This window comes from Meleagris gallopavo, chromosome 7, assembly GCF_905368555.1.
Source record: "Meleagris gallopavo chromosome 7, MGAL_WU_HG_1.1, whole genome shotgun sequence".
In the NCBI taxonomy this organism is placed as follows: Eukaryota; Metazoa; Chordata; class Aves; order Galliformes; family Phasianidae; genus Meleagris; species Meleagris gallopavo.
Window position 1 is genome coordinate 28,241,299 of NC_139410.1, and position 72,089 is coordinate 28,313,387.

Sequence of the window (72,089 nt, forward strand, 5' to 3'; positions counted from 1 at the left end):
CATAAACTATTTTTATGTTTATTATGGCTTACACACAAAATTATATCCACAAAGCTTTATAGATATTAAAGTATGACATCCTTTACTCCACCACACCCTCACTGTGAGAGCAGTAATTCACTCATAAAGATTGATAGCTGGCATTTGTCTTGAAGTTGTCCAATGATTGCCTGAGAATTAGAATAAAATTATCTTCTCAGAAAAGGACTTAGTTATCCCTGCAGGCCAGGGCTGAGGTGGAGTTACAATGAATCACGTCTTGGGAGGATCTCTAGCTTTCAATGAAATTAGTAACTTCCTTGCAAATTAATTTAATTACACCTAACAAAAATCTCTGTTCACAAACCACGCATCTTTGGAGGTCTGAAAAATAGAAGATGCACTATTTTACACAATAGGAGTCCATATGTTTTCTTCTCTTTCCCATTCCTTTTATATTCCCTGCACATACTTGTACACTGTTTTGGATGACAGGAGAAGGAAAAAGTATTTGTGTAAAAGCAGAAAGAAGTTGTTCTACCACTTCTAACTATGAGTTGGAAGACCCACAGCTTGAACAGATCTATACTGAGTCACACTGGTATTAGACCTAACCAAAAGTCTAGGTTTCTTTCATAAAGAGAATGAACTAGAGATAATTTTGAAATAATTTGGCTCTGAGCAATATTTCTTACAGGTAAGATTTATGAGAATGATAACAATGACTGGAAATTTTAATTCAAAATTCATTAACAGTCCACAGTAATCACAGCTCTTTTCTACAGACAGCATAGAAGTCAAATCTGCTTGAGTGAAAAAAAGGACCTTCCCCATTTCTGACCTTCACATCTGCAGCAGCACTTGGCATCATCCACAGAGTATATTTCCAGCTCTACAACTTCAGTGACTGCAAGTGGTTGATGCCTTCAGTGTAACCTTCCCTCAGCTGAACTAAAGGAACATTAATGAGTTTTAAATAAATCTGGACACAGACTTACTGATGGATAAATTGCAGAATTATATACTCATATGCACACATTCTTCAGCATATTGTGCTCAGAAAAATACACTTCTGAAAAAGTCACTGCTCCTATTCATCTGTGATTACCTGGAAAAAACTCAGAAGTACTTGCCCCAAAAGCATGGCTTATCTATAACTTAAAATGAAGGTGACCTGCCATTAGGCAACACAGATTTCATGGCACATGAAGGAATAGCTCTGACTGTACCCCATATTTTTCCACCAGTTCAGAACCTTTGCAGCATTTTTCACCATCTTTAAAACAAAGAAGGGTTTCATTTACAGTGCACGGGGGGAAACAATTTTGTTTCTGTAAAGGTAGCCTGGCACTTTTTTGCTAATTGTTGGCAGACAATCTCTTTCTTCTCCAGGTGGGATGACTACACAGAGCAGGGAGAATGGAGAGGTTCAGGGTGTGGAGGCAGAGCTGGTCTGTGAGCAGGAGGCTGAATCATGAGATGGAGCTGCAGAACCTCAGGAAATCCTTCACTTGTTTCAGGGCCAGCTTTGCTTTAGAAGTAAAACAGCCCCCTTACTTTATTACAATGCTCCCAGGACATGAAGCACTGACAATACTCAGAGGTGGCACCTAGTTTGATGTCGTTAAATTACCTATGAGAGCTAGTATTTGATTTATAACAATGACTAACCCAATAAAATGGTAAAGCAAGTCAATACGTAGGCTCAGGGATTTCTCCAATTTTTGTTCTCCCATACTACTTTGATGATGCAGTCATCATAAAGCATTCCAGACGTGTCATGCTCAGTGGAAACTATGGAACAACAGAAGCCTCACAGGAATCCTTGCAAAGATCAGGCTGATCTTCTTTAGATCCATGTAAACCCATTTACAAGAGCATATATTTTTCTTCCTTCCTCCACAGCATGTATAGAAAGTGCTTCTAGTAAGAAAGACACTTTTCTGCGAAAGTAGTAAATTTCCAGGAGGAACAAAAAATCTCAAGAGTTCAAACCCTTGTAAATTGACATTGCTATGCTGATTTATACCCATGGTGAGGTGTCCCTTCATAATTTGTTCCAGGTTGGAATTTTACTATGGAGTAGTACTTGCATTCTTGTAAACCAATGAGAGATACATCCATCTAAAAGGATAGTTTCCATGTAGCTCTATTTTTGATCACTTTAGATATTCTAGGCTATGTCTTGCAACCATCCTATATATGGGATCAAAAAAAAGAAGTAACTCAGATATGTGAATAAAGTTAGTAAAGTCATTGGTCCAGACAGGACGCAGGCTGCTAAGTACATGATGATTGATATTGGACACATTTCTTTCTTGGCAGGGAGTTTTGGCTTTCAGCTATATTGTACTGACATAAGGCACATTAAAAGTGAACCCAAATATCTGCTGAAATTCACAGAGATGTTGAAACATTTTCAACTCTGAAGCCAAAGATGTGTCAGCTGAGAAAGCTGAAGTCTACCTTCAATTTCTTTCACTCTAATTTGGGGAAGAAATGCTCAACGAACTTGTCAAGTCTAAGCAAGCTCTTTTGTAATCCACTTCTCTATTTTCTTGTGGCAGGAGTCCACCTGCAACAATCTTCAAAAAAGCAATAGAAAGGTCAGTTACTGCATGCATTTGCCAGTTGTGGATACAGTCCCAATGCACAGAAGTGGGTTCAGAACCCTAATCCATATTTCACTTTCTGTGGAATGGAGACAAGACTCAGGCCTATCTTTTGCTGAGGCAAGTGATTTCTAGCAATAGTCTACTTGGTCAAGAGATATATTATAGGATGGAATTACAGTGATAATTGTTAGATAATTTTTTTCTTTGTAAAGCTTTATAACTTCTTATTCTCACCTCTTTGAGAATATTTTCTGCCCTCAAGTCCCATTCCTAGTGCAACAGTATGCAAATACTGATCAGAGCCCATGGACAAGCTTCACGTATTCTGGAGTGATGATGAAGCAGACTGTTCTCCCTAGATGACATCTTGGAGAAACACAACATTTGTATGGTCTTCATGTAGGTACTTTGTATATTTATTATTGATTTGTCTTCATTAATCAGTTATACCTTCATTGGCTTCATCTGAGTGTCTTGCATTTTAATCGCTATAACAAATCATTTGTTCAGTAACATTGGAGTGTTTTCTTGACCACATGGTTTATATTTTAAAGAGTTATTAAAGCAGGTTAAAAAATTAGTTACAGAATGAGTTTTAAATGATGAACATGTTGATTCAATGAAGTTTTCGTATAAAAAGTATTTGTTAGGAGAACCATATAATTTTATTTTTGTCTTTATGGATATGGTTTCAGATGTTTTTCAAAGCTCTCAAGCAGACACACAGTACTGTAGCATTGTCACCATTGTCTGGGTGGGCTACAAATAACTCCCCATGGGTATTCTTTAAGCTACCACTGAAAGAAACCCAGCCCTGCAGAAGGAGAGCTCACCACTGTGTCCTCAAAAGGTGCTTCTGGCTGCAAAACCTTGCACTAAGCCACCAGTTCCAGGTTTACATAATGGCTCTTGCAGGATTATCTTCTCCACACAATTACAGATACAATTTCTGTTATGTTATTTTTGAAATATACATCTTGATTTTATCCATTGAAATGTTTCACTGTTTTTATATTCTCATTAGAATTTCAAATGAGAGTGAAGAAGAGTTTCATATGTAGAACCTCAACCAAAATACTAGCAAGAGACAACATGTACAAGTACATGTACTATTAAGAGATTACTTAGGGGGAAAGCTGAAAATGAGAAATATTTTGTGTAGGAACGGCATGACGATAGTGTTATATGGATCATGTTTTTTTTTTTTTTTTTTAAACATCAGAAGATTTTCTGGGTTTTCTGAAGACCAACAATTACACATCAGTAAGAAAAAAAATATTGACCTTACTGTCAAAAATGGGCAGCTATAGGCATGCTCCAGGTAATTTCTTAAACTATTGGAAATGTTTCAAGTCACACAATGAAGATAGGGAATGATGAATTAAGACATATAGTAAAAACAATGGGAAAAGAGGCACTGAAAATAAGATTTTGAATAGGTGCATAATAATAATAATAATATGTGTTCACATCACGGGATCCAGAAGCTGGATTTTGCAAGGCTAAGCTATCAGTTAGAGAAAGCAGAACAAAATGAATATCATACACAATCTAATGATGACACCTACAATGAATATCTAAAGGTAATCTTCAAGCAAGCAGCTCTTTTGAACTTCCTTTAGCTACTTAATCTGAGCTGAACTCTAAAGGTGACCTTTTCCAAGGAGCAATGTATTTTTCGAAATCTGCACTTTGTACTAACACAGGAATAGACAGCATAGGTCACTGGGACCTCAGAAGTCTATTCTGCTCAAAACCATTTTGTTGAAAGTGATGAGGTTTCTGAAAGTCAACTTAACTATTTAGGCCAGCTGAAGACTTTTTTCTTAGGACAAGTTATGTATGCAAAGCACTTAAGTAGCCTATTCGAGTTAACTGATAACGTAGACTGGCATAATTCAGGGCTTTGCCCTGTTTGGAACAGACATCTCAGATATACATAGCCATGTCTGAATTGAGCCAACAGGTCACAAATTATTTTTTAGTGAGAATGAAGAGAAATATTTTTTTTCTTAAAACAAGAGACAGTATTTTTTGGGACCTTATAATTTTTCTGCAGAAAAGTTCAGTTTGAACAAAATGGTATTTCCCTGCAATAAAAAAGATCATCTGTAGTTTCACTCCAATCATTTCATGCAAAAATGAAACCAATATATGAGTAAATGCTAATGTATAGCCTCAGGTCCTGATCAACTCAGACTTAAATACAATGAGATGACAATTTGTCGTAGGCAGTAAAACATTTCCGAAGTTGCGTGAATCATCCTGCACACCTGGCAGCCCAGAAGACAGACTGAGCTAACATAGCAAAGTGTTCAGAGTAGATTTCATCACTTTACTGCTTTTTCTGGTTACATCTCATCACTTTACTCTTCTTTTCCATCTCTTTTTAGGATTGAAAAATGGAGCTCTTTGCTAAGATGTACAGCCAGGCTGTCCCTTAAAATACATGCAGTGTCAATTGATAAGGAAAACCACAATTAACACAAGCCACATTTCAGGATATGAGATCTTTTATAGATAATCACTGAGCCTCATGAACCCACTTCATCAGTGGCCTCATTATCCACACCGAGAAATTAAAAAAAAAAAAAAAAAAAAAAAGCAAGTTTACAGCTAGTTAAAATCTTTTCCATGATGGTATAAAATTGTTTAGTGGGATTTCAAGCCACCAGCTCCAGTTGCACTTGGAAGCCAGCGTACAAGAATTGAGTCAGACTCACAGATCTCCCACGCCTTCCTTGCCTACCAACAACCCCAGTGCAGATATCACACAGATTTTCCCTACTATGTAATTAAGTTCCCTTTCCCTCCACCTAAACAACAGCACCACTTCTGCTGTGATGGCTCCTTCAATCTGTGCATTGCCTTCTCCTGAGCTAGGTGAGTGAAATCCAGAACATGAATATCTCAGGATCACATTTAATTTGATGACAGTCCATACACACTAGGAAGCTGAAATACTGATTTCATATCACAAGAGGCCAAGAATGTAAGGAAAGTTTAGAATGAAAACAGGACATGAAACAGAACTTCTGGTGAAATCAATCAATCAATAAAAAAAGACAACTAGCTGAGTTAGGGATAGTTTGTCCCATTACCAAGACTTTGAATGATGCGAACCTTCTGAAATACACTTATGCTGACATGAATTTACTGCTCTTCTGCCCTTGTCTCTCCCTTTCAATGCAGATATTGCTGCTTAGTGACTCAGTTTAAATTACGAGTTTCAACATGAGGATGACTCTGCACAAAGAAGACAATGAAGAAATTAAGCTACCTCCAGTCATTAGACAGTATTTAGTTGTACTGACTGTATGTTCCTTTCCTAACAAGCGACCCAAGGCTAGATGTATGTCCCAGCATGTCACCACACTACAGAGGACTTTCTGAGGTCACTGCTGAGCTAGATTGGTCCTGCAATTTCCACCCTCCACCCCCCCAGAGCAGAACTTGACTTAGGATATGTGGAAGTAGAACCAACCACTAACTCCTGCCAGCCTTTGAAGTCAGAGCTCCAGAAGGGCTGGGATGATGGATCTTGCCAGAAAACAGCAGGCCCATGTATGCTCTATCCCTCCCAGCTCCTTCTATTACACACTCCTAGGCTCCTAAGAAATGAAGTAGGAAGACAATTTGCTCATCCCTCCCTATAATTTCCCTAGCTGTCTGCTGCTCCAAACACCTCCCTGCTTTCTAGCTGTTTTTCAGAAAAGCTGATTTTTATCTCAGAGTATCTCTTTTCTCAGTACAGGCTATACAGAAATACAAAAAACAGACCAAATAGTTGTCCCTACAGCTTTCTATCCAACCCCTATTTCACATGCTTCTTCCCAAGTTGTTTCCTTGATCTAATGGAATTTGAGGAAAAAGAAACAGCAGAATAAGAGTAGCAAGACAAAAAATAGCAATAATAAAATAATCACCTGCTTCAACACCTCCTTGGTTACTGTGATGATAATTTTATGAAAAAAATATACATTACAAGTAAGTTCGCTTTTCTGTTTTGCCAGTATGATCTCATATGCTTTCTGGCCACAAATTCACTCAGATCAGGCCTGGAAGGGCAAAGAAAAAAGTCTTTTTTCTTTGTTTCAACTGAGCCATTTCACATTTCCCTCCCGCCATTCCCAGAGTGCAACTATGAGCCAGATGTGAATGAAGCAAGTCACAAATACAACCATAAATATTTCACCAGTCCAAATGCAATGTCATTAGCCACATATAAAAAGATGATGCATGTCAGCCTGCTCATTCACACTCCAGCTTGCAGCTAATCACTACCAATCAGAGTGATCAGATTCACACGTCACAGAGCTTTCTCAGATTTATATTGAAGAGGACTTGGATTTCAGCATGCAGAACAGTACATATTTGCTCATATGCAGGGTGTGGTGGACCATATGGGCTCATAGGAGAAAGAACACTGAAGCTGCAAGGTAAATTTCAAAAAGAACAAATTGATTCCTGATGCCATCTTTCCCTCCTCAACTAGTGAAGGATCAAAAAAGAAAAAAAAAAAGGCAGCACAACTCTTCATCACTTTCACATGATAAGTGAAACAACGACATGACATTAGCCAATGTTACCATATATTCTACATAAAAATTATTTCTTTTTGATAAATCTCTTCTAAGGCTTTGATCTTCAGGTCTCATGAGTCATATTACAGAGGAATTTACTGTATTTAATTTAGAAATTATCTGAAAAGGTCTACCACATCCATTTCTCTCTGCACCTCTATGAAGGGGGATCTCTCAATGAAGGAGGTAGAGACCAGTGAACTCTATTTATGATCTGTGTACAATTATTTAATAAACATTTTAAATATATATATCAAAGTAGAAAGAAATAAATTTTATTACTTTAATCAGCTACGATATGTAAAAAAAAAAATCATAATTAGAACTTTAAAAGTTGTGGTTTTTTTCTTTTGTATCCTAGAAAATTTTACATCTCTTCTACCCATAGTAACTTTTACCCTTACTAACCAAAAAGGTAGTTATTTCAAATGCATACCCTTTGTATTGAGTAGAGAATTAATGGCACTGAAAGACAACTGATCACCATTTCTCTGTTGTCTGGGGGAGATGAGCTAAGAAAACTGGCTCAGACAAGGTGGTCACATTTTTGCCTGTTAACTATGTGAGATGAGCTTCAAATTTCCAGCATTACTTTAAAAAAAAAAAAAAATAATCTAAGAAACTGCATTGGTAATCTAGGAGACCCAATTTAAGGGTTTTAGATACTGTATATAAACTTGGACAAGTTCTCTGGAAAGGAAATTCATAATGCCAACCATAAAATACTATCTGTAAATTTGGTATGTTAAGCAGTAGATGTGGATGAAGAATAAGCTGGTGGAGAATAACAACATGTGAAGAGAAAGGAATCCTCTAGTCTACTGGGGAAGAAAGATAAGAGTCCAGGATTTTGTTTTAAAAGAGCTCTTTCAATTCATTTCCAATTTATGAACAAATACCCTTTAAGAACACTTCACTTCATTTGGTCTCCAAGGTTTGCCTGTGAGGAAAAAAAAAATCTAAACAAAATATCACCCTTACAGCAGTATTTCATTCCATGAAAGTCATTTAGGTGAGAGATTAGCTAAGCTGGAGTAAGAGGAGAAGATTGGGAATCATTCATTTCCTCTGAAACACTCTCATACTGTAGAGAAAAGCATTCTCGTGCTTGACTAGAAATATCCCAGACCTGGATATAGATTAATATGCTGTAACTGGAACATACTTTGGTACCATTATGTGTTAATTTACACCATCTTGCCAGTATGCCTTTTGTGATTTTAAGTCCTTATTGAACCAATTGCAAAATATTGCAACAATATTGAAGCCAATTGCAAAATTGCCTCTTTCTGAGAGTTTAGGAGATATTACTGAACATGTGAACTGCCTATTGCACTTAAGTAAGTCTCCCTCTATGAAAAGCATTGAATGCTCTTAGTTGTACATAGAAAGAGGAACATCAATTAAACATTTGTAATCAGGTGTACAAGTAACAGCAACAAAGCTGTTCATTTATATTCTCCTACCAATCGCTACGAAAAGGAATGTAACATAGCATATATTTTACATTTGTGGGATATGAATTTGATATTTCTTCATCTCCAGGAAGGAAAAAAACAAAACAGAGAACCAGAACAAGCTTTTCTTTTTAAATTTATATCCTGAAACCACAAATGAATTTAGCTTTCAGCAAATTAGCAACTTCCAGTGGGAAAAGAACCTGACTGAAACACAGATACTTCTCAGAACAGACCAAACTGATCATCGTTGCCATGAACACCAGTTCCTTAATTCTTAAGGAAAGGTATGAATGGCCTAACACAATTGCTAAGGACTTACAGGAGGACGTAAGTGAGGCACAATGAAGCAAGCATAATGAGGACAGGAGATATCCTCCCATACATGCTTGAGCCCCAGAGGTAGCTTGGAGCAAACGATCCCATGGATAAGCAAAAGAAATCAGACGGATAACTTCCAGGTTGCCAAGAGACTACCCAGATATGCTACCTATTTAGCAGCTCATTAACAAATAGAGATTAATTAGAAAAAGAGGTGGTTTTTTTTCCACACTTAACGCCACCTAATAGATCTCACAGAGCACCAAACCCAAGGGGAGCATGAACTCTTCAAGTGAAACACAATCCTAGAAGTATTCCTTGTACCCCATAGCCCACATACAGGTCCCAGCAGCCTGACAAGCCCCCTCCTAAAATCTAAAGGAGCACTTGTGCAGTCCTCAGCAGCACCCCCTACATACTCCCTCTCTGACCAGAGCAGCATAACCAGGGCTATCACATCCCTCCTTCCTTTGAGGTAAGCAGCAACAGTGATACCACCAACCACAAATACCAGGCTAGTAACTTAGACCAGATCCCACCCTCCAAAAAATCCTCACCTCATACACCAGCACAAGACTGCTCAGATCAACAGTTGCCGTTTGCATCATCAAGCTAGTCACATAATTATTTTTTTGAAGTTATGTGAGTGACGTCCCAAAAGTAAGGAGGCCTCCTTTCACTTACCCAAACCTTTCACCGTAGGAGACGGCAGGACTCCCTCCTGGATTATCATAACTCAGCTCAGACAACCCCTAGCAGGCACCTAGCCTCACTGAATTAGCCCCTAATAAAGCATCATCTGCACTCACCTTTCCCATGCTGCAGAAGTGGCTCTAGCTTTTCTGATATTGACTAAACCTGCTAATGACCTCCTGCTAATGATATGTGCCAATTACCCCTGGAGATATAAGCTAATGATATCTACTAACGAACTGCAATTGAACTGCATCTTCAGCTCATTAAAGGCCAAAGTCCACTAACTTTACTGCCCTTAAGTAAGCATTGGTCTGCCTGCTTTCCCAGGTACTAGCAGGAGAATTTGCAGAACAAAAGCACTTTGCATAAGAAGGCAACAGGAATTACCTGTAGATTAAATGCAAGGTTAGTCTTTCCCATCTGTGTTGCTCTCCAGAGGTGCCTTACAGAAGAAAAAGATCCTTGGATTTACCCAGGGAAAGAGAAGCCCCAGTTTGATTTGTTTTCTATCAAATGTGTCTTGTGAGATGCTTAAAGATGTCTCTCTGTATCAACTTAGATTCTCTAACTGAGGATAATATCTTGTCAAAAAGTATATGGTGTTATCTGAACTTGAGATGCAATCAGTAACAAATCTTGGACCATCTAGTGAAGGAAACAGGACCTATATGGTGGTGAGAGATTGTTCTGATGGAGCCATTTTTTTGTTAGTATTTCGCATTCTAGAGAGAACCCTTACAAACTATGATCAGACTTTTTAATCATTACAAGGAGAATTTATGTTAAGACTGAAAGTCAGTGGAATAGTGGGAAGAGCCAATATAGTACAATCAAACTGAAAGCTTATCAAAAAGCTGTCATAATTCTGTGACAAAGTGGTCTTCTTCACAATTCAACTGAATTTCAGGACAATTCTTGTTGAATATCCCATCTGTTGGCTTCTAAGTCACTCAATCACTAGAAGGTTTAGCCTGTGCTTCAGGGTGCACTTGGAGCTAGGCAGGGTGCTGTGGAGATTATCATCTTTGGAGCCATCACAGATAGGTTCAGTGGAGTCATTCAGTCAGAAGCTGATGCTGTCTGTAGTGTGATAATTACAGCAAACTGCTATCACTGGTAGTTTGTCAATACCTGTAGATACAGACACAACACCTTTCCCTACCCCTACTTTTGGAGGCATCATCCGCAGAGCTGAGGGAGCCAGACATCCCAGAGCAGAAGCCTCCAAAAACAACTTCAGTGAGCAGAAGAATAAATCTGCTCTTCACAAGGTACCCGCACTCTGAGAACCTGTGCTTTGCTAATAATAAGGTGTGTAAGGACAAGGCTTTTATTCCCCTTTCCTCCTCCTTGCCACCAAACGTACTGCCTAACTGCATAACAATTTAATTACAGCAGTATCAGAAATGTTATTCGTGGAAATATTATTTCAGTAAGACAGGTCATTGAGATACATTCACAAGGTATCATAGGAAGAGATTATTATGGACAAAAATATAAAACAATGAAAACATAACTTATAGTATTATAGAGTTACTTAATTTCTATGAATTCACATCATTAAAAACATCTGGAAATGAACGTTTTCCTTGCACTTGTTCTCTAAGTTCTGCTCTTTTCATTGACTTTGCCCTGTGCTTTTCTGATCCTAATCGGCCAGGTGATGGAGACGACTTCCTAACTTTCTCCTAACAAGAAAATGAGATCACAGGGGGCTCTACTCTCCAAAAACAAACATGGCTGGCCAGTCACATAGATAGGATATAAATAAAAAGGGAGCAGTGGTGTTTATTTCAAAGTGCATTGGGAGGTGGGAGGGAAGAAACCCAGAGGGCCCCGAAAACAGATATTTACTGTGCTCTCCTGACATAAACAATCCCACAGCCCTGCCCTGAGATCCTAACACCACTATATAGCTAATATTGCTTGATTATCTATGTACCACCACAACCTTAGCCTCCCAAGAACTGAAATCGAGTTTTCTATTCTTAGCTCGTGGTAATTTAAGCTCATTATGGAGGTGCCTGTGTTCTATGAGCACAAGAGATAAAGGAAGCAATATAACTTTAATGAACAGCTGACAGAGCAACCACAGCAGGCTCTGTAGACAAAAGAAAAAAAAAATATTTTCTCAGATGTTGTCTTGATTTCTATCCCACAGGTCTACATAGTTAGGGCTGTCTGTATGTTTTATGAAGATGTTCATATACACATACTTAATGGAAGCAAATACAATATGTTATTTAATAAGAGCAGGTAACCTGGAAGGTACAACCACCCAAATTATGGAACAGAGAGAAAAGAAAGGTATTAATCTAGATCCAGGATAAATAATGGTAAATCATTTAAAATATTACTTAGCTTAAACTAGGAAGCCATAGAGGTTTCCTTTTACATAAATAAATGTCTTAAGTGTCTCACATAGAGTGAAGAAAATGGATGGATGCAGATGTAACTGCCAGAAGCAATAAGTGGAGGAATAACTGCAAAGCGCTCTGCATTCTTTCTGATAAATGTTTGTATGCCCCAGTGTATTGATTGGGTGTTGCTTTTCTTTCACTGCCGTTCATTAAGGCCTTGATTAAATCATGTGGCCAAATCCTGCAACTCCTCAGAGGCAGTGGTTGCAATTGCTAAGCACAGAGTTCAAGGAGAATGTGAGGTAGGCAGAAAGTGCATGTTTGGAGCTACAGATCAAGGGAAACATCATCTTCTGACAATGATGCCAACCCAAACTAGCACCTTACAAAAAGATCGTATGGATTCCACCTGCATCCAGGGCTCCTCCTGCTGTGAGCTGCAGAAAAGCCTTCACCTCCAGCAGTGAAAGACAGTATTTGGAAGCAACTTTGGAAGAGATCTGCCTACTCAGCTTTAGAATTAGTACTAACTATTACGAATTCCCTTCTTATAAAATACTCACACGAACATGTTCAGTAGCTAGTGCAACTAGCCAAAATTTGGTCTGTGTTTAAATAACATTGGAAATTATATGTTGTCCAGTAGCTTCAAAACAAAACAGTTTTTCATTTACTTGTTTTTCCACAAAACAATATATTTTTTTTCTGTGTTTTTCACATAGTTCTCAGTTTCGCTTTAGCACACGCTCCTCATTCTTTCCAATGAGGAAAGCAAAAAGGAAGGGTGAGAAAACTACTTAGGATAAAGGAAAGAAAAAAAATCAACACTTCATCTATTGGGTTTATGATTTCAAAATAAAAGGAATATCACTTTGAAGATATCTCTCTGAAAAAAACTCTAACATTGGTACATAATTAAAATTCAGAAAGTGTTTAAACATAATATTGTAGCAGCTTAGAACCTTCTGCCAATAACTACCTATGGAACAACTCCTATCATCTCTGCCTGGTCAGAAAATGTCTTGGTTAAATTGGTGGGAAACATTTCCCTTTTCATTTGAGAGAAAGACTACCATGTGATACTAAATAGATAACTAATTTTGTAGCATCTGGTAATTATCAGAGCACAAATTTGGAGTGCATTTATTATCAGTTAGGTAACAAAATTATCTAAAATTATATGTAATTATTTAACTGTATATAATAAAAATAATAAAATTATCTAGTTGTATGGAATCAGGTTTTTAAATTAATTTCAACATATTTCTGGACAAAAGTATTCTAGAGCAGTAAAGTCTCATAATTTGTCTGAAGCATTTTCTGTTCTTCCTTTTAAATATCTAAGACAAACATTCTCCAGAATGACAACAAAATTGTTTTTGAAATCTCCTGCTCTGCCTTGGAAAAGTTACAATGCCAGCTATTCTGTTCACTCACACTCCTTATCTGAGTAGGGAATTTCAGGGGCGTCGGTAGAAATACTGGCTTGAGTCCAAAGACTTAGGTTAACATCTGAAGATGACACCTGAAGACTTTTCAAAGAGCTGTCATTAACTTTTTAGAACTGTATTTTCTTCTGTCTAAACTGACATTGAAGATTCAGTTTGGGAAGGGAGAGGAATAGGGTAAAAAACAGCAAGAAAATGATAACAGAATCCAGTTTATCATTTTGGCTTAGCCAGTAAGACTTTCCTTATCATCTGCAGCACTAAGCATACTTCCAAAGGTTTTATTTCTGCCATTCTGTGAATTGAGACAATGAGATGAACCCGTAAAAACAAAAGTGTGGACAGTCTTCTTTCATTACCTGTCATCTACTCAGTGCTCTGATATCTGAGAAACACAGAAAACTATTTCCACCTAATAGAGAAGATGTAAACTTCATTCTCTAGTACATGACCTGGACGTTGCTGTTTGTCATTGGATGGTTTTCTAGGGAGCTGCTGTGCAGCTGTTGCATTGCAGGACTGGGTATATACTGTTGTTCCCCACCCCATCTCTCCTCCCACCCTTTATTTCAACTCTGGAGAAAGTCAGAGGGTACCAGCAAGAACAAGAGTGACCACACTGCTTGGCTCTTTTAGCCTCCTAGGAAGACTTCTGTTATACCTATTGCAGAAGGACAATCTTTAACACTACTTATAAATACAGCAGCCAAAGATAGTGGTGGTTACAAGCCAGGAATGCAGAGATAAAAGACAGATGCAGGAACCTACCATGATTCTCATGTGCTGGTCCAAAAGAGAGATGCTGAGCCGCTGAATTCCTCTATTTCAGAAGGTGATCTGATGGAAGAGCTTTTCTTCAGTATCAGTTACAGCACAGGTCTGCTCCATATTGCTGTACCTTTGCCTTCAAGTTTTCAGAGAGATTGATCTCAGGAGTTTTCCTTTGTCCTTGAGACACAGTCAGGCCCTGACTGGACAGTCAGTTCAGGCAAAGCTTGTGAAAGTTTTCTTCTGTGAACAGGAATGAAGGACAAGGCAGTTGATTTTTTACTTTCTCTCCGGGTTAGAGATCTCCTGATAAGACCATCACAGTAATAAGGACTTGAATGCAGATGGCTCAGCCCTGCACTAGAGTCACTCATTGCTTTGTTCAAATGTGTTCTTGAATAACCTTGCAGAGGTACATGGTGAATTTGCTCCAACCCAGTCCTCGATCCCACTCCATGCTTACTCACACAAATGAGGAAAAATCTAGATACAGGTAAGAACAGAGTCCAAGTTCCTCTTCATGGCCCAGCTCAAATCTAACGCTCCCAAGCAAGTTCACGTTTGATTTTTTCTGAGTATTAGTGTGTCTGGTCCAAATTTTGTGCCTTCCCCTTAAAGTAAACTCAGTTGGGGTAATCAGACTGCATTTGCAAGCCATAAGGAAGGTCAGTGACACATACTTAAAAAGCTATTTTTGCATGTCTGGCTCCAGACTTTTATCTCTTGAAATTCCCTTCATGGCTTTCTATGGCTCCAATCAAACTCGCATTGATTTCCTCAAGAATTGAATTGAGACTTCTGTGGTGCCTGCCAAAATAAAAAAGCAGAATGTAGTCAAATGTATGCATTCAGGGGAGATGCAATAAAACCTGTTCAGATGAAAATGTGGTTCTACTCTGAAGATTGTGTCTGTCAGTTGGATTGTACCTTTCCTTGGTTGACTCTTAATCACTTTCTTATCATCAATGCCAAGTTTAATATCTTAACATTTGGATTTTTTTTTTGTGAGCTACAGTTCTCCAAAATCAATCTGGGATTAGGACAGGAAGCTTGGTCTTGTGGTTGAGACAACAGAGTAGCATTCACTTCCATTTCTGCCACAGACATCCACCACTACCTTCCACAAGTATATAGAGGGAGTGATTTTCAAAGGCATTCTGTTTTGGCCTGACTCTTCTCCCTGAGAAGCGGGTCGGGTCTAATAGTCTCAGTCTTCATTGAGTTCTCTGGAATGACATCAGGCTGGGAAAGGAACAAGGATACACCATGACTGCTATTCTATTCCCAACTTTATCAAGCCAAGGAAGTTTACAAACATAAGAATTGAACTTGTTAGTTTTTTGGTGGTTATGTGGCCTGAATTTCTGAATTATGTTATTTAATAAATCATCATCATACTGAAATCAAACAAATAATTCAGTCTGATCTAAAAATATAATCTAGCTCACACGTTTCCTTCTATATTGGGAAGAAAAAATGCTTTTTCTCATAATATGATGAAATACACAGCTGCTAAATAAGTTCCAATTTTCCAGACATACATGCATTTTAATATAATATTAAGAAGAAAATATACCCCAGCTATATCCAGCAGTAGTTTAAAATATGACTTTGGGCAAATTACTGTTCTTAGCAAATCCATTTTCTTTCTTCCCTCTTTCCCAGTTTCATCCAGATAGCTGCAAGCACTCTGGGGTAGTGACTGCCTTTCCCTTATTGTTCCTGCCAGGCTTCCCAGTGTGGTCCCTCATCTTGAAATGAGTTTCCAGATGCAATTGTGATGCAAACAAAGGACGTATTCTACATAAAGCAATTAAAGGAAAATCTAATATCTGGAAATATTTCTACTTGCTTGAGAGTATCATGGACACTAAAAAAAAATGGACTTACTTCTGTTATAACCAACTTGGAGGAAATCCATTTAAAAAAATGTGATATCCTTTTCTGTTTTAAGTTTACTAAGAATTGGAACTAAACACATGCCTCATGAAGAAATCCCTTTCTCCCTCCAGCTATCACACTGAACTGAAATAAAACAGATGTGCTCAAACAAAAAAAATCTGTGCTTACTTGTTATGTTTTTCCTCACCCTTATTACCAACACATATGATTTGCACCAATAAAGGTAAAAGCGAGGAAACAAGGAGTATTCTTCAGAAGTTTCCCATTGCTATATTCTGCCAGTACCTGCTATGATTCTATTCCTATAAGTAATGGGTTTCTCGTGTTATATTGTTGGATCCCAGCTGCATAAAAGGCAAACTCAAAACTCAGGCATTCTTAAGAGATTAAAAAACAACAACAAAAATAACCAACACTAAGAACCCTAAGATTCCCTAAAAAACCAAAAACCTCAAATCCAAAACAAAAATATACAAATTCACATAGAGATGAACAATTTCAAGATTTATGGTCAATGAATATTTATTGCATGAAGACAAAAATGCACTCCTTAAAAAAAAATACCTGTTTCGATACAGATATATAAAGTACCATTTAAAGCTTCATTCAAATACCTGTTCAGAAATAAGTTTTCAGGATGGAGTTTCATAGTTTCACCATTACATTAAGAAAAATAAGTTGTTTGTAGAACACTACACAGTTCATAAGTTACCAGTTATAAAGTAATCCTTGATATCCAGTCCAAATCCTAAGGGAGGCTTCAAGGCAGCCACTTCTTTTTGGCAGTACAGTGATGAAAGATATATTGCTGAAAACCATAAAGTCTTGGGAAAAAATTTAGCAAACTATCTAAGCAGGGATGAAATGTTGAGAGCTTGGCTCATCAGCTGGAGCTTTCTGGAGAAGGAAGGGCTACAGATATTTTTGTACAGGTTAACTAAGTAGTCTTGAAAACAAAGAAAAATGCTGCATGCAAAGTGTTTTAAAATCTTTTTGTCTTTCACGGGGTGTTGCTTTCCAGGGATGTAAGAGTAAGGATTAGGAATAAAAGAAAAGCAAACTGCCTTTTTAAAGTTGTTTGTGGACACTATTTTTTCAAGTGAAGGTTGCATTCAGAAAACACATGCTTACAGATTTCCAGGAACTTCATTAGGAGAGATCACCACTAGCAGGAAAAATGATACCCAAAGAAAATGTATGTGACACTGTGCTCACTGTCCCTCACAGCACTAATCTTTGCCAGTGAACACAGAGGAAGTTTGCTCTTCCAGAGCACAGAGGATTGCACCAGAACAAGCTGCCACTTCCCTTGTTTCTTATCAAGGCAGATCTCTGGACAAAATAAAGCCTGCAGGATTTAGTGATGCAGCAAGGTGCTCCCTCAGCATCAACTATAGAGAAGCCAAGCCATTTTAATGAGAACATTTTAGTGTATGTGGCTTCATCACAAGTCATTTTATAAACCAGTAAGGCTCTCCCAGACATAAAGGACAGTAGTAAACAAGGTTTTCTAAATCTTTTGTACTAGATTAAGAAGGCTTAATTACCATCTCTGACGTTAGGAAAGTAACTCCTTGAAAAATCCCATTTCATGCAGTTGAGGCCACAGATTCAGCAGGGCCTGAGTCAGCTTGTGCCTCTCATTTTTCCCAAACCTTTGTGCATCCATTTAGTGGCACCACGAAGCCCTGGTGCCTGGTGGGTTGTCCTGCAGCAGAAGAGCAGCAGTGGTATTGGCACAAATGCAGTGTCTGGCACATGGTGCAGTGTCTGTACCTCCAGTGCAACCTTTAGGTGTGCTGAGATCTCCTTGCCTGGTCATGTCCCACCATGGAAAAGACTAATTGCAGCTGGCTAAGCTGGGATCTTATTTCTGAACAGAACAAGCCAAGCTCCTCTGCTCTTCATGAGGATGTCCTCACTGTGGCTGTGTTATAATACAAATGGCCAGATAACTGAGACTCATGCTTTGGCTTCAGATATAAAACTGGAAATGACATGATAATTTTGTCATGTCAGCACCTCAGCTAGGCATCAGAAGAAACCAAAATCCTGAAACTGTGCAGCTTCAGAAGCTACAGATCCTGGAGAGAGATCTAAAGTTTATAGCAGAATGGGTTGTGTACCCAACTTACTTATACAAGATGATTTATTTTTAATTTCAGACTAATTCTTGGAAAACCTTCAGAAAGCATTTGATATTTTTGGCAAAATCCTGGTCCCACTGAAGTCAATAACAAATAGCCCATGACTTCAATGAGACCATGTTTTAAGGCTTTATTCCTCTCATCTCAATACAATAGCACTTCTGCCAATTGCAGTAACAACTTCTGGTTGCAGTGTCTCTAAAAGGAGACATTATTAACAGAAGAATCTTCTTAGTGGGTTCATGAAGTGATTGTGCTGAAGAAAGTTTGATATTATTCAGTGGCCACATCCTTCTGAAGGCATACTCAGTTAGAATGGCAGTTAGAAGCATGTGTTTTTCATAAATTTCTCATTCAGAAACAAAGACTGACAGTAAAACCCCAAAGCTTTGATATTTATTTAAATTGCTAAATAGTTGCACTGGAGAGTACATTTCAATTAATGTGTCACAGTATATCACAGTTGTTTTGAAGTTTGCCAACTCAACTGACTCTTTAGGTCCATCTAAGTAGTTGAGGTTTGCTCTAAGTTTCTTAGATAGAAAACAGTTTGCTTCAGTGAGTGCTCTCCTACAAGTCAAGATATTTTTTAGGTCAAAGGGAACTTGGATCCAGAATACGCTATAACATTAGCATTATTTCCACCCTATTACCTATTTCAAAGCTATGCTATAATTCCTTCTTGGGTTTTATGTTAGCACTATATTCCAGTAAAGCCCTTTCGTAAGAATTTATAGAGATTACTAACCAAACACAACTTTGCCCATTTGTGTGCTACCTCTTTTGTTTCTTATGTACTCTGCTGCCGCCTCTAGGACAACATTATAAAAATTGATTTTGCTCTATGGCAAGAGGTGAAAGTTACTTCTATACCTCAAGTAATACTATTGGAGAAATATGAGACAATTCTCTCTGCACTTTCTGTTAATTTTGAAAACTCAAATGAAAAATGGAGAGCAAATATGTTCAGTTAATGAAAATCAGATCTTCCCAGCAAAACACAACAATTTCAATTCACTGCCTTTTCTAGATTTTTCTGTTCTAGTGAGTTCTTGAGCTTGGGGGAAATAAGAAAAATCTCTTTTAAACTTACCTAGCTTTCAATATTTCAACAGATCCAAGAGTCGGGTAGATTAGTGTGTACGAAATGCCCATTAAATGTCAGAATTTGCCTGCAAGCTGGGAACCAGATAATGTACTCTGGTTCTAAACCTTTTACTCTTCTAGGAATACATCAAAATGCACTGACCAGTTCACATCCCAAAGGGTGCTTATTCATGGAGAGATTACAGCGTATTTCCTGACATTGATTGTGCTGGGTTGAGGGCTGGGAATCTCAAAGAAGAAGAATGGTCGTCCTTGAGCAAGAGGAAAGCTGTGTGTGTCATCCCACACTCCTGTCACCGGCCTGCACAGGTGACCTGGAGCAGATCCCGATGGGCAGTGATCACTGGCTAACATGTGCCTTTGCCAGCATATCTTTTATAATTCTCAGGAGACTTAAGTTAAAGAAAATTGGATAAGTAAGATAAAGCTATAAAAGGTCAATTTGGACTTGGAATTAACAAGCAAAGAGCTCATGCTACACAACGCAACTCTCATTTCCCTGTAGTATTTAAATAAAATTAATAAATAATAATAATAATAACTCTGAGAAAAGCTCCTTTCGGTTTGAGAGACTGTCATCTCCATAGCCCAATGGGCTGCAGAAGAACTTTACTCACCTGCCTGGCTGCTCTAGACTAGCAGGATTTTGCCTTCCTGTTATAATGTATCATTAGGCAAATAATAAGCAAAAATGATTAAGAAAGAGAACAACAACAACAAAAACAAACACAAACCTTGCTTACTATATTTTGAAGATATCTTATTTAGAACAGGCAAATACACAATATTCACAGTCAAATGGGAGTTTGAATTGATGCTCCAGTCTCTCTCTTCCTCCAAAGTCAGAGCTAGCAACATTTCCTGCCTAATTTCATTACCATATTAATACACTCTCACTATATTGACTCCTTTACAAAAAACCGCCCACTAATTAGTAAAATTGACTGAAACAGAAAGACATGGATACATAGCTTCTTTCATCTACTTGTGCTTCACCTGCCAGCCTTTTTTGCTCTTCAGACGCTGATATTTTCCTGATTCAAGCTCAACTTATCTCCACCAGTGCTGCTTGCAGCCTTTCTGACCTTCTGTCTGGTCTTCCAAATGTACCTGAGCCTCTCCAGCATTCCTCTTATCTGATGTACATGTCACTGCCTTTTCTGTTTATTAGATGGTGAGACAAATATTTTTTCAGTTGTTAACCTTGAGAACTGACCAGTATATTAGTTGACTCCCAATGAGACCATGGCCAAAGAGTACTGGAATCTATGAGAATTACTGCTTGGTCCCTACTGGGGTTTACATCAGTTACTTACAGACTCACAAGGTTACCATGCTTTGCCCATGTGGGAAATATGGCAAAATAATGACAAGTCAACACAAAATGAAGATCTGAGTGAAGACAGTGAGCTGTTGACTTTGCTTGTGCCAGAATCTCACTCTGCTTAAATTTTTATAGGCAAAGTCTGCTTTCCTTGTACAGAAAGCAGAATTACCGAGGCACTGCTGCAACCAGCTTCTCCCAAAGGAAAACAAGTGGCTTACGGAATCCTACTTCCTTCAACATTAAAAACAGGAACATGCATAAATCACGTTAACTGAAAAGTGCACAACACCTTCAAGCCTTTTTCACTGTTATCCGACAAATATTTCCCATATACTTTGCTCTTATTGAGAAATGCTAAAACTCTTCATTTAAAACTGAATAAATAAACTGCAACCATCGCAAAATGATTATGGATAGCTATGCCAGAGCTCAGTGTTTTGCAGCCACTCCACAGCAAAAGACTGCTTATGGTCTGTTTTGTTTGCTTATTCATTATTATTTCAAAAGAGGGAATAATTTCTGAAGTCATATGGAAAAATTTTGATTAAAAGTATACTTATACAAATGAGTATTTTCCCAAATAATGATGCTTGCTGAATAGGGGCAAGTCCATATTGGTTTGGATGTTTTTTTTATTTATTTTACAACTAGGGATTGTTCAGTTTTCCCATTACACTAAATAGTGATATATGAGCAGTATGAAAAATGAAAGCTGGCAGAAGCAGTTGAAGAAAAAGAAATCTCCATAGGAGCCTGGAAACAAAACTACAATTGCTGTGAGTGATGAATGCAGAACAGCACTCTTTTCGAATATGAGTCTTTGAAAAATGCATATTTGAGAAGAACATCTTAAAATGCTTCATGCATGAAATATACATTTTCTCTTATTTAAAAATTATTAAAAAATTTAAGCTTTAGGCATCTTAGACTTTTACCTACTCATGGGAATTATTAGTATTATTCCATTTTTATGCAAAGACTTTAAAGAAAGTTAATATTATAGCAAGAGAAATGCAGAACAAAAAGGAAGTCACCTCCAGTTCTATTCCCAAATCTCCCACAGGAAGGAGAAACCCAATAGTCTCTTTCAAGACACAAAGATGGAAAGAGGTATTAACAAACAGAGGAGGCAAACAGGAGCCAGGATTCTTTGGTCAGATTTTGTATGTTCATTTTTGAAATGGGAATAGAAACAACTTGCATCCCCTGAGCATTGCTAAAGACTTAATTATGTTTTTTGTTTTTTTTTTTAATGATGCTTCAATTATACTTGCATGGAACGATAACTGCATATTGCCACACACACACAATTATTCATTTGTAGTCTAGTAACACATCCAGTGTCGTCTTATCCTCTGAGAAATGATAGGCCCCACCCTACAGAGATTACAATAATAATAATAATTCATTATTGTTAAAAAGTAAGATAATCATATCTACCAGATGGGCAATTTGTAGGAAGCTATTTGTTGCTTTTGCTACAGGAATGCTTTCATTTGTACATACATAAATGCTAGTTTGTGCAAAATGCCAGTAGATGGAGCTAAAGAATGTAGGCACATTCTTAGGTTTTTGGGGGTCCATGGAAAATGGAAAGAATGTTCGCTTCTGCTTTGTAATTTGTACCAAGGTACCAGCTCAGATGCCATGGAGGCAGAAGCTGAAATCTAGCCCTAATTACACTGACAGACTTGGTATCAGTTCCCAGTTGCTGTGGAGCACAAGCTCCACCAGGAACCAATACATCGTCACATGGCCTGCAAGGCTGCTGGAATCTTCTCTTGACTGCCATATCCTTCTTCCACTGCCCACGCATCTTACATCTACTGTGAGGCAGGAACTAGGTGCATGAAATGCAGATAGAGGTAGATGCCTGGGAGTGATAGGGAAGGGATGAGGGCAAGCTGGGTAACATCTGCCATCATGGATCCCTGTAGTATTCATCCTCTGGAATACCTATGGCATAATTATTTGGGATTTGTATCAAAAAAATATCCAATATATACTGGAACAACTACCAAAGAGCTTGGAGGCCTGGGGACTACCTTTGGCACAGCAGGGCTGGAGCTGTGGCTGTGCTGTATGAAGGGCAAATAATCCCTAGAGCTTCTGTTGCCTGAGGTTCATAAAACAAAACCAATGCTAATATTCATTTTTGCTTGGGGTGAATTGCTTTACCCTTTTGCCATCTGCTTAGAGAGAAATAAATGCACGCAAACTGCTTGCTCCTGTCCCTATAGTAAAGGTTTCCGCCCCTGGAGTCATATCATGGCCATGCACAAGTTCATGTGACATCCAGCACCACTTAGGAAGAAGCCAGTGTTTACAGAGCAAGAAGAGGTGTTGAGGATGTAGTGTGGGTGGCAGGAGCTCACCGGGAAGCCCATGCAGAGGGGGATGAAGGCTGTGAGGAAAGATTCCTATCTACAGTCAGTTCATGCTCACCTCCTGCCCGTGTCATTGTCCTTTATGCCTACCGTAAGCGTCAGCTTAGTCACACAAAGCACTGATATGCTGCCTTCCAGCTAAGCAAGGCAAGAAACCTGGGTGGAGGAGAGATTTTTAACTGGCATTTTTGGTCTGATTGCTGGAGGGAGTTCGGAATGAAGTCTCCTGGCATTAGATGCATGAAAGTTACTCTTGCTGCTGTGTGCTGACCCTGCTGATAGCTCTGCACAGACTGCATAAACCAAGAGTTTATTCCTAGTTAAAAATACATATTCAAACTTCAGTAAGCTTAAATCAAGCCATGAATGACTGCTAAGCAAGGAAAAGCAATTTTTCCCGGAGGCAGATCTCAGGCCATGGAGGTCTTTAAAAGGCCTAAACCCAGTGCAAGAGAACCACGGGCTGCTAGGATAGAGTTTTTTGCAGCAACAAGTACTAAAAATGAGACAGCACAGTAAAGATGGTACCTGTCTAGGAAGTGGCATAATTTCATTATCTATTGGGATTGGAAGCCTGTATAATTCCCACACTTCCTCTGGGTACCAGAAATGAAGAGAGCCAAAACCAGAAAGCTGGGTCAACAACAGTACATTTTTTTCCCCTGATACGTTCCTCACACTTCTCCCTGAGAAGGTTTATTGAGAAATGCTCTTCCTCTTGCTATAGTGCCTGCCTTGAAGAGATAATTAAGTGACATCCTGGTAACTGCTTATGAGAACAGAGGGAGATTTTGAGTGCTGGCACATGGCGCACACTTTACTACAGCAATTGTGCAAGCACAGATTTATTGGGACGGTTAGTCAGATCAGTCCAAAGACTGTCACATCTCGTTTTCACCAGTGTCATGTAATTAATCTTCTCTTGACTTAGAGTCAGACCTCATCATTCTAAATACCATAATAGATTTTTAAATGAGAACATTAATAACAAGGTCTCTCTATTATTTACCTTGGCTAGAGTAATGAAAGCCAAAAAGGAGATGGCTAGTCCCAAGGGCAGGCGAGGAGAGGCGTAAGAAGGAAATGAAGGTTGCTGACCTTCCTGTAGAAGAACCCAGGAATAGAGTATGATTTGCAGAGCTTCAGTTCATCACTGAAAAAGAGGTTGTTGTTGTAATTTCTATTAAGTACTTTAGAGGCACTTCCAAACAATGGTGATGAGGGCCATGGGCATACTTAGATATCTCTATTAAACAATAAAAGCATAAAGTTATAATATGCCAATCTCATATAAAATAAATCTACTGAACTAGAATTTTTTAACAATAATCAGTCTATGCTGCTTATTTAAATGTGACAGTCTAAGAAGTTGGTTCATTACGAATCAGCTCTAGTATTAGGGTTGCATTACAAGAATTTAAGTAAAAAGCCAGAGGCAAGAACTTAATCTGAAAAGACTTCAGAAATCTGTGACAATATAATACTTTGAATCTCTTGTCTGAATCTTCATTCTTTCATTCTGAGATGTATGCAGAACACAGACACTTCTATAGACATGTAAACACAGTACACTGGGCAATAATATCATGACACCTTCATGTAACAAATCAGGAGAGAAGTAGCGTATTAAATCAGCCTCTTGACAAACACTGAGTGACTAATGCCATGGAAAAAAACCTTGGCTAGCTTCCTCAAAATTACAGGTTTAGAACTGGAAACTTGTGCTAATTTTCTGCCATTTAATCCATTAAAATGAACAGCCTAATAAGAAATTCATTTCACAATTTAGTCCCAATGATTCAAACATCACAGAAGACACTGAGGGAATACAGATTATCATGATTTCATGCAATCAGTTGATGCTTCTGGGAAACACAAAAATGGGGTCACAACGAGAGCTCCTCCAGGAAATGAGAGAGATTTGCCTTCCTGCTGTGCATCAAACTGGGCAGTAAGAAGAAAGATAAATATTCTCCAATATAGAAGTAGAATTTGGTCTGGAGTTTGATGGTGTGATCATGGAGGGAAGCTGTCCTCCAGCTCTCCTCTGAAAGGCTTCAAACTCATTCCAGAACATGAAATAGCAAGTGGAGAAGATTAGGCCTGTTCTACCAAATATTTTATTCTTTGACACCTTTTTACCATAGGTTACCTTATCTAGATGGAAGCAACCAAGACAGATTTGCTTACATGTTAGTATGGGTTGGGTTGCCCTTCCTGTGAATACTGGGCAAACAGAGAAAAGTCTTGCTGCAGAAGAAATTTATAGAAGCTGTTTACTGAAGTCTTATAGTTGTTTATTATTTATTAACTTCTATTATTTATTGATGTTGTCAGAAGTAACAAAAATACTACTGGTACTATGCAGAATCTTATTCAGAGGTCTGGACCCATTGAGGGCAGGTGCCTAATACACAACGTAAAGCTATTCCTTGCTCCTGCTTAACAGCTCAGAGGAAAATGCACCTGAATGACTATAAAAATGGAGAATAGTGGCTGGCTGCAAACAGATTACACTGCAAATGTAAGTGGAGTGGAGCAAAAGGTTTGATAAATGGAGTGAAGTACAGCACACAAGGAAAATCTCTGACTAGAGTTATCAGGAAGGAAGACTCATGCATACAGGCTGTGCTGTCACTTTTGGAAGTATCTGAAGTCATCAAACTTTATAAGAGATTCAGAAAATATTTGCAGGAAAATGTATTGATCATGCTGACTTTTCAGTGGTGAGTCCTTTAAATGAGGCAGAAAATACCTGAATGTTTTATGGTTGTACACAACCTTCAGAGTTCATTTGGTTTTGTTTTGGTGTTATATCCTTTAATAACCATGACAGCAGTACCAGAGCTGGGAAATGCAGCAAAGGTGACATAAAACATAGTCAGTCAAAATGACACACTTTCCTTTTATTATTTCAAATGGCAAATTCGATTTGAGAGCTTTGGGGGTATTATTCTTAATTTATAACAAAAGAAGTTGAAAATGATGAATACTATAGATCACTGTATTCCAGAATGGCACCTTGAAATGTTAGAAGTATTAATCTAAAATGATATGTAATATCTAGAATCTGAAATGGGTTGACATGACTTTTCTTTCTACTTTTAAAAGTTCATCAAATGGAATCTACTGTGGGACAACACAGCTTTCCATCAGAATTTCTTGTCTCAAATTCCATGTAATTTCAAAGTTATTTCCCTCTTGTCCTGTAACTAGCTAGCAGCAATTCCCAAAGCCAAAATTTTCACAATCATATCATCATTATGATAAACTTTTCTGAGGCATCTTTTCTCTGATGATTCCTAGAGCATTTGTAAATTATACAGTGGTATAAAGAAGCATTCTCCTTGTCAGATCACGACAACAGTGAAAGGGTCATCTTGCTGAAACAACCCATTTAGTTTTGTGTCTGCTGACCAGAATAGAGAATTACACATGAAATGGAGTAAAGGAAATGAATACGAAGTATTCAGGACAGTGCTGTCTAGCATTAATGCTTGATTATCTCAGACCCAGTAAGGATAGGAGATTTTGATAGGGAGAGAGGAATTTACTGACGTATTTTTTTAAAAAGCACTCAAGTCCCTTGTCCCCTTATCCCTATCTCAGGGATAACTATGCTAGATAGTCATACCTCAAGGGATACAAGATTTCCTAGGAAATTTCCAGTCTAAATAGATGTAACAGTGAGAAGAGGAAAGACGGAAAATTATCGTATCTAGTCACAAATGAGGATTTGAAGCAGCCACAGATTACATGCCGTCAGGCTCACACTTATCACTGGAGGGAGAACAGGAGCATTGCAGCTCTGCTTATGCTTGTGTGCCACACTCCCTCCATGTGGTTGCACATTAAACTCAAGTGCACCAGCTCCTTGCCTCAAAAATATGCACCCTGTTGTGAGCTGCTTTAGCTGACATTCCCAGTTTAGACAACTCCGGAGAAGAATGTACCCTTTTGGCTGCAGTCACACTACTGCTGCTCTTCCAGTTCATTCAGTTTTAAAACATCCTAAAAGCATATTGCACACAGACACACACACACAAGGCTTTGTCTTTTAAGTGCAACCCCTCCCAGAAGTATATATATCAAACAGCTACAAACTTGAAGACACTCTAACAGAACACTGTTTTGTTCTTGCATGTCTCTTCCCTATAACTCTTCATAAATGCTATTGCACACTCTTCTTCAGGCTTCTTCAGAAGGAAAAGTGGGTGGCATACCTAGGAACAACAAGCAGAAGGAGTGCGCCCATAATACTGATTTAATGAAGGCCAGAAGTGATCTCTTGCCTACATGAGCTAATTCATCACGCCAGCAAGAAGAGGAGTGACTGTAGCTGTGGTACAGCTCAGCGTGCACAAAACTGATCTCTTCACCAAATTCCCCAAAGAGAGAAGAGCAGCTCTGTTTAATGGATCACAATAAGTCGCAATTCAGTGCAACATGCTTTATTTAGCTCTTTAACCTTGGCCTATTAGTTATCAGCACAGTTGAGAATAGTTTGTATTCATAAAAAGACTTGTTTATTTTGTAGCACAATCCTTTTCTTTGTTAACATGAAAGAATGGAGCGTGCAGCACTGGAAGGACAGTTCATCCAGGTCTGAAAGTTGCTCTATTAAAAAAATCTCTTCATAAATGATTACTAGGATTAGATTTTATGGGCTAGATTCATAAGAAATTTCAGTCTTGTTCCCATATGTTTCTTACATAATAGGAGACATGCAAAAGATACTTAAAAATGCAATTCCCAGTCATTCATTAAGTGCTCCCCTTCTCTCATGTTTCCGGGAAATAAAAGATATTTTTGTATATTTTGTGGACTTACTCATTTAGAAAGGATTTGTTTTAAGCACTACATTTTCATATAGTTTGAAACCAGATTTTCACCTGCACTCTCTAACTCCCTAAGGATCATTAAAAAAAATGGAGCAAAACAGAAACAATACACATTTTTGCTCTTTCCTCATCTTGCTTGTACCCAGTTCCAGGAAATACTTCAGCAAGTCGAAGAGAGAAAATTATACTGGAAAAGGTTGCATCAACATCTTGCATTTTCACAAGAAGCTTGTGACTCCTGCCGCAGACCTGTGGCCCTCCAGTAACCAATAGAGAGAACAAAAGAAAGTGCACATGTATTTGAAATTCTCCCCAAAATACAGCTTCTCTGACCCCTGAAGTAGGCTGGAATTAAAAGAAGAACTCAAAAAGTCATCTAGAAAATTTGTATTTCTGTTACTTCTTCAGTCTGTCCTTGAGTGTATTTATTGCTCAAATAAATAGGAAATGTGTCTTTGTATAAACTAGGTAATCATTCCACTATGCAACACCAGAAGCTCTGTCTTTTGACAGCATTGTACAGACCAGTTCTAGGGGCCAGGTTAACAGAGGAAAGTCAACTCTTGAAACAACAGAAATGTGATCATGGCATTTATTAGGGCTTCTAAGACAGAGAACCTAATTCCATTGTTAAGTGCTCAAATATCTTTTGAACCTAGTCCTGCCCCACAAGTCAGGACAGACTTCAAGAACCCACACACACAAGCTGCTGAGCATATTTTATGTGCAATAAGAAAGAACTATCTGTTTGCTCTCTCCATGTGAAAAAAGTCTGCAGTGTTCATATTAAAGCTGAACTTTTGAACCATCACTGCTCACGTTAGGAATATCTTGTTCATCTATCCCTGTCCTGGAATGTTTTCCATAAAACTTTATGATGGAACTCATAGTAAACAGAAACAATCTTTATCATTCACAATCACTTATCCATGCTGTGCCCTGGATGCTGGGCTTGCTTTCCTCTCCTCCATCAGACAGATACATCTAGGCTGGCTTTGATGAGCTTGGAACTCTGCTTCAAAACAAAGCAGTGGAAATGCACCTGAAACAAAGTCATTTCTGCCACTGTGAAAATAATGTCTTCTTACAGTCAGACTATTGAGTCCTTTGTATAAACATAAAACTAAAATTCAAGTTAATGGATTTAAATGCTTTTTTTTCCTAAGCTGAACAGTGATGTAGCTCTTTGTTCTGTAGGACAACATGTACAATTTTGCAATTCCAAATGACTGGGTGAACCTAAAAGCCAGATAGATTAAAATGAACATGTAATAGGTAGGTCACCGTTCAGTTGACTGCCTTTGGGACAGACAGAAAGGGACCAAAGGGTCATTTCAACTGTTCTTCTACTTAAAGAGCACTCTGATTTCAGCAGTATTTGGGTTCCACAAAAGGAGCCCTCTGGAGCCATAATACTTCAGGATCTCTGGAAATGCCTTGTGGGTATTCTGGAAATCCAATGCCACTGAGAGATTTCATAGACTTTTGTTCTTTAGTGGAGAGCATGACTGTGGTTGACAGAGGTTTAGCAGACCCAAAGGGCAGTTAAAGCACAGTAGCTTCTGTAGCTGGTGGCACAGAAGAGAGCATTGTGTCTCGGCTGTCTGGCTGTTACCAACTCCTAACACTGGACAGAGACTCATTTACGAAGAGCGCTGGCCCTGTGCCAGGGGCTGTCTTGAAGCAGGAGCTCACATCTCTGGGACACTCTCTGGATGCGTTAACCATGCTGCAGCAGGAGCAAGCCAGCCATTTTTCACAGAGCATCCTACACTTTCCTCTGGGACAGGAGGACACAAGGTCCTTAACAGGAGTGATTTATGCTCTGCACATAAAGAGCTGGAGTAAAAACCTGGCTTTCTGTTACGATGGCACCCACTCCTGAATTTATCCACATCCAGTATTGCTTCCATTAGAGGATATTCTAGTTTGGCATCATTTAACAAAGAACAACTTCATAATGAAAATTCTTTTAGGATTGGAATTTAGCATGTGAGTTTTTAAGCCTAGGAGCCAGTTTCCCCTTTTACCATATGTATTTTAATCAGTTACTTGCTTTCAAGTATCAGGGATCCAAACAGGTCAGTGTTTATTTACACACCTGTATCTTATGCTAAAACTGGGGTTGTTCCAGAGTTACAGTTCTTTAAAGAGTGCTCACAAATTAGCAGCATCTTTAATGCCGTTCTTCATAAAGGAGTAAAGCTGTTATTTTTTATTAATAGTCACATTATTGCTAATTATAATTTCGGAACAACAGTACACTTAAATTATACAGTGATGCCTCTAAAACAACAACAACAAAAGACATTGCTACGCATTTGAAAGAACAAGATACTGTGAACATTCTTATAATCTGTTTCTGAAAAACAAAAATGTTGAATTCAAAAGTCTCCTCTTCAGAATTATTTTTTGTGCTGTGAAGCAGACCTGGCATTCATTAAGGATAAAATGAGTGATTGATGTAAATCAGTGTGGTTGGCAAAACCTATAGAATCTTCTCTCCCTTACAATTCTGCCTGTATTCAGTATTACAGACCATAGCATTTCTTTAAAACACCTTATTTTCCTTCATTTCTCAAAGTCCATTCAAAAGCAGCCATGTCAGAGTACAGCTGCTTGCTTCTAAGCCTGTATACTTTGAATACATGGTATACAGCAACCACAGTTAGGCACTTGAAAGACAGTAATATCAGTATTTACGGGTTAGGATAGTCAGGTCCAAGGTAATCAGGTCCAGGTAGTAGGGGTCCAACTGACTACAAACAAAGCAAGCAATGCCCAGTGCTTTCACGGGTGGGAAGTCTGGTCTGAGACCACTTACCAGAGACACCACCGAGCCTCTGCTCAGACCAGTGCAGTCCTTGGTTTAGGTCTATATATAATGATCGCTTTTGAAAACAAAAAAAAAACAAGAACAAAAAAACCAACAACAGAAATGCCCAGGGCACTTTTAATAGATAGCACAGCTACAGGACTAAGTTCCCATTAAGTCATTTGGAAAGCCAGGACAAATACAGAAAGCTGTTGCTGGAAATGAATTACTGACTCATTTAGCATTCTTTCCTCTAAGTCAGTTTGACCAAAATGGAAGCTCAAGGAAGGAGGTAATGAGATCAAGGAGTGATAATGCACATCAGATTAAGTTTGTGGTAAAGGGAAAATGCAGTAGCCAAAAAGAAAACCAAACACCATTCTGGGCTTCTTGACAAAGGCAACAGATCCTTTTCTCACACATGGATGAAGCTGCTCTTAGAATATTGAGTATGACTTGAGGCCTGCCTGCTGTGAAGACAATTATTAAGCACTGCTTTCTGTTAAACCTCAAAAACTGCTTCCCTCAAAGGACTTGAGAAGGTGAGAAAAATCAGCCCAAGTGCTTGAAATTTAGGAAGGTTTGGTCAAAACCTCTTACTCCTCTTTTGCCCTTTGTTTGCACCTCAACATTTGTGCTAGGCACTTTCAGTAAGGCAAATGTAGACATCACACACTGAGAGAGTCAAATCCATAATTTGGGTTTAGAGACCCTTACATCTCAATACCTAAAGCCCTCAAAAGTCAAAAACAGCATTATCAACTGATATCATTGAAATGGAGACTGAGGTCAACTTGGAAACTTCAGCCACCACCCTCCAAATTCAGCTGCCTTTACGGAGGCATAAAATCTACCTCCAGTACAGTAAAAAAAACCCAATCATATGTATGAGAATAGAGCAAGTCTTCACTATTGGGAAAGTCCAGTAAGCTTTGTAAGGTTTGCTTCGGCTTTTTTAAAGGAGTTGAGAAGGATGCTTTTGAAACAAAGCACTACATTATGAGCTGAGCCAGAGCTGCTCACTGCCTGTGCAGCGTTACAGCTTAGCGTTGCTTCCCTCTCTCTTCAACAAGCCACCTTCCCTAGAGACTTTGCAGCGCCTATCATGCATTAGGTCAAAAGAAAAAACTTGGCCCATAAGGAGCTCAGGGGCATAAAGCATCCACGCTACATCTGCCTCAAAATTGTACTGTAGCTCACACAGATACTTGACCATATCAAAATACTCCCTCCTCATTTCAGTTCAGCCCATTTAGAGATTTAGAAGTGGGTCAGTTAGATTAGAAATGATAACTTTAATAAAACTTCGCCCCACTGAAATTAAAAAAAAAAGAAACTAGAAATACTAAGACTTTTACCCCCACTTAAAATTATCAATTTTGCAAAAATCAGTGTTGGCAGAAGAATTTGAAGGCTTGACAGTTTTAAAATGGAAAATAAAAATATTGTTAGACCGTGCAAATGAAGAGGTCCAAGATGCAATTATTAGGGCTGATGACCTCTTCTTCATCCATTGCCTGGGTAAGGAAGGATGAACCATTTACTGCAGTAATGAGAGAGTCTAGGCTGTGCTTAGCCTGAGAACAGATAGCCTAGACTTCCATCTGCATTGAAAGTCTGAAGAAAATAAACACAAGAAAGCTAAAATCACATCGCAATTTAAAAAGCCATAACGGTCTATACAAAGCATTTGTTTTTTCCCCTGTGACAAAGATTGCTTCTGTTATGCTGGCTATCCCAGATGCACATTTTCCTAATTTGTTGTTTTTATGTGATACGTAGATGTCCGAGCAGTTGGGGTGCCCTCCACGTTTCCTTCTTCCTCTCTGTACTGGCAGAAGGATCAGCACAACAAAAGGATGTTACAAAAAGAAGAATACTCACTCAGCTCCAAAGATGCAGGCGCGCACGTGCGTGCATATACACACACACACACAACAACCAACCAACCAAAAAAAAACACCACAGAAGAGGGATCTCCAGCAAGAGACCCTTCCTCAGCAGCAGTCAGCCATTAAACGGGGTCTAAGAAAGGTGCACCCAGTCTCCACCCCTTCTGGTTACAGAGCTGAATTGCCTTCACCTGTGCTCCCAGGGCTGAGCAGGTCCTTTCCCCAGGTACTCAATCAGCGTTTCAGGTCAGCAGTTCCCATATACTCTCTCATATATCCTCCTTATTTTTGTTACTTTGCATTAATTTGGATAGAGTTCAATTTACTTAACTGCAAACAACATGAATGTAAGGGATGAAGTAATTAACACTTGTGGAAGGTGAATACAGCCAAAGTTTCAGAACGTGACAGTTCATTCCTACAGCACAAAATACATTAAAAAAAATAAAAACACAATACCCAGCATCACCCAAGGCATGATCTCATGCTGGAGTCAATGTAATATTCTGTGGGTATCTGCTATCAAACACCCCTGCCCAGCCACCAGGCATAAGGGAGCTGGAGTATCATCTAACATAACCATCTCATAAATGAGCTCTATTTTCCTTTGTGGTGGCTTTGCTTGTTGAAATGGAGGGAGGTTCTTCTGCTTATTTTATTTCTCAGTGCTCATGGAGCTTTTCGCTCTTTTTACTCAGCCAGTAAATTGACCTTTTGAATTCTGCAGCTATTCAGCAGTAAATAAAGAGCAAAATCTCTCTTGGCGGGCAGTCACTTTGGATTTTCGTATATCTGTTAGCATTCCAGAATTTCATAAGTCTTGCACCAGAGTTAGTTTAGCATATGCTAAGCAAAAGCCTTCCTGCAATGCATTTTTTGCCTATCATTTGTCACATGCAAGTAGACTAAGAAAGAATCAACTTCCTAAAAAGAGCAGTATGTACTGTGCAGAGAGCAGTACTGCTAAAGATTCAAAGCAGTAAGGAAGTGCAATGTCGTCTGGCAGTCTGAGCAGTTCTAATGCTGCTCCCACCAGCTCCTATTTACAATCCTTGGTTATTAAGAAATCCAGTGAAATCCTGGAGCAGGCTCACCTAGCCTTCACCCGACAGCGGTGGATCTCCTTTGGAGCTGGCTGCGCTCACAGGGGCTACCCCTGCAGCCCTCCTGCTCCCAGAACTTTGCCACATATGCACTGTTCCCAATGTGTAAAGTAAAGATAATGCTATTTATCCCAGGGGTAAGTTCTAAAGGCTTAGGTAATGTGCATACACAGCTTTCAAAATATAATCCATTTCATGGTCAGACGTTCCTTCGCCTTATGGAGCTGTGTGTGCATGTGTTTGGAGAGAGCTCTGAGGTGACCTCAGATGGGTATCCCTGCCCACTCGCCACCCCGTTTTCAACAAATAATTGGGAGAGGCAGAGGCAGCAAGATGTGTTACCCTGGCACGATAGCGTGTTTGATGAATAGCTGTGTACCAAGCAACATCATCCATCCCAGCCTATTAGAGCATGGAGAAAAGTGGCGAATTAGCTCTGTGCTGAAATGAATGGTCGGTCCGGGTACCCTGATAAGGTGAGACACACATCCCGGTGATTAGCGGGGTCGGTACTAAAGAACATTAGGAATTCACTTCTGCTGCTCTGATTGGTAATTAAGTGACTCGTCTACTGGCCGACAGTCCTGTACGCTTCCCCAGGCAGTTGTTAGTTCTTCGAAAACCACTCCTGACAAAATGAGGTTTGCCCTTGGTACACAGATAACGAGACTCAGCTTGACAGGTGTGGCGCGATTAGCGCGCTGCTACACGCGGCTCTCTGCTGTAGCCACTCCGTGGTAAACACACTCATTACAACCCGCTGGTCCCCGGAGGCAAAGCATGTTTGACATTATTAATTGGCTTTTCTGTATAAGGAGTCAAATAGATGAAAAGGTTTATCAAGCTGAAATAATTAATTTTGCCTGAATTCGCTGACAGTTCAGTTCTCCCGCAAAAGACCATTTTAAGGAGGGTTTCTTTCTTTCTTTCTTTCTTTTTTTTTTTTTTTTTTTTTTTAAATTTCAAAGTTCAAAAGACACAATTGTGGTAAAAGTGGAGCTTTTTAGTAAATTATAATTAAAGGGAATTTAATTAATTTAGACCTGAGAACAGGGTGTGTGCGGGGGGGAACTCCTATCTTTGTCTATGCAGAGGTCTAGATGGTAGAACATATCATGGCTTAATAATGCATTAATTTTAATCTAATCGAAATATAATAAAAGATGTAATTATGTTTAAAAATTATCATGCTCCAATATTGGTATATTTAAACACTTAATACTTATGCTGCTTCCAGTTAGCAAAAGTTGTAATTGTTGCACTCAAATTTAGCTTATTTAATGATAGGGCTTATATTCATGAGGTTAATTGAATAAATCATTGTAATAACTAATGGCGAAACTATGATTATCTATCAAGTTCTAATTTCACTTTCAAAAGGAGAAAAAAACTCAGAAGTTATTTTTCATGGTTTCTCTCCCCAAAAGGCAGTAGATATTCTCAAAAACTTGAAGCTAATGTTTGACTTCAATCCCAATGCTGTACTTTTTCCATACTTTTCTAATGACACTCTCTGCGTCGTTTAGTCTTTTCAAAGCATGCCAATGGGACTCAGCAAATCTTTTAAACATTCCACATTAGAACGCGCAGATAAACATTGTGCAGTTGTGTGCATTCAGTTTGTTTACCAGCCCTTCCCAACCAACGAACACATTCATCTCATAATTACAAAAGCATAAGACATGAAATTTCAGAGTAGTGTGGATTATATGAAAGCAAAAAAAGATATAGAAAACCATGGAAGAGCAATTGGATCAGTAGCTGCTTCAGCACAGTCGCTGTTTAATACATCTGCTGATGCTCTTTGATTGAGAGATGTTGAAAGGATGTCTTCACATCCAACTTTTAAAAAACCCTTTGACCTTTTCCAAGAGACGTGTGCATATCGCTAGGCAAAGCAATGAAAAGTTCTCTAACAAACCAGTTATTTTTGCCACCCAAAACCATAACCTAACGTCCTCTGTGGAATATTTCAAAACATTCAAAATATTTTGAAAGAGCAACAAGGGACTTCTCTGCATTAAAGCAGGCTCTATGCCATCAAACACTCCAAGGTTTGTTCAACAGTGCTATAATTCGGCAACATCGCTGTATCCATCCCAGTCACAAAGAGAAGTTTTTAGACAGCCTTTCTTTTATATCTAGCAGGGGCTGAGGATCCAGGAATGACATCTAAGTGTCAACAACTCAATATATTTTTCATATCATTTGAGAATGTTTGTAAATATCTCTCACATCTATACAATTGTATTTCTGAACACACTGATGGGAATTCAGCAAGGCAGCGTTACACCTGTAAAAGTGACAGGTAATCCAGCAGGTATGCAGCTCCTATGGCAAAGGACATGGCCCATGGTCCAGGGGGCTGCAGAGGGGGAACCAGGGGGCACTGGTAGGCTGTGGTGTGACCACTGGCCCATGCAGACCCACATGGGTTGGAACAAACACAGGGAAAGAGAAGGTAAAGCAGTGAAACTTGCTTTAAAAGTCACTTCAGAATAACAAGCTTGCAAGTCTTGCGCAGTGGTAAACAGTGGTATTTACCAGCAACAAAGCATTTGGTTCAAGAAATAGCTTTTTCCAAAAATGCAAACATCCGTGCACTCACACTGGACCAGTCAGCAAATGCATCAAAGGGATAAGAAATTAAGGCCAGTCATTAACAGCATCACTTTCTCCCTTTGCCACACTTAATGATACTTATCATATTTTCTGCTTGCATGTACTATATTAAACTAACTAATTGGCTACATAATAAAGCACAGAGGACATCCTGTTGAGGTAACTGGGGACTTGAGAACTGGAGGGAGGAGCAAGAATGCTGGGTACGAGCTGAGCTGTGGCTGATTGACCAAGTTTCTTCAACATTTTAGTTGGCATTTTTCATAAATACATTTAAATCTTGTGTCTCACAGGCATGGGCTCACGTTCTAATTCAAGATAAATTTATTTTGGATTTGTAATGGCTTATCTCACACTAACAAATCTTGCCTTAAAAACTCTGGCAAAAATACATACACTCTAAAGCAAAGACCCCAATGCCACATAGCCCATTGTTCTGCCAACAGAATTAATAATTCTGAATCTTAAAATTCTCATCTTCAGCAACTGCGTTTGATAAAATCCTCCTATCTAGAAGGATTCTATGTCAATGTGGTCAGTAGAAGAATATCCTGGGGAAAAGCACATCTGCCCAGCACCTCCCTTTCATTCATTAACCCACAAGGGGCTAACACTAATTAGATCAGGCTGCTCATTTTAAGCTGATAATTGATTTAAATAGGTTGCTCATTTAAAATAGAATAAAAACCTGCTAAACATTTGGTGCTTGGGTTTTTTTCATCTGCAACTTTCAATTGCTTGTGCAATGTAGCATAAAATGTAGAGGTCTCCCTTTGCTAAAAAGGCCATAAAATTAATTACAATGAGTATGAATTGTGCAGGGCAAGGGGGTGGGGGAAACTGAGTGCTGGAGTTAACTGGTGATGACTGACTAAGAGCCAGAAGGAAGAGATCTTGTTTCCTTTAAGCCGACTTTTGTGAGTAACTCAGAAACGGGAACCACTCAGCATTACAGACTTTTTCATCCCGTAAGAGGAAGAACAGCGCAGTGTGCCCAGTGATGCTTTGTGCGTCTTCTGAACTGACGTTACTGGGTGTGCACACATTACTGTATGCTGCTGGAGATTTCTATCGTCTCTCTCTTTTATTAATTAATAGCTCAGTCTCTGTCCAAGCATGTAAATAAGAAAACTCCATTTTGTTATTGGAATGATGTAAAAAATACCCCCTTGGTCAAGGTGTAGATCAAAAACTTGAGCTGCATGTGACCGTAAGTGACAGCTTGTTACTTTGAGATCTACATAAATCATTATCTTTTCAGTCAGCTCTAAGCATGTGTGTTTACACGAGGCTCAGAGCTCAACCCAGACCAGTACCCAGCATTTACTGTTTATTTAGCCCAGATTAGCATATAAATCTGCAAGGTGACGTGTGCGCACACAGCAGAGCAAGCAGCAGTGGGTACAAGTGGGCTGAAGCTCCTGGCACTGCAGATGTTTTAAACCAGGGTTACCACTGGACAGTGAGTAAAATGACTGCGAGCGGCAGAGATGGTCAGCACCATCGTTTTACTTCTATCCATTTCACCAATCATTTCAATTGAGCCCCTTGCGCAGTTGGGGAAGTTGCCTGTGCACCAGTGGCTCTGTGTTTGCTCAGTACAAATCACGTTCTTTCTTCTGCTTCCAACAAATTCACATCAGAGGTTCAGACTTCGCAGCTCGCGGAGACTCAAGGAGTTTCTGCCTTGAAAAACTATTCAAGAGCACTCGCTAGTGGCTGGGAATTCAAATAGCACCTCAGTGGGCCATTACTCAGCCTGTTTCGCTCATGCCTTTTTAAATCGTAGAAAAGACAGCAAGGAGACAATAAACACTCGTTCGATAATTCCGTATTCAGGCATCAGATCATTTTTACAGTTAATGGTAAACACTGTATACCAGTAAGCTGTTTTTCAAAGCAACCAGTTGTGAAATACACTCAAAACAATGCTAGTTCCTCAATCGCTATCACGGAATATTGAAGATAATTCAATTGTTTACATTTTACATGAATGCCTGAATTTCTCCATTCGGTTTGGAACAAAACACGTGTTAACAAAGCAAGCCGTTTTAAAGGAAAGTGCTAATTTCTTCCCTTGCATTTCAATTTGTCACAGAACACACACTTCTCCTGTTCTCTTCTTAGGTGCAGGTGCACTAATATATAAGCACGAAGCCCATGAAAATGCAGGTGAGCAATCCCCCTAATTGACAGCCTGCTGCAATAAGAGCCCACAGATAGGAGGAACTGTAATTACCACACAGTGATGCTGCGCTGATTTAGTTGCTAAAATGTCCCATAAGAGAATAGATGTGACAGTAGATAACCAGGTGAAACTTGGGCAGTGCCCAGAGGAAGAGTGGGCAGTTTTGTTCGGTTTGTAGCCTGGACACCCTGCTGCACTAGGGTGGGAGGAGCAGGGCTGCATGTCCCCAGGGACAGGGCCCCATAAGCACTGCCTGTCCAGGGAGGACAGGCTCCTCTCTGTGTCGCTCAGCTGCAGAGGAACAGATTGCTGGCCAGCATGGAAAGCTGCCTGGTTCCTAGATTAGTGATGAGGTAATCTAGAATTTACATATGTGTGGAGAGGGACTGTTTTGATCCCAAGGTAATATATTTGTGGTATAATAATTAGGCAATTGAGAAAAGGTGAAGGAGGCCAGATAAGAGGGAGACAAAGTATTGCCAATGCCAAGGAAGGGCACAACAACATGCCAGGGCCAGTCACATGTGAGGCAAGACCAAGATGCTCACATGTGCACAGCAACATGAAGCCAAGTGTGCTGCTCCAGCCCTAGATCCTCACTCCTGACATTTCAATGGAAACTAGGCTTTCCCACAGTCACCTGCACAGCAAAAGCACAGCATCATTCCTGAATTCCAGTGTACAGAAATATATCTATTTTTAATACTTGGCTCTTCATTTCACTTTGAACTCTGTTTGACACAGTAGTTTGGGAGCTCAGGAAGGAAGCTTGAGATGACCACAATGTCTCTCTTATATCCTGATCAAGATTACTCAAAATGAGTAGGTTAATCCTGAGACACCAGTTTCTCCTTGCTCAGAAATCCTCATGCATGGATTTGCCAGCATTGAATGTCATCTGTCAACATATGTCCAGAGACATCTGTATAAGCATCAAACTTCAGCTGTGTTGGAATACTCAGCCACTCAATCTCTATCTCATCTCTTTTATTTCCTACTCTGCTCTGCTTTATGCCCTGTTTTCTTGCCAGCCTTCTCTCTTTGGTACATTTCAGCACCTGTACTTCTCTTTAGAATTCTTTTCCTTAATGTGTCTTTTATTTTTGCTGTAATTTATCTCCTGTCTGTGCCTGCCTTTGTCTTGAGATGCAATTTCTTACAGCTTTCAATTATCTCTGAAAAATAATTTTCTTTGCAACTTCCATCTCCCTGCACATTGTTCTTAATCTCATCTCTGGCTGTTTTTACTGTTACTTAAAATAGCATAATATATTTCTCATCTGCTTCCTTTCTCAGTTGATAACTACCCATCATTGCTATTTCCCTTGCCATCTCCTGAAGACCATTTCTAAACCACGCTCTGCTTGTCCTCAGTGGGACTCTCCTTTTCCCCTTGCTTTCCTCCTGCAGCAGTAGGATGAAGGGGGACCTGGTGAGCCTTTCTGTGCTCGCATGCGATCACCACCTGACAAGAGACTTCTAAGACATCCTGGTTAGGTTTCCTTTATGCGAAAGTTCAACACATCATTTCTACCTTCACTTTAGAACATCCATAGGAAAAGCCTCCTGCCAGGATTGCTGCTCAGTTGTTGCGGTTCAGCAACCGCATTTTGAACAGTGGCATTTTGAACCAAATCCTCAAGGCCATTTTAGGCACACGTGTTGGAGAAAACAGCCTGGCTGAGCAGAACTTTAATGACATTGCAGCTTCAGAGACATCAAGGGCTATGAAGATTTTTAAGAACTTCTCAGTCAAGGTCCTTATTCTCAAGGGCTCTTAAAATGAATACCTAAAAGATATTTTTTTCTGTTTCCTCTTTCTCCATAAAGGAAGAGATTATAAGGAGGTCAAGTTTTTGTTTGGGTATTTGGTGGTTTTTTTGTTGTTGTTGTTGTTTTTGTTTTTACTTTTCATTCTGGAGGATTTAAACTATCTGTGTTCTGGGGCAAGCTCAGCATAAACACACAACAAGACCAGTGTGCTTGCAAGGAGATTGTGCAACTGCTTTCTTGTGTGGTGCGTTTTCTGCTGTAGTGCTGTAGTCAGTAACTGCTCTGGATCCCATTCTAGGACACAAGCCAAGAATGAGAAATAAGGCTGCAAGAGAGACAACAATTGACAACCACAGTATTGTTTGACTTGGAGTACACACCGGGGTAAAGCCTACAGCAGGAATCCAAGCACTTTAAGTAGCAGATGCTGATTTTAATCTTCCTGGTAGTTAGGAAGTGCTCCTCTTAGAGCCGCGTGCGGCCCATGGAGCTGCTGAGGGAATTCTTCCCGGTTATGTCAGCAAGGAAACGGCAGCAGGAGCGCATCGGTGCTCACCCGCAGTGATCCGCCGAGAAAAGGAGGATGCGTATGAATATGGGCTTTGTTGGAGAAAAGGACTGTGCTCCCAGCAACTGTTGGAAAAGATGGATGGTCAAAATGGGGAAAAAAAAAATACCGGTGTTGAAGCTTGCTAGGAATTTTTAGCTGGGAACACAACAGTCTCTGAGCATGCACACTGCATGTGAAAGAAGAAGATAAAGCTGTTTCACTGCAATTTGGAAACAAAGGAAAAACACAGGGAGAGGAAAACAGGCAAAGTAAATCGAGGTTTTGACTCTGCTTAAAGAAAAAAGCATTAAAAACTACTCCATCAAAGTAGGGTAAGGCAGCAACAGATAAGAGATGCCACAGGGCTATAAAGGTCTTTGGATGTCCCAGATTTTAAAGGAAATTAGAATAATACAAAGTAAACTCTTTAATTTTCTGATAATTGCTAAGATTTGTGATGAATGTTGAAAAAGACTAAGTAGATGTTACAGAATGAAAATGGAATTTAGGAGCATAGCACAAGTTACTGCACAGGATGATATAAACTATCTAATTTCCTGAGCAGTTGTTGGAGCTGATCAGAAAACGCTGATGAAAATTAAATCTTGATGAAAAAGAGCACCTCTTTCAGAACTGTTTATGGTTTCCTAATCCAGCCCACACTCCCACTTTCCACATGTCTTTGAGAGTGCTCTGGGTGGGATCCAAAGCTATGAAAGCAGTGGACAGGATCCCACTGGCATCCAGCAGGTGGGACATGAATGCCAAGTCTGTGTCGGGATGTCTCTTGAAAGCCATATCTCTCACTGCAGATCCCAAATATTATATCCAGGCCTACAATAATCCTCTCTAAAACACAAAGGTTTTGGATATTTTATGGTCAAACTTTCTACTGCAAACAAAATGGCAAATAGCAAATTTATACGGATAGCACTTACAAAATGAAAATAGCCCAGGCACACAGAACACGAAAGTTATGTATCACTCTGTCCAAGAAAGGAATTTAAATTTTACTGTTCAGAACAGCCCAGAGTGATGAGCTGAAGCTCTGTTTGTACCCTGACTGCAGCAACTGCAGTGTCGTCACTGGGGGAGAAAGGGTGAGGATCACCACTCCTTGTTAGCAGGGCTCTTTCCTATTATCCCCTTGAAATTTGACATGAAGCAAAACAGCGAGCTATAAAACAAGGAGTCCCTTATCTTCATATAAAGCAAAGATTACAGTTTTGGGTTTTTTTTTTTTTTCCTCTGGGTTTACAATGAGCTCTGGTGGTATTTATTCTCCCTGGATGAGGGTTTTCTCAAGCCTGCTGCACATGGGTTCTCTGCTGTGTTGCAGTCCCATTGTAGCCACCCTCCTTACCAGTGCCACTGTGGTGTATTTGCCCTTGCTGTGCTATGTGACTATGCAGACCTTCATGGAGGACTCGTCCCTCCAGATACAGTTTTAATGGGTCAGATTCAAAAGGAGAAATGGCATATATAAAAACATGCAAGCAAATACCATATGCACATATTCATGTGTGTGTCTTTTTGAGGGGGGGTGAAGGAATGAATCAGCTTAAAATGCTGTTTAGCAGGATGAGATTTCCCTCCATCAGTCACAGTGGACACATACTCCTATTTCATTCATAGTTTCAGGAAATAATAACAATTTTTGTTGTCGGAGAGTTAATCTGTCAGGATTATAGTATTTGAAAAGAGCTCCAAAGAGAAGGAAAGAACCATAAATGATAAATACATGTAAACTAATTGCAGGCTTTATTTTATCAAGCCACAAAAATGTAAAATACTCAGCTCCAGGGATTCTAAATGGATTGAACAATATTTTTTTAAAGAAATCTTTAGTGTTATTCCAGGATAATGAGTAAGTGCCCCCAGGACACTCTTGAAAGGAGATAATGCATCTCAAGAGCTGATTTCCTCTTTCTGGCAACATATTCCAGCTCTAAAAGTATTTGGATTAAGCAACTAAACTGACTGGGCTGTCAATACAGCAAAGCAAGTTTACAGAGCTACCTTCACTGCGGTGCTCAGCAGCTGCTATCTTTCACTGTTCAAAACTGTCAGGTATATTTTCTTCTCATGTGAAAACATAATTTTCTCTTCAAATTTAAGGTGCAGCACAGAGAACAACCCAAGGGGTGAGCTACTCAGGAGAATTCATAGATATTTAGCTCAGGTGTTACTTAGCTGTCTAAATTAATACAGAAAAGATAACTACGGAGACTCGAAAACTGAAGAGTTTAGAGCCCAGAACCAGGAATTTACACACAAGGGTTTGGAGTCCAATCTTACAAGTCCATTTTACTTTGCAGAATGTTGTTAAAACCTCTTCAAGCACAGAACATGCAGATGGCCATGACTGGTGTCTCTGCAACTGCTAAAATCTATATGCAACAAAGGGAACAAAAATGCAAAGCCAAACTGGGGCAGCAACATGGGCAAGAGGATTAGAAAAAGAATAAATGATTGACAGACATGAGTTTACACATGGCTCTGCCTTGGTGAAAGATGGCAAACCAAGCTCCTGCTCATTTTGAGCCCCAGCTAGGCTGGATGGTGAGCCCAGAAAACTTCAGACAGAAAACCTGCCATGAAACAAACGCACTACAGCTCCTGCAAACACAGAGCTTCAGCAAGGAGCTGCACAAGAACCAGGCAGACAGATCCTGCAAGTCTCACCTTCGTCTCCAGATGGAGAGGACGGTGTTTCCCACTAACATTTGAATCCCAAAGAGGCACAGCCAGTTGCGGGATGAGGCATAAGAGATGAAAACATGCCCAGAGCTTCCAGCTTTCTGGAAAGAGAGAGATGACAAATGTATACTTGGGACTGCGGCACACCTGCTGGATCCTGAAGTAGGGCAGTTATAGAGTTGTGTTTCATATGGCCCCAGTAAAGGCATTGACCCAAATAATTTTCCTGGCAGTCCCACTGGGCAAATATACAAAATGTTGGGGAATGCACCTAGTGATGTGTTTAGCAACCAGGAGCATTTGTTTCTTCCAGAGTTATAACAAACCATTGACTTATTCCAGAGATCGGCAACACCTCTGCATGTCAAGGAAGAGCCTTCTATTTTTAATAGATATTTAAGTTCCTCTGTATTTTTAATTATTATTCCCCCATGCTCTTAAAGAAACAGAAATACAAATATCCAGCTCTGCAAATATCTAGTTGCTATTGGTACTTATGGAATCCTATGTCCCTCAAATATTTAGACTTCACTGTGAAATCAGAAAAAATGTTCCATGGTGGCCAATCAAAACAGAAAAGCGACCCCACTTTTTAAGGCTTAGACACGTTTGTACTTGGTATGAAAATAAAACTGCCACTGAGATTGTCAAAAAGTATGAGGCCAACATGCTTTGCTGCTTTTATAGACATCGACTGCCATTTGTATATAACGCATTCCCAACCTAATTATGGTTACTTAGTACCTAACACGTATATATCTTTATATATACATGCGCCTGCAAAAACTCCTTTGCTAGCATGCCTCAGTTTCATTGGACGTGTTGATCTTTATAGCTTCCTTTTAAAATCACTGAACTTCAGGAGAGAGAAAACATACAAGTACCTTAAGAAATGTTGATTTATGAACTGCAGTGGTCTTTATTTTTCTTGTAAACCTGGGTGGAAAATTGATCAGTTATAAGACTGCTATAGATCTCACGGGTTTGCAAGATATATTATTGTATTTCGAGATTATCCAATATTGCAAGAGATTTTTTCCCCCCCTTTTTTTTTTTTTTTTTTCTTTTCTTTACCACAGTCATACATTTTCCTGTCTCCATTCTTTTTTCTTTTTTTTTTTCTTTTCTTTTTTTTTTTTTCCCCCCACTCTTGTTAGAGTTAGGGAAGCTATCATAAAATAAAAACGAAGAGGAAGAAATCATCTTAGAGAAAGTAGCTTTGGGCCACCCCAGGTTTTCCCAATCCATCAGAATGTGGGTTTTATTTCATACCCCACTGAGGTGGAATTTGCAGAATGTTTCTTAAATTACCATGAGGTGATCTTATAAGACAATTACTGTCTTTTTCCCCCCTTTTGCTTCACTCTGCTTTTGACAGCTGTTGGCGTTTATTATATAGCTGATAGACCTCGCATTAATTTTCTGTGCAGAGCTCTTCTGTAGGATACAGATCAGTTCAACTGTAAAGTAAAATGTACAGACTAGAATTGCTCAAAAGTAGGATAATCTATCTTGTAGAGAATGAAAATATTTTCCAAATCTTATGAAATTCCATTTTAGGCAGAAAGATGAACTACAGGAATTTTACCTATGAAAGTTACATAAAAAAAATAACATCCTGAAAATCTTAGAAGAAATGAGAAAGTGCTGACTTTTTTATCAGAACAAAAATGTCATTTCAAAATGCTAACAGTTTTGATAGTTCAAAATCCAAATCTGTGCCTCCAGCTTTTTCTGTTCAGGATAATATCAGGAGGTAGGGACCTCTTCATAACATTCCCCAAATGTCACCTGTCTTGACAATCTCTAAAATAATGAAGTTTTTTCAGTGAGACACCAACAGCAGTACAAGATAAGTTATATTCTGAGCTACCTGTATCTTTATTATCTATTCTAATAAAGCATGCAGATCCAGATCCCATAAAAACTTTGGCGACTATCATGTTATGTGCTACTTCAAAAGGCATATTCCTTGTGTGCTTGGAGCTCTGGAAGCTTTGTTACCAATTCCTCCATGTATCTGAGTACTCAGTGTGCAGACAAGATGTCTTTTTTCTGTCCTGATGTAGCTGAAACATTTGACCCTGTATTAGAAAATGATTTCTGAGCAACTGGTTTCTAACTCAGTAACATCAACGGTGCCAAAGTCCGTCACAGTCTGGCGTTCAGCTCCTAACTCTTGAGCCGAAGGCTGGATAAGACTTACAGGCTGTATTTTGGCAAAAGCAACAAACAATCATCACATATATGATATAGATCTGTAGTTCTGGCAGCACTGTTGCGACTGTCAGCCAGCTATCTATCCAAATCATCTGCGTCCTTCTTGATCCTTTTCAATTTTCACTCTATGCCTTTGCTGAGATGCTGTTTCCCTTTTTATGTGGTATGAACAGCACTTTCTAGAGGTAATTGTTTTCCTCCCACCTTTAAATCAGGAGCTAAAAGTAAGGGGAAAGTTACTTGCATGCTGCGTGGAAGGAGGCTTCTGGACCTGAGCCAAAATGTACTGCAAATGTACTGCTTCCTAAGCACTTTCCTACTAAGGGTTATGCACTAATTAATTTGCAGATGTTGAGTTCTATTTTAACATAAAGGAATATGCACTGATTCACATGAACATGATTTCCAGAAATTGAAGAATGTATTCATTAGCGCAGATATTACCACCTACAAAGCAGAGTTGCGGACTGAGATAGAAGGATAAGACAAAAACTTTCAACCAAACCTCACATTACTCATCCCAAAGATGTTCACCACTGATAGAAATGCATCTGAACCCACTCTTCAGATGTACATGGAACAGTTATACAGGAGATGCTAGTCTTACCAATCCTATGGGGTTTTGTCTTGCGGCAATTATTTTGAGGTCCCAGGTTTATACCTCTCCTGGAGATGTTACAGTTGGAATAATATGAAGAAGTCTTCTAAGCTGAGCTGCTATAGTCCAAAGTAAAATCTAGTCCAGTTACTTACTGCCTGAGATGAGATCTATCAGATGGACCACAGATCCAGCACAGCTGGTTACACAGCTGGTTCTAACATTCTTGTTGTCATCTTTCTATCAATACTATCTTAATTACACACACTAACTAAAAAGTATATTTGAAGAATTCCTTCATCAAGAACCTTACTGATACAGCCTTCTGCTGGAAACATTCTTCTCCTTGCCATGAGCAAGTTTAAGTGTATAACACCATGATTTGTTAGGTGGAGGAAGCTGTATGACAAAACACTTCAGAGATGCAATGCTTTTTGCCAAGCAGCTGAAACTGTTTTGTTGATAAATGCTCATGTCTCATACTATTAACACTGTCACACAGGTAAAGTTTGATCTGCTGACAAAACCTCTTGTGGCTGTCTCTTAATCTATTCAGTAATCAATATTAACGCTGTCAAATGTCTCAAAACATTCCTTTTAGCTTGTTTGTTTCAGTATGTGCTATATACACTTTCACATATTTCACTCCACACACTCATCCTGTATGTGTATATATATTTCACTGCAAGTGATAATATACATTTTCTCTAGTAATTGCAACAAACCAGAACGTAACAGAAAGATGAACGCTCAGATACCCTGGCAAAGAGCACATTAATAAAGATTTGGAAAACATGAGCTGCAGCTGCTTACATAAAGCTTCAGTTAGCACTGACCTTCAGGCTCCATCAAGATCTCAGTACAATTTTGCTTGCTGTGGTAGGAGTCTGTTTAGCTCTGTGACCCCTGCCGTGCCTGATATCAACAAGGATGGACAGCTTGCTATATGGTCCACCCTTTCATGACCAAGCCCATCAAGACTCAGATATATCAGCCAAGTAATAAAAGTTGCAGTTCTGTGATAAACGATGGATGGTTTGCCTATTCCATCTGTTTTAAAGTATTAGAATAAGCTGTGATGATGCATAAACCCAAACACTAGCCTGTGCCCTCACACCTAATCACTCCAAATTGCTGGTGAAGACGATCTTTCCAGATTAATCACACCAGGCACTCCAACTCCTTCACAGTGCCACAGATTTCAGTTTTCTCTTATACGCGTATTACCTTAAGGCCATCACAATTCCAAAGTTAAAAGAAAATTAGCATGTGTCTTGGATTAACTGAGACCTGAAAAGATGGAACTGTTATTTCTTGGAGACCAAACGAGCCTAACTTTGTAAAGTTAGAGTTTTCACAAGCAGACTCTGCATTTTAATCATTTATCCTCTCAGATGAGAATATTGTACCTTGAAGTGGAGCCTGAAAGGTTTTATCCTGCAGGGAATGCAGCTACAACAAAAGAAAACTGAAAGCCATTTGGCTGCTCATGACCAACTCAGAGTTGGCCAAATTCCACACATGAGAGATGCATACACACAGTGCCGGCAACCAGCTCGCAGTGCCAAATTGCAACCATATTTATAATCCTTTCAAAACACTTGGGCCCATTTTTGTGGGAACAACAAACATAAAAATAATGACAAAACAATACTTCTTTTAGGAAATGAAGTGGCCTTTCTCTCTCCCACACACCCAGTAAAAGAAGAACGTTACATTTCCTGCTATTGAGCTGGACAATACCAGCCGTTAACACTGATAGTATCTTGTAAGAAAACATGCTAAAAGAATAAGAATCCTTATATTTTTGTATATGTTGTCCTTTCTGACTAAATCCAAGATAATTGCTCATACCTGTGTGAGCAAACTCCTAATTTCAGTGATACCTGATCTTGCAAGTCTATTGTCTCAATGACAGAAAAGTGGTTGACTTATTGATATGCACACAGATTGCTTTTGGTCTTGGCACAGAATGAGCTCTCTACCTATGCCACGTGGATAGAAGTACAAATAACAAAAAAGAATCTTTCCCTTGACTCTCAAAACTATTGTTAAGAACAAAATTTATTTATATTGATACTAACTTATCTTAACAGTATTTTCATATGCTTACGTGTATTCAACATATAAAAATATCTTCCATTTGCACGTGGCCAGGTTTGAAGGTAGACCATTAGCAATCAACATCTGTCAATATTTAAAACTGACATGACATTAGAGCTTTTCCTTTACTGTTTTGCTATGCAGAAACTTTGTTTTCTGATCAAAACTCAGTTTCATGTGACTGCCAGAAGAGCACTGCCAGGAGACCAGCCCTCACTGTGGTAAACCAGCCTGCAATGACCAATTTCATTAGGGGACCCACAAGATCTTATAGTATTTCTAACAGGATCAGAATCCCAGATTGAAAGTCGTTTTCATATCTGAAATAGAGATTATTTGTTGAAGGGAGGATTCTGCTTTAGCAAATAAAGGCAAGGAGGCAAAATCTCCCACTGAGAAGTAGGGCAAAAGGAGATAAGGAAGGGAGAAAAGGGAGAGGGGTTGCTCCCTGAAATCAGGCAAACGTAGACTGCATGATGCCACTTACAATTCTGGAACGTGAAGCAGAGTTGCAGTAAAACGCCATTAGCAGCTTTCATATGATAATTAGTATAGAAGAGAAGGTTGTTTCTGGGTGGAGCCCCAGCCAAGACCAAGTTCACTGAACCTAGCATGCCATTCAATCAATCATGGGAAAAACAATGGGAGATAGAGATGGGAGGACTCTTATTTTGACTTGGTAGCACACATGAAGGCAGGGGGTTAGCATAGGGAGGGGAAAGTATGCAAAAGTGAGAACTGTAGAAAGCTAAATGTTTGAAACGTCTCTAAATGCACATATATTATTTAAAACAATAAAATAATCGTTCCTGCACTGACATACAGGGTGGAAAAGCAAGCAAATACAGATTTATATGGTACATATAACATATGAAATAATGATAACAGATAGTGGCAGTCTGCCAAGTCTCTCCCTCATCCCCCACGGCCCCCCTCTCCAGTCATTGACTTTCAAAGAGGAAAAGATTTCAAACAACAAAATCTACCCTGACTTCCAGGAGATGCAAAGAGAAGAGATTTACTCTTAACTGTACCTTCTAAATAGTCAAAAATTAATTCAAATTTCATGTAGTTACTTGCACAAACTTTTTAGCTCGCTGGGACAGATATGCAAGTTGGAATTTTCTTGCCTCTGTCTTTTACCTAGGATTTTTTATTGGCTTTATTTGCTGATTTTTGGTATCATTTTTATTCTTATTTTAAAATAAAAGCTACAAAGGCTGCTCCATTTTCATGGAAATTGCCCAGCAGTAAAAGTTTCAATTCATTTCCAGAAGAATAATCTTTGTGCTGGTCAATTCAACCAAGATAGTTTGCTGGCTTTCACAAAGCAATTTACTAATTAATGACAAATGAAATAGTGTTCTATATGAGGAAGACTTCAGAGATGGCACATAAAACTTGGGATTCCTACAATATCTTCAGAGTGACTAGAGTACACGTGCATGAAAATATGAAAATATGCAAAAATCCAGTTGCGCTGCATTGCCCAGTACAAAATAGACCAATATCTCAGATTTATTTCCTCTAGTCATATGTATACATATATATATACACACATATTTCATTTAACACTCTTGAAAACATTTGTACTCCAAAACCACAGGGCTATCATATTAACTCTTTGCTTCATTCTTTGGGAAAAATCACTCTGACAGGGCTGTGAGTTGTAAGCTATACTATCAAAATGCACTGCTTTATAGCATGGCTTCATTTTGAAGGCATGTGGGAATTGTTCACAGCACTGCACTCCTCAGAGTTTCTCACCAGGGGCATCATTTCCGAGTTAGGTATTTTCAAGCACTCAGGGTTGGAATAAATTTCATCTCACTGAAAAACAAACAGGTGGCTGTGCTCAACTGTAATGGGACCTCACTGGAACATAAGGCTTACAAAAGAGCCTTTGAATTCCCATCCTCAACTGTCAACAAGACCCAGAAGGTCATTTCAGGATGCCTCAGCCTTTTCTCCAAGAGCAGCAACCTCTGTTGGTCTGGTTGCAGCAACAGAGACCCGTGTTTCCATAGGATGAAAGCACAAAGCAGTTTAAGGAGCTGCAAAGCCTCAGCACCACGCAATCAGTGCTATGCCAAAAATCAAGGCACTGTCCAGCAGACACCAGATACATGTGAAGCAGTTTTTGACATGCTTTGTCTAGTGATAGATGGTGCAGAATGCTGAGATAGTGTCCTTAGACTTGGGGAAGTTTGCAGTGAGGCAGAAAAGATTCTATTCTTAAAGAAATTGGATGTTTGATCACAAGTTGGCATTCTGCAAAGTTGAGTGCTGTTATTATGACAAGTTCTTAAAACTAGTGTTAGCTAATAAAAGAATTTTACTGATTGTCATGCCACACATCATGACAGAAATTCATTTATTATTTTATTGCATTCCTAGCATAGGATGTTTCAAAGGAAGGTGCGAAACTCCCATAATGGAGAATTATGCAATAACTTGCTTGTTTGAGTCTTCCTCCTGCATCCAATGCTTAATGGTTATAGCATTATTGTTCCTTTTCTCTATACGCTGTAATCCTGTTTAAAGTGGTTCTTCTGACTCGTAATGAGCAAATCTTGCAGTCTATGTCATGTTATCACAACGCTGTGCATGAGCAATGAGTTCATGCACATACCCCTACCAACAATCTTGTTTCAATGTAACCATGACCAAAAGAGATACCTGTCCTGCACAAATCCTCACTGAAGATTTTTATATTTCCCTCATTTTTCCTCTCAGAATTCAAACTGATTCAATTGCAATAAAGACTGTAAATAAAAACATGAATGCTTGCTGACTTTTGTTCCTCTATATTTGTGTATTAGTTATGGACAGATCGCAATTTACTTGAATTCATTGTTGTTTTTGTGAAAGAATTCAGTGACTAATGTATGCCCCTTGACTTATTTAGAAGCTTTAATCAGGCTAAGCAACACACAGGTTACTTTCATAGTATGTAAAGAACAGGGATGCAGAAGTCCACAAATGAGAAGCCAGAAAACAAAAATACAAATTCTACAATTGTTCTTGAATATATACTAAAAAAACAGTGCTTTCATAAACTTTTCTGACAGAAGTTCCCTTTCAGGAAAGCTAATGAAATCGAACCCAAAGCAGATGGGAATACAATCAAGATAGATTTGTTTTCCAATTCCATTTAGTTGTTGTGGATTTTTTAATCTGCTCTTCTACTTTCAGATTCCTCATCTGTTTTATAGGTTGCTACTACTCACTCTCCCTATAGTGAAAGATCAATACATTCATATTTTTAAAGTATTTTCAGATCTCTGAGTGAAAGGAGCAACTATATCAAATTCATTTTGTGTTTATAAAAAAGAAAATTTACTTTAAAAGTTACTTCAGCAAAAGCCTTCAAAATCTAGATCAATACAGACCTGAGAACTGAATATAGTGAATCCGAATACAGCGTTATGTATGTGTTATTCAGTCTGGCTGTAACCCAATAAAGCACTTAAACATGTGCCAGGTTTTACTTGCTGTAAGCAGTCCCACTGATCTCCAAGGCACTACTAAAGGCTAAGCGCTTTACTGGATTGGGGCTTTTTGCTGTGGGGCAGAAAGGGAAAAAGGGAAATGCCACAACCTTTAAGATACACGGGAATCCAAGTACATTTCTCTCTCAGTAGATTTACCTATAAGCTCTGGGTTTATGTCTGAGACAATACTTTAGTCCACAAGCAGTGGTCTTAGCAGCTTCTAAAAAGATGATTGAAATTAGAACATTCATTTCAGAAGCTTCAACATCTTAAAATTAACTGCAGTGCTTTCAAATTTAGGCCATGAGTAACTATTTCAGAAATAAAATCTAAAATACCTCTCCTTAAAGAAAATGAAAGCCAGTAGTATTCAGCTATAGCTTTAGAACTACTTTATTTAGTCTAGGTTGGCACAACAGAACACTTTGCACAATAAAGCTTCTCAGTGCTACTGAAATAATACCTTCAGCAGTTTTTTCCTACAGAATAAGAACAATCAAGCACTCATGTTTCATTATGGATTTGAGAAAAGCATATCTTCCTCTTATGGAAAACAAGTACAGACCAAGTTAAGAGTTGGCCTTATTGGCAAATACGAGTCCATCAGTTTCAGAGTCATTTGTGCTCACCTGCTGGTTCTCTCAGCTCACAGAAATCTGGGAGTTCGTGCTCTTATGCTTGAATACACATCAGGCACCACCTTGAAAAACAGGGAGGCACTACTGGGCATCTACCCAAAGGATAAGTCTAGGCATAGACCAGAGTACCTCTGAAATGCACAGTGTGAACATTTCCTTCTTTAACACCAACATCATCATCTCCTTTTGCACTGAATTACTCAAGCAGTAAGCCATGACTTGCAAATGAAGATAATTGCCATTCTACTTGAGCTTCAGGTCTCCTCTGGACAGTAAAATCTGATCTCACTTCTAAATTATGCCAAACATCTCAGTGAATCCTATTTCTGATGCAGAAAACTATAGGCGTGGAGATGCTTTAAGGAGCCTACAGCAACAAGCAAGATCAATTCTTCTCCTGGTGGCACCAGCAGCATCTCCTCCAGAGAGCAGACGTATTGAAGACAAGAAGAATGAAGGAGACCTGACTTCTTGTTGTGTTTTTTTTTTTTTTTTTTTACATCTCTTAGATGTAAGAAAAAAAAAAACAGGACACTATTCTTCTTTCATGCAGGTCTGAGAGAAGATTTTGATTTTCAACCCAGAGTCATTCTGTTCTCTTACCAAGCTCTCATAGCTCACAGCAGGGGAACTTCATTTCACACACACAGATGGGCATTACATTTGTTCCTGTGTTTTTTCTGTATCCCAAAGTCCAGGAAAAGGTAGACTCTAGCATTGCAACGAAGTCCATAAAGGTGATACTGGCATACACATTTTGCTAGAACATCCATTTGATTCCTGTGGGATTTCTGATCAGATCAGCAACCTTCCTTCCCAAGTTCATATTCAACTCACCTGACACAGGGGTAACTATGAGCCTGCTTTTCTCCTCATCCACACATAATATATCTCGCTTCCACTTCCCTTTGCAAGCATCAACTTCCTACTATTGCCTTCCCTATGGTATGTGCACACCAATGTCACCTGCCCTACAGATTTCCAAGTGAACTCTCACTTATTAAAATTCATTTCACTTACATAAATCTATATGCAATACTGAAAAAGAAGTAATTTTTGATGTTACAAGAAATTACCTTACCTCCCTAGAAGACCCCATGCTATGCAACGTAGCCTCAGTTTGGCTCCTGCTTGATTTCAGAAGGGCCTTAGAAACACTGAAAAACAAAACACAATCACCAAAGCAATGAGGTTTATTCAGTATTATTTTCATCTTAATTTACTCGTAAATCTAACACCTAAAATATTGCACGTCCACCAAAAGATCTTCCTTGCCTCTTTTCCATTTTTGTCATTAACGTATGTTCATAATTAAGCCAAAACAAAAAATTCTTCCCCCTGCACACAAAGTATAACAATATTTACTTTACACTATGAAAGCAGAGCTCTGTTAAATCCAAAAATGTAACCTGGGGGTATTTGCAGTAGAAATGTGTCTTTTATAACGATCCCCTTGTGTTAGAACAATCCTCATCAGTTTAGAATCAGTCTGCCTGTAGATTCCTCTCACTCTCAACTGAGGCTGAATGGAAAAGCAAAGATGAAAGCAAGGAACAGTTTTTATAGTGCCTCTTGTAGTCTTTTCTTTCTCTACTAGAACATGATTAAAGATATCGCACATAAATTGGGAACAGACAGCCCCTCCTAGCAGCTATTTCAAATTCTGCCCTGGAGGATAATAAAATAAATAAATAAATAAAACCCTCATTCTTACACAACATTTTCTACCCACAGATTTCAAAGCCATTTCTCATCTGACCACTGGGGCAATGCGCATCCACGCGAGGAAGTTTTCCTCTCTTTGCTTGCTGGCACCCTCAAGGGCCCAGAGTGGTGCTGAAGGGTCTTGCACAGATGAACATGACCAGCAAGAGGGGACAGTTGGGGCATTCCTCACCATGGCATGTTAGGGCATGTGGCAAAGGCATCCCAAGCAGGGGGCACACAATAGCATCATAGCAAACAGGCTATCATTTCAGAGATGCTCCCTGGACTACTATTCTCTCTCTATTACACATATGGCAATGACTAACAAAGTCTCCAAGAGAGAAAGCTTTTCTTCATCATATTATATTGTAATTCCTTTTTCATCTGTCTTCTTCACTTCTAAATCAATTCTCGCTCAATGTATTCTTTTCTTTGTTTCATTAACTGATGGTTTTAAGGACTCGCAGTGTTGCATAGTTAATAACTTCTCTGTGCTTGACTTTTTCCATCAGTTCACATTTCCAAACCAATTAATTCCTTGTTGTTTTCCAATGGTTATTAAACATAGAAAAATCCAGTCTAACCCAGTCTCGCATCTGAGGGATGCATCTATATGCTAATTACTTTTCCAGTTTGCTAGCAGAAAACTCCGCATGATAGAAAGGACCATTTTCTACAATTGTCAAGGGCCAGACTTCTAGAGGAAGATAGGTGCTTACAGACATAACAGCGACTATTGGGATTTTTAAGAAATGTCTAGAGATCCAAACCCTGAGGAAAATACCTCAGAGGGTACCTGAATGCCTTTAAGAGCCTCACTCCACAACATGCAATAACAAAACAAGAACACACACAAAAAGAATGAAATGAAAAAAAGCTTAATTTTTTTTTTTAACAAATATTTATAATGAAGAAATGAAATGTTTAGAAGGATGAGACATAGTTTTACTTTCCTATAGTTAGCTACACAGGTCCCGGTTTATTTTCATAGTCAGCACTTACATTAGTTCTTCAAAGGGATCTAAAAAAAATCATACTGTTCTCATTTACCAGGAGAACTAAAGAATAAGTGTTTTCAATTGAACTTCCCCTAGTTAACCTATTTAGTTGCTGCGTTACACAAATGGTTTCAATACCTCACACTCATTGATTCCTATAGGAGATGCTCCAAAGCTGAAGATCTGGGCAAGCTGCCTGTCTGCTCCCAATGAAAAAGGACCCTCAGGAGAATTTTATCCCTCCCACTTCTGCAGCAAAATTACCTGAACAACCTCAGACAAATGAAAATCAGCTTTAGCCCCTTCTCAGAAAGGCTCTAGAGGCTCAGGTGAGAAAATTGTACACAGGTGGCCTGAATTCCAGTGGACTCAGGTGGATTGAGTATTTGTGCACAAAACACAGGTGCTCTGGAAAGCACAGAAATACAGAGCACTTCAGCCACCTTAGTTGCTTAGAGAAGATTTCATTGTGTTACCTTGCTCTTTGATGCCCTCAAAAACTAGGCTACAAGTAAAATTTTAACAAGAGTTCCCACATAATTTTTCAAAAGTGAACAGTTTTGAGCATCCACTTGTGGAGAGATGTTACATTTAGGCAGGTATGCAAATACTTGCTGGATTTGGGCCTTCTTCTAAAATTGAGCAAACAGTTTTAGAAGTTGTGAGTGAAGCACAGACCTGCTAGAGGTAGGATCATCTCTCAAACAAACTTTGTCTAAGTCTTCTTCACATAGTACAAGGCAGGAGGTCACGTTCAGATTTTTAAGATAATTTTGGCATGATGTCTAAGCTAGTGAAATCAGTTCATGGCCTTGGTCTATGACTTCATTTCAGTCTGGGAAACAATGACCATGCGTACCTTACGGCTATTGTCTCATGGCCTTAGCAATGCAGCACAACAAAAACAGGACAAGTTTCATTTCAGAAGAACAGTTTGCTGCTTGTTTATCTGAATTGCCACAACTTGTATTTATTTCTCACCTAGAAATATTGCAAACTTGCTTGAAGATGGGATAGTTTAAGGTCTGGTAATGGGATTTTTAGCCTTTCACATGCAGCTCATTTATCTGAACACTAGGAGGTCTCCAGGTCGGTGAGTTGTTACCCACTGACTCTTATCTAGTGGCCTCTGATAAACAAATGAGCAACTTGCACACAGTTGACAGTTCTCTACCTAAAAGTTATCTGCCGAAAGGGGACAGTAACAGAAGGAAAACATAACTAAACATAGGTAGAGACAAAATTTCTTTATGAGCACAAAAAAGTTTTTTCCCCTGACATTCCTGAATTATGCTGGTAAGGAGATATGAAGGCAACACCAACACCATCCTGCCCACTTCTTCTGGGGAGAAATATATTTTACAGACCCTGCACTGAGTCAGATTTCTACTGGGCTTGCTCAGTAGAGCTAGCAACAGATTTGGGAAAAAATAGGAATTCTCATCCTTGAAGAAAAACTCCAGTGTTACAACTTAAAAATTAGGAAATATCAATAAAATCCAATATTGTGTTTAAGGAACACCTTTTATTTTTTTAATAATTCTGAACATTAAAAAAAAACTCATAAACTATATAAACACACAAATAGCTGAAAATCATCTTAAAGTGTCGGGGGGGAGGAGAGGAGGGGTAAAAAAAAAAAAAAAAGCAACAAAACCACAGCAATACAAAAGAGAGAAGGCAGCTCAGGCAAGATATTCCCTTTTGATTAAATTACCTTCTCCCCCCAGTTGAAAAAGTTTTTAGCAGCTCTACCAGGTCCCTGAAAAGTGAAATACTAACAGATTTAAAACTGAGAAAAGACTGCAGGAGCCAAACCAGCTTATATTTTAACTGCAAGTTTTGCCTTTTGCTTCTCTCCCATTCTCAGTGTCCCACTCAACAAAAATAAATACATAAATAGAATCCAGAAACACAATTTATCCCCCATATAGAGTCTACTATCTCCAGTATTAATCAGACCAAGGATTAAACCCTATTCTAATAAATAAATACATCTGTTACACTTAAACTGCAGCTGAACACAGTCCTGTTAGCAGCTTGTTACAGAGCTGACTCCACACCTGCTCCTCCGAAGTAACAGAGTGGGCTCACAGAATTTCTGAAGAGCAGAAGGATTCAAAAATGATGTAAAAATCCTTGCTTCTTCTTGACTCCCTCAATCTTGGTTGTAAAAAGCAGCATGCAAATATGAGCAAAAGACAAACTCAGATACTAAGATTCATAATGCGAAGGTATATGTAGGAATTACAGATGTGGATTAGATCATCTCTAGTGATCTCACTGATTAACATACTGAAGTTACCTGTTACCACCTTTAGCTGAGGCTTGATGCTTTTGTTTCAGATCTCAGTATGACACAAAACATGTCCCCTTTCTCCCACAGATCTATAAGGAAGATTACAAAAATACATGTGTAGGACACCGTGTATTAATGCCAATAAAACAAAAATGGCAAATTATGTTTTATATGTTCAATCATTTTTCATAGAACCATAGTATCATAAAATCATTAAGGTTGGAAAAGACCACTAATATTATCGAGTCCAACAACAACAACCCACCCCCACCATGCCCACTAACCATGTCCCTCAGGGCCATATCCACCCTTTTCTGGAACACCTCCAGAGATGGTGACTCAACCACCTCCCTGGGCAGCCTGTGCCACTGCCTCACCACTCTTCCTGAGAAGAAATGTTTCCTAATATCCAACCTGAACCTCCCCTGGTACAACTTGAGGCCGTTCCTTCTCATCCTACGGCTGTTACCTGGGATTAGCAGAAATCAGATGCAAGCCCAATTGATAATTGCATGTACAAACTTTTCTGAGTGGGGGGTAATTGTACATAGATCAAAAAATCATGCCTCTTGTAAGCATAACAACTTTTAATAAGATTTATTGGGTATCACATTGCCATGTCCGAAGAATGTTGCACTGTGCTACTTATTTGATGTATACAGACAGTTTTCCTTGGGGTTCACTAGAATTTGTAGAATCACCACATGAAGTGAATGCTAGGAGGGAACTCTGGATGTCACCCAGTCCAATTCTTTTTATCTGTAGAACTGCAGCATGTGTGCATGCAGATGTTTCAGGTGCATGGATGATGAACGATGTGCAAATCCAGTCCTTATAGTGTTAAAATAAATGAAAACAATTGCAATTTAAAAATACATATTTTCTAGCCACAAAAATTCTCATTTCTGAAAGCACAGGCTAAAGGCATGTTTGAAATGAGGTTGTCCCTAGAAACACCTGACAGTTTAAGATTCACATATTGCTCTACTCTACATGCCCAAATGTGTGTGCTTTGGTAACTTCTGTTTATTGTTTAGGTTAACCAACTCTTAGAGCATTCAGCCAAACTGAAATAATCTCAATATTAATTTAAAAAACATATTCAGGCTGAGACGTGACATTAGTTCCACAGATTAGAAATGATATTTTGAGCCAATCCAATCAAGTTTTCTTGTGTAATGATAAGAAAACTATCTGTCTGATATCTGGCTTGTACACAGGGCATTTCACATCTCAGAGGTAAAGGCCTCGGACCAATGGTGTGCAGGAGCTGAGGCATCTCTCCTGCAAATCAGGCAATTAATTTCCTTCTAACAAGCCCTGGGCAAAGCTCTGTAAATCATTCACTGATACTGTCTGACACAGCTAGGGATTGGGATAGAGAATGCAGTTCTGGAGGCACCAAGGACTGCCTGCATGGCAGCATACAGGTGCAGGGTAGTGACCTTGCCAGCAGTGCTGGTCTCTCTTGGCACTCTTTCATGCTCTGCATTTTAAGAACAGCCCACCAGATGAGCAGTATGTATGTATTTTGTACTGCATGTCTGTTAGGCCAAAGCATGGTTCCAGATATGCTGTGGCAGAGGGCCAACTTCACCCTGAAAGCAGCAAAAAAAAATCCCCAGCATCCATGAACAGCCACAGAGGAAACTGCCAAAGTCTGCAGAGCCTCTTTTGAGGAGAAACTGCCCTTGCTACAGGAGCATAGATCATCACTTTAGGTTGAAATTGGATGTTTTCATCTGCCCTGAACAGCCCTCTGCTGAAATACCAGTGCTACTGTGGTCAGAGAGGATCACCCGAATGGAAGTACTGCAGCAAATCTAGTGTCTGCAGCAATCAGATCTCGCTCGTGTGGGCCTAAGGTGAGAGAACAGTATTTCAGTGATGTAACATCTGAGCAAGTCATGCTCTGGGTGAGGAAAGCGTGTGGGTGGGGATGAGAAAGAAAAGGTCTTTGTTAGTGATCACACCAGGGCTCCAGATCAAAACATTCTTCAGCCTTGGAGGGAAATCACCATCCAAACTTAGATGAAACCCGAATCTCATTGCCGCTCCTCTCAGCGAGTGAGCTAAATCAAATTCCCATGCACGAGACAGAAAAATCCGAATTGCATAGCTTGGCCCCATCTCTGATTCGTTATATTATCAGTGATAAGATTTCCAAGAAAAAGTGAAGGGGCATCACAAATCTGTCACCCCAAACATAAAACATGCTGGACCAAATTGTTACCTTTACATTTCGCTCTCGAAGCCTACAGAGAAATGTTGATATAAGCAGTAGGGGATCTGTGTCTATGTCTCCATGTAGATACCATGTTCTCTCAATGCCAAAGCCAGAAATAAAGTCTTAGGGTTACTGAGGAGAGGAAGCTATCAAACTCAAGAGAAAGAGGAAGAAGCTTGAATTCTGATGTTTTTACCGGGATTTGTTCCATACTAACAAAAGCTTTTGCATTAATGCTTTTTCATACAAAGGGGTGGCCAGGCAGGATGCACAAGTGAGCTTGCATGTGTGCAAAGGAGAGGAGCAGAGATGAATGTGAGCAGCTTTACACTAAAATTAAACCAGGCTTTTCTGTAAAACAGATGTTACGGTTCCCTTTAAAAAAAAAATAAATAAATTATCAGCAAACAGAAATGTTCAGGAGAAGGAATTTGGGGCTGAGATTTTGGCATTAGTAATTCCCTATACTTAATCCATAAAAGTTTTCTTTCATGTTTACAGAAGGGGGTTAAAAAAAGAAGCAAGGCTGTTACTAAAGGATTTTAAGATACAGTGGAGATGTGAAAGGCACAGAAGATTTTCATTTCCTGTGTTATAGGGTGCAAATAATATCAGTATGAAAAACCTGGCAGGAAGATTTAAGATAGCAGTTTTTACATTGATAAGTATTTGTTCATTTCCTGACAACAAAAAATATAAATCTCTTCAGAAATTAAATACCCTGGCTTGTTGAAGCACTTTTGTGACGTTCTGTGGTAGACTGGCTTCCTTTCATTGGAAATCCACAGCTAGAATAATAATCACAGCATCAGTTATTATACTTGTATCAGTTCTGTGCGGCAAGAGGCTAATACAGTGTATGGCCGAATTCTCCTACTTTTGTGTCACTTATTTTCTCTGTGGGCCAGATTTGCATTTTAATGGAAGTAGTTTATAGACTTCTTTGCTGCCTTCATAGTGCCACAAGTGGCATCATTAAGTGAGTTAAGCCGGATTAATGCTGATAGTAAAGTCAGATAATACAATAACAGAGGCCTTCATTTCCATTTGGATTAGGTGAAGAGAGCAGGCCTGTCTGGTGCAGGGTGATAATTTGTAAGCGCGATATGTTGTACTTGAGAGGATAAGATTAAATTTAGTGGGTTTAACTGTCATCCCAGTAAGTCAATTACTTCATCTTTTCAGGCTTTGAATTTCTTTTATAAATAAAATAAATGGAATATTGAGCTGCTCCACAGCCATTTCGAGCTTCCATGAAGAAGAATTACACATGCTGGGCTAGAAAAAAAAAAAGAAAAAAAAAAAACACCAAAAAAAAACAACAGAGAGAGAGGGGAAAGAGTTTCTGATTCAGCTCCATAAACAAAATACAAGCTGCTTTCAAGTGCCAGCATGGCAACAGCTCAGGAATATTGTCCATCTCTCATATCACAAGCATGACAGATTCCATTGTGACTTTAGTTTATCCATAATAGGAAATATTTATGTTGTGCCTGGCCTCTTCTATTTCTATCAGGAGATCATAGAAGGAATACACTAAAATACTGATCCCTGCTATCATTTAAAGTCTTACTTTTTTCCTCTGCTTGCTATCGCTTCTGTATTTAATGCTTACACCTTGCTGCTGAGAGAGTCATAAATGAAAATAAATAAAGGAGATCTGTTTGATTTGGATCCATATCAGGTCAAACCTGGTTTAATTCTCCCGACTTCTCTCCCCGCCTCCCCCCTGTTTGGACACCAAATCCCCGCAATGCCATTTCTCCGGCATGGAGAGCTTTGACAACAAGCTTTCTGTAAATTAGATTGAGATAGATAAAGCACCAACATCTTCATTTCTAACCACAGACCCAGAATGAAGACAGGTAATGTCAACAAGGGAATGTTTATCCTTAGCAGGAGATCATTTCAGGAGTGCCACAACTCAAGATCTTTTCATAAAATCATTTATAAGGTACTTAGCTCTCTCCTGTGACCCCTGCTGTGGAGCATTATCACAAACAGGGAGAAAGAAACCTCTGCTATTCTCTCTAAAGCTCTTGTTAAAGCTCCACGCTAAGACTGAGCCTTGCAAGGTGCTAGCACTTGCCCACTGATGCCGGCACTAATTTCCTGGAGGCAGGAGGGACATAGCTAAAGGCTAAGGCAGGTGCTCTGCATTCCCATAAGGATGCTTGGTAGCATGTACTATTAGCTAATTGAGCCACAGCCCTGTCATTAAAGGACACTTCATAGAAGATGCTCAGCAGTCTGCAGGACTAGATCCAAATGAACACAAGTGCCTCAAAAAGGCAGAGCGCTTGAAGAGACAAGCCAGAGTGATGGGCAGATTTAGACAGATCTGCCCTGGTAGTGTCACTACATGGTGAAAGACAGCCTTCTGGGTCATTGTGGAAAGGACAGCTATGTGTTTTGATGCTTATTCTGAGCCAAGGAAGAAGACATTTTCCACACAATTTAGCTGACACAAATCATAAGTAAATGACTATTTGCAATGGGCATTTTTAGTATGTTTGCCTCTTCTTCATGCAGATATATACCACCCATAGCTTCCCAAGAATCAGGGGAATCACATAATTCCAAATGTTTAAGGCAAATAACTGGCTCCTTTCGTGATGCAAAGCTATAGGAAATAAAATGGGATTGATCAAAGCACAGAATCTGTGTCTTAAATTGAAGGTATTGTTTAACATACAAAGGTTCCTCTGTAGGTAAGAGATCTTTAGCAAAGAAAGCTGTGTTCTGAAAAGAGTTAAGTAATTTTGATTTCATAATTTCATGCCACACTTTGATGGTCAATTTGACTTTCAGGTATCTTAAAATCAACTAACCTCTTTTAAATCGTTCTTAATAACTGACATTTACATCTTCCCATCTCTTGTTTTTGGATTATTTCTATAATAAAAATACTAAATTACTAATATTTGTAGGTTTGATTTGCTGATATAGGGACTCCACAAATAAAATCTCAACCCGGAGTGTTCTTACAGAGATCAGTCTTCCATTTTTTCTCAAATTAGCAATGTCACGCAAGCTTTGTGAAGCTGTAATTACAGCCTCAATAGAGCAGAAAAGCCCAAGCAGCCAACCAGCCTTGTCCTGCTCAAAAATGAGTCTTCCCTGGTCTTTAACACTGGGCAGCTCATCCTTTTTGCACATCTGAGTGCTGTGTTTGTCTTCCAAATTTTTCCTTTTCTTGGACCCAGCAATGCCACAGGTTTTTTGCTCAAAGAACAGCGTGGCAGGATTTGACCAGCTCAACTTTAATCTGCCCTGATTTGTCACACAGCACTGCCAATTGAGTCCCTTAGATGGTATGGAAAATTGGTTCTGCTTCTCTCCAGAATGCTTGTTCACACGCTAGCACGGCGTATGGACAGTCCTGCGTGCTGCAAACAAAGAGCACAAAAGCTCAGTGTGTTTGCCACAACCAGCTGGGCTGCCAGGCCCTAGCTGCTAGGTTAGTTCTTGCTATTTCATGGAAATTAGACAGAATGTCAAAACTGGATACCTGGATGTCTCCCTTTGCCATGCTATCTGAGCATCTCACTAATGCTGTGGGTAGTTTCAGAGCAAACGTGTGAGCTGAGGCAGTGTTAACATTCATTTTACAGGAATTGAGCCAATGAAAGAGACAAGGGCAGATACTCAAGATGACTCAAAATGCAGAGAAGTTAGTAATAAGTTAATAAGCCACCTCTGCTAACTTTTTTTCCCCTTTCTCTTCTCAGGACTCAACTGACTTGGCTATAGATATCCCAGGAGACTCCTTCTTTATGTCTGTTTTTATCTGAATGTTTTTACGTCTGTTTCTAAGGGATCACAGTGAGCAGTTGCCCTCATTCCCAGTGAAACAGATCCAGACACGTGGATTAGGCTGAGCTAGACTTGTGAAGAGGTATTTCTGCACAGATCAACAAGCCAAAAACCCACAGAATGTTTGGTGGCCAACTCAGCCGAAAACTTGGTTAAGCTTCAGCTTATTCAAAAAGAAAGGAGAAACGTGGAAACTCTTTGTCACACAGCAGCTCCAAGAGGCTGGCACTGTCAGGGTGTCCTCAGTGAACTCTAAAAGAAAATTCAATGCGATTGCACCAGTGCACACGAGATCCATACAGCCAGCTGCTACCCCCATCCTCACATGGGTTCTACGGAGGTGACACTTCTCTGAAGCTGGTCCACGTACATAAAAGTACCTGAGTTTTCTGTCTGTAAACACTGCATGGGGTTGGCTGCATTACTACTCCGACAGAACATGAAGATGTACAGAATTCTCCAAGTGCCGCTAATGACTATTGCTGGACAAAGAACAGCTTTTCATTTACTGGCATCAGGAGCAGAAGCATGTGCGTTTGCCATCCATCAAAGGTCTTAGAACACATGTGTGCTTTAAAGGGAGACAAGAAGCACAGGCAGAGATGGATCCAAACAAGCTGCAGCATTATCTCAATTTGTTTTCAAGTAACTCTATATGGGTAAATATTAAATGCGTGAGAGGGAAAGGCCCTGTGCAAGCCAAACTTTAGCAAGAACCAGGCCTCCCCTCACCATGTTTCTGTCTGCAAAGAGCTTTGCTAAATTTGCAGCAGACAGCTCTGACCAACAGGCAGTTGTTCAATTATATCTTAAGCCTCCTTGACACATGATAAAGAAACATGTATATTAAAATGCCATGTAAAAACCAGGCTTCTCAGGGACTGTAAACTGAGATCTGTGCCAGCAAGTTTCAAAATGAGGATTTTGACCCATGAGATCATGTTATCCCATTCACAACACAGAGCAGAGGGAAAGTTTGGGGATTCAAATCCTTTTGAATGTGATACTGTAGCTGTGAGAAGAGCCAGGGATTTATAGATTTGTAGAGCAGTCGATACACACTTGTATTTACTAAAGCATCAGATCTTGTACAGTTCTCCACCACAGAGCGGTCTCTTGGTATCACTCAGTTAGTAAAATGCAGCGTAATATCCACATTAGCCATCCTGGAGCAGATAAGTTCACACTAACAGAAGCTCCCAGACATCAGGTAGTTCCAAACTGCAATCCTCTTTGCTCCAAGGCTGAAGAGAAGCAGGAATGGCTGAAAGGGAAAAGTGACTGTCTGAATACGAAGGTCAGCCCAGCTGTGATGCGTCCCCTCCGAGGCTGCTAGCGATCAAGGAAATATTCAGTAAATATTCTTGTTTTAATACGCAGTATGTACAAGTTTATGAGAAAGAAGACAAATTCTTTCAAAGAAAGAGGAACAAATATCCGTGAGCTGGGTAATCCAGACTGATTTACATGTCCAGAAGGTGGACAGGAGGGTCACCCAGAGGTGTGGACAGCTGCATTAGTTCTGCAGTCAAGGAATTCAGTATCAGAAAATGCATCTCAGCAAAGCCTGCCTGCCAGAAGGAAAAATGCTCAGTATGTTGCAGCTGCACACTGAGAGCTAATGAAGCATTCCAGGGATGAAAAAGAGAGCAGCAGGCCCAGGTCAATAAAGATGGGCTGAACACTAGAAATGAAATTAGTGTAAGAATACAATGAGAGGAAGAGATATTATACAATAATCCATTTGTGCAGATTTGGATGCAGAAAATAAGTAATATTATGATGTTCCAAGAGCATGTGGTCATTCCCCCAGTGACTCTACTATAATACATATGTACAGTGTTAGTTTTAATGATGAACATGCTGTCTTATCCTTTGTGTTTTCTGATTTTTGATTATTTTTCTGACTACAGCTTTGCCTGAGGAATTTTTAAGCCTTCTATTTTATTTCCATGCACATGGAAGAAAGTCCTCATGTAGCTCATGACACTTCCACATGCCTCATTGCATATAATAGATACTCTTTCAGAAGCTGCTGTTACTTTAAGGATTGACTTGTCATATATAAAATTATATCTGTCAGGTTGCCTAGATTTAGAGAGACCTCTTGGACTGGAAATGCAACTTACGCGTAGGTTTTGAAGATTTTATCACATGGTCTACATGCTTGGTGTCCATTTAACCAATTCTCACATTTTTCTATTACATTTTCTTAAGATTTTCTTTCTTTATAAAGAAGGTTAAGGCAATTTACTCCCAATGTTTATTATATATGAAGTTGTTCAAATAATGAGGGCAATAAAATTGAATTTAGCATTGTCTTTATTGGTACGAAGGTTACATTCATAAGTTCTGTTTGTTTTAATAGGTTTATTGTACAGTTTTAGGCATATGCTATTGTGCAGCGATGGATATGCTTTGAATATTTTTGTAATTGTGGGTAGTATAAAAGTCATTTTCTGTTAGATTGCACAAATCCATTACATTAGTAGAAAGATACATTATTGTAATAGGATTAATGTGCAACACATAAACATGATCAGTAATATTCTTTGTGATAAATTATCTCATTTTAATCACTTGGAATGTAGAGAGATTTCAGGATAGTTCCATCTTTGATTTGCATAATTGTATTACAGACAGACAAATTGCATTATATTCTTCATTAACAATAGATGGCTTGTATAACTATTGTATTTTTGAAGGCACTGCTCTTACGTTCATCCTGTAATTTGTCATCTTATGACACCACTGTTTAGCTTAGTTTGGAGAGAATAGAAACTAAAAGATAATTTGATTTTAGCAGAGTACAAATAATATCTCTGCATTCAGCTGTAATACGGTAAGCTATTGTTTGTTTTAACAAATTATAATCCAACAGCCAAAGTTAGTTAAAAAAAAAATCTTATTATTTGTGGCCAATCCCACGTTCATGGCTTTTCACAGCAAAGCTTCAGTGCTTGTAAAGGAAACTCAACATGAAAACACAACATAAAATTAAATTAGATCCATCAGAATGTTTTCTACTTCTCTGCTAGGGCTCCCCCTCACCTGTTCATATTTTTCTTCCTTATGTATGCACACACCAACACATGCTCTGTTCTAGCTTTTGCTGTGTTCTTTAGGGATCTCTAATTCCATAGGGTAAATAAAACAACTGAATTGCAAATTATGTCATAAAATGTATTATTATTATTATTATTATTATTTTCCAATTGCAAACCCTTCTCTTTAAGGATAATGTATCTCTGCTCTGAAAAACTAAGAGATATTTTAGGATAAAACAAATTATTTTTTCATATTTCTCTAACTAAGCCTTCTTCAATCATTTCTGACTGCTAGGAATACCAGTAAATTAAAAGTTAGTAGCTTGAGACAGGCTTGTACTCCTACCAAATCAAAACCAGCTTCTTATTTTAGAAAATCTAATTGTGGCACTCTATTATGGTACCTTGAGTGTTGTGATTCTTTAAAAAGAAATTGGGTTTAGAAAGAAATTAGTATGGCTAAAGCACAGATACTTTCGTTTGATAATGAAACACAAAACTGAAGTTCCTGATATACATGCAAATCAGAACTCGGGCCTAACTCATTGAAGATTGCTGTTTCAAGTGGAATTTAAAAAATCTCAGCCAACGTTCTTATAATTTGATCCTAAATGTAGGCTGTTAGCTTAGGGCTCAATCCCACAAATGTTTTTGTGCATGTTTATTACACCTGATGAGCAGTTCTATCAGTGCTGCTATAACAAGACAGAAACAAAATCCTATAATGTCAATGGGCGTATGGCTGCTGAGTCCAGGGAAGACAGGATTCCATGCTCTTCTCCCTCCTACAAATACCTGTGGCAGATCTGGCTTCCTTAAAAATGTTTTGTGTTGTTTTTACTACAAGACATCTTACAAATGAACTTCACAGAGATGGGAAAAGGAGAAAGGCTTTGGGCCAAATCTACATTTTTCTTCAAGCTGCTAAAATACACTATTACAAAACTTCTCAGGCTTACGACACATTTTATGTTATTGTATTATACTATATATATATATTATATATTGTCAAGAATAAGGAAAAAAACCCTAAACATCTACATCTTACATTTAAAAAACTTCTGAAGAAGAAATACATAAAATTACTGCATTCACATCAATTTGTTGAAACTGTATGAGAAAAAGGAAACTGAATAAAACCTCTAAACTTGACTTGGCTATGCTCTTTAAGATAATTCCTTTACCTTTTCTGAAAATAACTCTCAGAGAAGTTGTATTTGCCCATCTCAGTGCTGCAAGTGTTATGAGATATTTTTGCAAAAGGATGAAGGTTAATATTTTTCTATTTGTCTTCTTGAAATGTCTTTGAATTTCTCCACCGTGGCTCGGCAAAACCTTAGTGCTCCAATAAGGGAGGATAAATATTACCCACACCACCACGTGACCTCCACGGCTGACTGCATGCTGAGAATTAAAGTTAATGAACTCTGCATATGCAAGGACAGTTTCTGAAATAGACTGGTGAAAAGAGCTCACATCCTTGTGCTGACGAATGAGAAAATGTATGAAATTCAAAATCTGCTTGCAGATAATTCCCAAACACAAAATAGAATTACATTTGCAAGCAATTTACGACCAACCATTTGCCAAGCAGTGTGTACATTTACATCAGCTCTGTCCAAAGTCATTTTCAAAAATGTTTCAGCACTGATATCCACAGCTGACCTCCCAGCCCGCATGGCATCATACACAACTGATGTGTCAATCTGAGGGGTTTTTCTACACCCTGGGTCAAACAGAGATGTATGGGGTTTTCTTTCAGTTCCAATATTTTTTGTTTTGTAAATGTGCCTCATTGCAAGGCAATTGAGGTTTAACTTCTAAACAACTCCAGGAAATGTATTTTTTGCTGCTTATGCTAAGTAACCTGAAGTCTCACAAAACTAATAACATGAAAAATAATCTTGTGTTGTTATTTGCCATCTCTCAATAGCTACTCTGATCAAATACACACAGGCCACACTTCCTCAGAAGCACCATACACTGTTTGGGGAATGGGAAAACAGTCCTATCCTTTGCCACGCAGCAGTTGCATGTGCCATGACTCACAGCCAGGTGTGTCTTCCAGGTATTCTCTGTTCTCCAGATGAGAAGCTAGGCCCTCTCCATGTGGTTTCAGCCACCCTAAGCAGTCAGTGTGACCATCTCACATCAGACAAATAAGACTGGGAAGTCTCAGCTTCTGGCAATGACTGACTCACTCTCTGACACCAGACAGGTATTTTCTGCTTTTCACTCTCTATATATGCTTTTTATTTCCATTCAGATATTCCACAGCAGGTTTGACTGCCTGTGTTTTTTAACTATGGACATTCAAAAAATAAATAGGGAGCAATATTTAGGATGTGTGTTCATTCTTCTCCTGTTAGCTTGCTGTCCACCACCAAACTCTTATGAAGGCAACTGAGGAAACTCCCTCAATTTTCCCTCAACATTAAAGCGTCAGTATTTTTTATTTTTGGAAGTTTTCCTTACCCACTAAGAGGATAATTGTAAACATCAACAGAAATAAAACTCACCATATGTTAAAATACATAAAACATAGAAACAAATAAACAACCTCAAACCTATTGCTTGTTTTTCTACTATTTTCCCTTAAAATAATTCTTTTCTCCCCTGTTCCTCTTTCAGGGATGCCTTAGAACAGAAGAATGGGATGCGTATGCTGTATTGTCTGCATGGAAAATAAACATAACCTCCTTCAGGAATTAATAAGATTAAGTTACACTTCAATTGAAATCAGTGTACATAAACTAATGAAAATTTCCTGCAGATGTTGGTGAAGAAAACCACTCACTGTGCTGGTGAACTGATGCAAACAGATATTTTATGATAGGAAGATGAAGAATGGAACTCATCTATAGTCAGTGATGGAATAGGGGTGAATTAAGTGTTCCCCATGAGTCTATAAATGAGCCCGTGAGTATGCCCTTGTGTTTTGTATTTTAGACATCAGGTAAGGATTTTTTCCATCATGAAAAACATCTCTTTCAGCCAATCACATAAGTGTTTGCTTTAAGGCAAGGAAATACTTAAATACTTCTCTGAAGTTTGGCTTCAAAAAGCCACCAACATCTGCTATTGTCTTGTACATACTTCATGGCAGAAGAGCATCATGCTTCCATAAATTGTGTAGTCATTAGAAATTATCCCCTGTCCTTGGCTGTCTTACTGATGATTATTATTCCTTACCTCCTTTCAGATTTGTGGAGGTTAAAACAGGACAATGCTGGTATCTTCTAGGCTCTCCAGATTCCCTCATTTCAGGCTCACTATCAGCCAAAGGTTATCACGATATTTACTTAATCCTCTTACTAGAAAGTTACTTTCAGTCCACAAATTGGCCTTTAATACTGACAGCAAAGATGCTATAAGGCCACATTTTACAGGTCTTTCTTGAAAGATAGACTTTACCTTGAAAATCTTTTCCCCCCAACACACAGAGATATCCCAGAGTGGTACTGGGCACCTCTTTTGTAAGCTATCACAGACAGATGGGGGAAATGACGCTTCTTCCTCCTCAATCTTCTATGCACTCTTTTTGCTTGCTCTTGCTGCATGATTTTAAATACAGCTCTTTGGATGCAGGCAATAACCTGCATCTTATCTGTCTTAAGTTAAATATTTTTTCTAATTAGCTTTATTCTTTCAGAATCCAAAGAACTCTTCATACACCCAAACAAGCTAGAGGAAGGAGGGGGCATCTGGGTTGTGCGCAGAGTATCAAATTTATTAATGTGTTTTCTAGTGCACTTTTAAATATCAAATAAGGCAGCTTCCAAAATTTCCCTAGGGTTGCTCTTTCCATATTTATTAAAGCTCACTCTTAGAAAGCACTTGCCAGCATCTGCATGTATCTACTTTTATTCTATTTCCCCCAGTTATAATCTAGATAGAACCACTAACTACTAATTTATTCTGATGGTTAAAGTTAACCTAATAATATTTGATCAAACAGACATAACACACTTAAGATTCCCAAGAGTGAGATTACGTTTGGCAATTTACTATTCATGGTAGCTGCGTAAGCTGCTGGAACTCAATGCTTTTAAAATTTTCCTTGTGATGTGCAACTGTTACAAATATCTCAGTTGTATATATTAGATAAGCATTTTAGAGATATAAAAACACATAATTGCCTTCCTGTTTCCTGCCCCAGAATTCCCTAGAAAGTGCCTAGTCATTTTAGACAAATGGAACAACATGTTTTAAAGACTTAAGTGCATTTACAATTCAGCCCCAAATAGGTAATCTTTTAAAGCTGTGAGAACACAACTTCAGTTGTTCCCTTCAAAAGTTGTGTTTTACACATAGATTAAAATAAAAGAAAACCTCTGAGATATTTAGGTAGCAGCATCCTACGGGGAATAAACATGTCCACTGGGACAACAGGTATTTTTTAGATCTCCTATTAGAACTAATAATTAGCTCCAGATCAAACACATAGGCTACTCCGGGATCTGAAAGCAGGCTTCCCCAAAAATGCCAAATGCTCCCAGGATTTTTGTTTGCTTTATAACTGTCAAAAATAGACAGTCCATAGACTTATAAGCAATGGGTTTATTTCAAATAACAGTAAATGGCCTTCTAAGGTCAATATATTAGTTTTCCTCTGGATACACAGTTTCAATAGCAAGCGATGCATGAAGTCTGTTAAGCCTTTTGAATTGTCTATCAGTTCTGGGAATTATAGATTTTAACCCATATAGATACTTGGCTCAACCGCAAAATGAAAAATCATTAAGAAAAAAGCACTGTATATTACTACTCCAATATGCATTTGTGATTTAGAATTGGCATTTCAATATACAAAGAAAATTTCTAGAATCATCCAAATAAATTCAAATGGTTCTATAAATATTTTAAATTGCAGAACAAAAAAGCTCATTAGAATTTACTACTCATCCAAGTGTGCACGTTTTTTTTCTATTACATATCCAGTGTACTTTGTACTTTTACAGTTGATTGAATCAAAACATGAGAAGATCCGAAAACATTTTCGTAGCTTTCTTTAAATTGTACTACTACTGTAAGATGTTCCCTGATGGTGCACAAGCCATGTTCTGTAAATAAATGTGTGTTTCATTTTCAATTGGAATTTCATTAATCAAGCCACAGTAAATAGCGGAATATTTAAAACACATTTCTCTAAAAAGCAGGTAAAACACACCAGCAAACTACTGATATGGTCCTCCTGCATGATGGAGCAACACTGATTGAAACCAGTTGATGACATGGCCATCTGCCTTTGCATTTCATGATGGTTTCGGCTTGAACTTCCCCTCTTAGAGGTTCTAATAGTGACTCCGACAAAGCAGTGAACCCTCATATCTCCTCTTCTGGGTAACAAGACTGTAATTC